Genomic DNA, 72,089 nt, shown 5'->3' with positions numbered 1-72,089 from the left:
CGGGCTCTCCTGGCTGTTGCGGGCGGGATCTTAGGAGGTGTCTGGCATACATGGAATTTACGGGGCTCTGGTGCTGTCTTTTCAGCCGGTTGATGGCGTCCTCGTATGTTTTAAGGTCCCAGATGAGTGCGAATACTTTAGGGCTCACTTGGGCGGTCAGAACTCTTAGCTTGGATCTCTGAGGCACGCCGGATTCTCCCAGGTAGGACTCGAAACAGCTCAGCCAGTGTTCGAAGTCGAGGGCTGAGTTTGCTGCCTGTGGGTTTAGATCCAGGTACGGTGGTCTGAGGGCTCGCAGCCAAGCTGGCTGCTGTGGCTGTTGTAGCTCGGCGTCTGGCTGGTCGTTTTGCTGCTCGCTTTGCTGCTCGCTTTGCTGCTCAGGGAACGACATTTTAAAATTTAGCCAATAAAATTGATATACCTATCAATTCATCCAATGAAAAGCGACGAGTTAAGAAAGTAACTATAGGTTTTTATTGGCTAAATAACAGAGCCCACCCTCGTGGGTGATCGGATCCAACAAGGAGGAATACCAGCTAGTCGACCACCTTTATACCTGGGCAGGTAGGTGGAGCCATGGGCGGAGTCAGGAGTGGTCAGCCCAGGTATAACAGTGTGACAAGAGGCGACCTCATATAGTGATACAACAGTGTGAACAGTGATAACCATAGAGTAACGATATAACAGTGATAACTATAGTGTAACGATAGTGAACGATAAAAGTGGTTTACCACAGGGAGCCACGCCCAAAGTACCTTTTCGCAGGTCGACTCGAACGCCTCAGCCTGTAAAACCTTGGCCCGATTCCCCCGCTCCCAGTAGACGCCGACTTCAGAAATCCTTGAAAAAACACAGTCCCCGATTAACAGCAAAAGGCTGCGGGGAACCAGAACCACAGGTCACTGCAGCCCCGCCACAGGGAACGGCGAGCTGCAGTCCAGAGCCACAGGTCATTGCAGCCCCACCACAGGGAGCGGCAATCTGCAGTCCGATCAGGGATTAGGCAAGCCGCCCGGGGACGGGCGGCGCAGTACATAGTTAAGTTTAGGTTTAAGTTTAAGGTGTGTATATATTAAAATGATTAGAGTTTAAGTAGTTTTAAATCTGCCCAGTATGTGTGTTGTTTTGGATTGAGGTCGAAAGACGCGATCATGACGTCACCTAAGCCAGAATCTCTCAGGAGCCTGGCTATATTGTTTGATTTATTGTAGGAACCAGAAGAAGAATGAGAGGGATCCTCGTCGCGTTCGTGATGGTCAGATGGAGCTGGGCCTATCGGGGCCGCACTAAGGACTCCACCATCTACGGGTGCTCTGGAAATAGAGGCCCCATCGCAACTGATGGAACCGGCTCACGGGACGCTGAAGAGACTGCTGCCTACTTCCATGAAGGGAGATGGCCAGGCTGGCTGGGGTCGAACTCTACTGAATACTCCAGCCAGACGGGATTTGCATACAGAGAAACGTCTCTGATGTGCCCCAGGGTGTGGATCATTGCGCCCAGGATCAGCGTCACCGTGGGCAAGAAGATTTGCTTGAACTGTTTGGGAAATGTACCTTTGGACCGTTGGTGGTGGCTGCGCAAGTTGAGCAGCACCATGAAGAACTCCACGGTGGAATGGGAAAGATTGGGTAATAACACCCATCGGACAATAACAGGAACACACGGGGGGTTGAGTGTCTGTTGGGACAAATGGTGGGAACCAGATGAGGGGATCTACATCTGTATGTGGGGTTCAGAACGCGCTTGCCCCACAGGCGTCTCCATCTTTTTCCAAAGACAGTGGCAGGATGCTGGACAAGGAATGAGGTGGGACGTCAGCACACGGGCGTGTGGAGTCCCATACTCTCAGATCCCAGTAAACGCCACAGAGCTCATCACCAGACCCCGCAAGCCCCTGCCCACAGTTCCAGTAGCTAAAGCCCTCAAGGAAGGGTGCCCCACCACGACAAAAGGACCCGGGAACGGGTTGGTATTGGTACCCACAGATCAGGTACTGTACCAAGGGGTCCACTACGCGGTGGCTTCGGTGATTTTAAACCTCACCGAGGTACGATTGCCAGAGTGGTGCCCCAGGGAAACGGTGCAATTACACCAGGTCCTGTTAACAAACATGTTTAAACAGTTTTACGAATTCGACTTTGCCGATGTCGACAGAGCCGAATTGTACACCACACCACATGAGGTCTTGGACAGAATAGGGAGGCAAAGAAGGGGTGCAGTAAATGATATTTTCACAGCTTTTAATACAGTAACTTCCGTCATCAACATACTGGATGACGTGGAGCTGCAAACCCAGATTAATGGTTTAAAAACACAGCTGAGGAAGATACTGACTGATGAGAATAAGGTAGTGGGTTCTGAGTTACATGAGGACCAGGCCATGACACTACAAATAAAAGAGATTATAGCTGAGCTGGAGAAACACGCCAGAACGGTAAATGCTCTCATCAGGGAGGATCGGAACGCGTCCGATCAGGCTGCGCAGAATGAAGCTTGTGTGCTATACGGGGCGTGGTTACTGGGCGAGGGCCGCAGTAATCTTGAGGATTTAAAGCAAGGCTTAGTCCCCTCCTGGATTAGCAACAAGCACCTCGCAGCCCTCCACCCTTTTGAGAATACATTGAGTCCGTGCCAGCTCAGACTAGCTTCAGAGGCCTACCCAGTCCCAGTGGACTGTGGATGGTCTAATCACACCATTATGGGTATAGTGGTAAGAATGCCGGTGATAGGAAAGACAGCAAAACCCGCCCCGGTATACAGGGTGGAGAACGTTGGAGTCATTCAGGGGGGTGCGCACATTCGCTACATGGGGGTCCCACCCTACGTCATTCGATGGGAGCATGCAATGACGGGTACCGACCTCTCGGGGTGCCGGAGCCGGGGAGCACACATCATCCTGTGTCCCCAGCACTTGAATGCCCATTCAAAACCACAGTGCGGGTTCAGAACTGCTGGCGCGAAGCCTATATATTGCACCATGGAGGCAATGGCACAAGGCCATGTGCCCCCGCAGGTGGCATATATAGGAGGTGGGACATACTGTGTCACTACTGCAGCGCCCCACTACCAGCATGGACAGCACGGTTGGTGTCCGGTTAGTGACAGCAGCTTCTGTTTCAAGCCCAGGGCAGAAGTTCAAGTGGCCCAAGAGCGAATTGTCCCCATTCCTGAACCTTCCACTGTTCACATCACTGTGAAAGAGAATTTCACCGATTTTCAGAGATTTGTTGCACATTTTGGATATATCATTCCCCCTCTCCCTGAACACCTCACCAAGATATTAAAAGCCGTTGTTGTTTCACAGAAACACTTCTACACACTGGAGCAGAAGACTCTAGAGATAGGGGCAGACATATTGGATATAGTGACCCCACCGTAGTGGGACCTGTTCACTAATATAGAAGTCCCTTCCTGGATTAGGATAGCCTCCCACATTCTTGTAGTGTGCCAGGTTGTCATCGTAGTTTATTTACTGTTTGTACACTGTAAAAAGGTCAAACATTCGCAAAAGTATGAGAATAGAGGGGAATGGAGGGAGCATTATGTGTGGGTAGAAGAAGAGACACCCGTTTAGATTTTGCTGTTTTGTATACAGTTAAAGTTTTCCCTCCCTCCTCTGTATTATTTTTGATATGTATTCATGTGCTTTTTGAATTTTTCGTGTATGTACTTTATTATCTGATTGAATTTTTATTAGATGTGATGTTATTATTAGAAAGTAATGTGTATGCACTAGGTGATGTAGGGGTATAAGGACCCCCTCCATGCCTGGAAGTAAGTTGTTAGATTTTTAACTCCAAGGTACTGCCATCTATAGATGCTTAATGGACGCTAGATTTTTCTGAAATGGGAAATGCATGTGTCGTGGGGTCATAGATAGGTAAATACTGGGGATGGTTAGATTGTGGAAAGTCAGAAAATTTTGCCCACCCAGAATTATGATACTTCAAGCAAGTTGCAGTATCATCAGGGGGGAGTGTAGGATTCGCAAAATTGGACTTTATATTAATAAGGGTCAAATGGCAGAAAAGGCCGTGATTTTAAAGACTGTTTTAAAAGAAGCCCAGAAAAAGGGGCATACAAAATGGCCGCCATACCATGTGACCAGCTTATTGGGACACTTTAAAATGGTTCCTGCGCAACCTCAGACAGATTTGTGGATTCAACCCACAGTAAGTTCTGGAAGCCGTTTCTGAGAGAACGAAACCAGACCCACACGTACGCATATGGATTAGATGCAGATCTAGTCAAGATCGGCCTGGAGACAGAGGCCATCTAAATGTTGACCCAGACAAAAGGGTCAATTTCATATTCATGAGAACAGCACCCAGGACTAGATAACGAGATCAGCAGGACATTAAAAACAATGAAGGCAATTCCAGACCAGAGCTATGCCTCTTCCCAGCCGTTTAAGACATTTAAAAAATATAATGACTACCTCACTGTGCTCCCAGCACACCAAAATTAAAACAAAGACTAACCTGATTTTGGGCGGGAGATGGAGGCTTCTGGAAGAAAGTATATCTGGAAGACTTTTTGGCAGTTGGGGCAAGCGAGTTGGAACGCAGACAGTTGCAAGCTTGCAGCTTGAGCTCAGACACACAGCTTGAATCCGGACACCCAGAAGAAGAAGCAGGTAATCGCAGGAGAAAGAAGAAAGCCAACATCGAGAAGGCCGTCTCGAAACCGGCGTTCCGCCCCGGGCAAACACATCGGGAGATCATTGACCATCCTCGGGCCATTGCCGGAACGACAGCCCATCGACCCAACTTGGGAGAAGAGACAAAAAAATAAAGGTCCCAAGAGAAGAAACCTTCCAGCCACCCCGGCTCAGGAGAAGAGAAAAGAAACTGACGAAGCGACGGGAGCCAGCCCAAGGCTCCTCTAACCAGGGTCAAGCCGACGATCCTCGACCCCGCCGACATCCAGGCCCGCTGGTGTCCAGCCGCCCCCGACCCCCACCTCAGGAGAGAGGTGTGGCGCAGCTCGCAGGGGCTCCACGATCCACGTGGAGACGAAACGCCTGAAAGGACCAAACACAGACTCAATTTCAAAACCTTGCACTTCCTAGTGGGATTGGTGAGCATGTTTCTGGCCCTTCACAATCAGATCTAGATAGGTTTAATAAGGGGGTGGGTTTAAGCGTACAATTAACATGAGTTGTTGTCCCTCGATGTTCCGTGTGTTTCCTTATTTCATGATGATCTTTGTAGAGTATAAGATGCCTGTATTTGCTTTAGTTAGTACTGTGTCGTTATGATTCGTTTGTGTGTTTTTCCCTCCCATGTACTCCCTTATCTGCTTGCATTTGATTTGATATTTTTCCTTATGCAATAAAATTTCATTTTGTTTCATCAAACTTGGTCTACAAGAGTTTTCTCTACATTGTAGTTCCTGCGCCTAAGTCCAGAGTATAGAATCTAAGGGGCGAGTGGGTCGAACCACTCAAGGTTTTACTGTGCAAGAGAGAGAGGCCTCTAGAGAGAGAAACCTTAGGGAAACCTCTCGAGGAAAACCCCTTACACCTCCTCCCATCCTTCTTCATCTAACTCTATCAGCATAACCCTCTATTTCCTTCTCCCTCATTTACTTATCTAGCCACCCCCTTAAATGCATCCATACTATTCGCCTCAACCACACAACCATATCCTGCGGTAGCGAGTTGCACATTCTCATCACTCTCTGGGCAAAGAAGCTTCTTCTGAATTCCCTATTTGATATCTTGGTGACTATCTTATACTGATGGCCTCTAGTTTTGCACTTTCACCACAAGTGTAACACTCTCTCTCTCTGCAACAAAAGCAAAATAATGCAGATGCTGGAAATCTGAAATAAAAACAGAAAATGCTGGAAATACTCAGCAGGTCAGGCAGCATCTGTCAAGAGAGAAAGAGTTAACGTTTCAGGTCGATGACCCTTCGTCAGAACTGAAAAAGCTGGAGATGGAACAGGTTTTTAAGTAAGTGCAGGGGCAGGGAAATGGGGGTGGGGAGGGAAGAACAAAAGGGAACGTCTGTGATAGGATGGAAGGCAGGAGAGATTAAGAGACATTAAGAGAGATTAAGAGATGGTGCAAGGCAAAAGGAGATGGTAATGGAACACGTTAAGAAACAAAAGATGGCTCTAGATGTAGTGTAAATGGCACTGGCAGAATGAAAGACAGCACATTTTTTACTCTTATGTCTACTCTTGTCAAAACCTTTCTTAATTTTAAAGACTTCTGTTAGGTCACCCCTCAACCTTCCCTTTTCAAGAGAAAAGAGACCAGCCTCTTCATCTTTCCTGATGGGTATAACCTCGCATTCCTGGTATCATCCTTGTAAATCTTTTTTGCACCCTCTCCAGTGCCTCTATATCCATTTTATAACATGGCAACCAGAATTGCACAAGTGTGACCAAGTGTGGTCTAACCAAGGTTCGATACAAGTTTAGCATAACTTCACTACTTTTCAATTCTATCTCTCTTGAAATAAAACCTAGTGCTTGGTTTGCTATTTTTTTATGGCTTTTTAACCTGAGTCAGTGCTTTTAGTGGATCTATCACAGAGATGATAAAGACTATTGGCACATTCTTCATGCTTCATTCAGAAAGCAGATTGTTTTTCCCCCCATTCTCCACACTTAATGCAGTGATGTTCTGGGTTAGAGTTCCATAGTGCTGGCAGGCCTCCCATATCTTAATTAGTCAACTTTCTTCATACATGAGCCTGAATGGTGAGTTTTGCAGTGTATTCAAATATGTGGGTGGAAAAGGGGTAAAGGAGAAGCTGAACTGTTATGCACTTTCATAATTCCCTCAAGTATAAGGTGTCGTGGACTGGATGCGAATACATGCCTTACAATAAACCTATGGTTCAAATTAAAAGGAAGGAATTCCACTTCTAAAATATGCAAGTTGTGTGTGTGTATGATGCACAGAACATTATAGTATACCTTACTGATAATTTTCTAGGATACATGAATGGAGCATTCATCCTGCAAAATTTTTGTGCACTGAACATGTTTGAGGAGGAAACATATATTTGAATGTATGACTTAGTCAATTAATTCACTGAAAAAATGGCTCATTGCATTGGTCACAGCACACAAATTGAGGGTGAACGGTATTATAATTAAGACCATTAAACCACTTTTTTTTTCATTCCTGGGATGTGGGCATTGCTAGCAAGGCCAGCATTTATTGTTCATCCCTAATTGCCCATGAATCATAGAATCATAGAAATTTACAGCACAGAAGGAGGCCATTCGTGTCATCGAATCTGTGCCAGCTAAAAAAGAGCTATTCAGCCTAATCCCACTTTCCAGCTCTTGGTCCGTAGCCTTGTAGGTTACTGCACTTCAAGTGTATATCCAAGTACTTTTTAAATGTGATGAGTGTTTCTGCCTCTACCATCCATTCAGGCAGTGAGTTCCAGACCCCCAGCACCCTCTGGATGAAAAAAGTTCTCCTCAACTCCCCTCTAATCCTTCTATCAATTACTTTAAATCTATGCCCCTGGTTATTGATCTCTCTGCTAAGGGAAATAGGTCCTTCCTATCCACTCTATCTAGGCCCTTCATAATTTTATGCACTTCAATTAAGTCTCCCCTCAGCCTCCTCTGTTCCACAGAAAACAACCCCAGTCTATTCAATCTTTCCTCACAGCTAAATTTCTCCAGTCCTAGTAAATCTCCTCTGTACCCTCTTTAGTGCAATCACATCTTTCCTGTCTTCACTCTCTTCCTCAGGTGACCGAAGGCTGTACTGGCACACTGAAGGCGGTGTTGGACTTCATCATCGACATCTGCCCTTGTTGACGGTAGTCTCCCAAGGTATGGAAAGTGATCCACGTTGTCCAAGGCCTCATCGTGGATTTTGAAAATCGGGGGGCAGTACTGTGTGGCAGGGGCAGGTTGGTAGAGGACCTTTGTCTTATGGATGTTTAGTGTAAGGCTTATGCTCTCGTACGCTTCAGTGAAGGTGTTGACGATGGTTTGGAGTTCGATCTCCAAGTGTGCGCAGTCGCAAGCGTTGTCTGCATACTGTAATTCGACGACCTTGGATTTGGACTGGAGGCAACGGAGGTTGAACAGTTTCCTGTTTGTTCTGAAAATTTGCTCCACTCCAGCGGAGCTTACTGAGATGAGATGGAGCATTGCAGCAAGGAAGATCGAGAAGAGCATTGGTGCGATGACACAGCACTGCTTGACCCCGGTCCGTACCTGAATTGGGTCTGTGATGGAACCATTGGTCAGGATCATGGCTTGCATATAGTCGTGAAGCAGGCAGAGGATGGTGACAAACCTTTGAGAGCAGCCAAATTTGAGGAGGACACTCCATAATCCCTCACAGTTGACAGCGTCGAAGGCCTTTGTGAGGTCAAAGAAGGCCATGTACAGTGGTTGGTACTGTTCCCTGCATTTTTCTTGTAATTGACGTGCAGTGAAGATCATGTCCATTGTGCCCCTTAGTGGGAGCAATCTGCATTGTGACTCTGGGAGGAGCTCTTCAGCCACTGGGAGAAGGCGATTGAGGAGGATTCTTGCGATGGCTTTCCCTATGGCAGACAGCAGGGAGACTCCTCGGTAATTACCGCAATCGGACCTGTCACCTTTCTTCAAGATGGTCACAATTACGACATCTCTGAGATCCCCTGGCATGCTCTCCTCCTTCCAGATAAGAGAAATGAGTTCAGGAATTCATGCCAGTAGTGCTTCTCTGCCATGCTTTAATGCCTCAGCAGGGATTCCATCTGCTCCTGAGGCCTTGTTGTTCTTCAGTTGTCAGATGACCTTTTCAATCTCATGCTGGGCTGGGGTTGTGCTGAATTGGTGGCGGGTAGCATGCTGCGGGTATCACTACTGCTCTGTAGACCAGAGTTGAAGACAGAATCTCGGTTAAGGAGATCTTTATTGTTACTTCCAGCAGGCACTGACTGCCTCCCTGTTCTTGGCCCGCAGTTGGGTAGGACCTTGGGTGCTTGGGCCGTAGATGGTCTAGACTGCGCTAAATAATCCATGCACGTCGTAGTTGTTGGCTAGCTGCTCGATCTCCTGCACTTTCTCCACCCACCATCTGTTCTTTAGGTTGCGAGTTTTTTGTTGGACCTTGGCCTTCAGGCATCTGTAGAGCTACTTTTTTGCTCTCGAGTTGTATTGCTGTTTCTAGATCAGGAATGCCTTGCGCTTATGGCTTATTAGCTCCTGGATCTCCTGGTCGTTCTCGTCGAACCAGTCTTGGTGTTTCCTGGTCAAGTGACCGAGCGTCTCTTCACAGGTGCTGATTGTGGAGACCTTGAGTGCAGACCAGGTGCTGTGGACACTCTGTGTCTCTGCATCACTGGGAGTCGTCAGGTTGGTTGTGAGGCGCAGGCTGAATAGGGCTTTCTTAGCAGAGTCTTTGAGTGCTCCAGCGCTGATTTTCCTGTGGCATTGTTTCTGTTGCCGCTGCTGTTCTGGGGCTACATTGATGGAGATGACAGAGCAGATTAGGCGGTGGTCTGTCCAGCAGTCGTCAGCTCCTGTCATGGCACGTGTGATGCGGACGCCCTTGCGGTCCCTCGCTCGGACCTCAAACCCGGCACCAAGCTCATGATCTACAGAACAGTAGTGATACTCACCCTCCTGTATGCTTCAGAAAAATGGACCATGTACAGCAGGCACCTCAAAGCACTGGAGAGGTACCATCAACGCTGCCTCCGCAAGATCCTGCAAATCCATTGGCAGGATCAGCGCACCAATGTCAGTGCTCTCGCTCAGGCCAACATCCCCTGCATTGAAGCTTTGACCACACTCAGCAGGCCAATTAGGGAAGAGGTCACTGACAGATCACGTTAACGTCAGACGTGCTATCCGTCAAGACTTCTTGAAAGAAGAAATGACCGCATTCAACAGCTCTGTGAAGATGTCAAACACGGACATTCTCTTTAATTTGATGAGTCTTTGAGGTGAGGACTCATCAAACATTGCAAATTTATAAATTTCAGATGTCTGATGGATTGAAGGTTCCATCAGCCATTACCTGAAATGGACGGGTCACATCATCCGCATGACCGGTACGAGACTCCCAAAACAAGCGCTCTACTCAGAGCTCCGCCACGGCAAGAGAGCTCCAGGTGGGCAGAGGAAATGCTTCAAGGATACCCTCAAAGCCTCCTTGAAAACGTGTAACGCCCCCACCGATACCTGGGAATCCCTGGCACAAGACTGCACAAAGTGGAGGAGAAGCATCCGAGAAGGCACCAAACACCTCGAGTCTCTTCGCTGGGAGCAAGTGGAAGCCAAGCGCCAACAGCGGAAGGAGCGCACGTCAACCCAAGCACCCCACCCACCCACCCCTTCAACCACTGTCTGCCCCACCTGTGACAGAGACTGTGGGCTGGATTTTGTGAATAGAGGTGAGTTGGAGGCGGGATTGCTGCTTGTCGTGTCAATGTCCCGCCTCCATCCTCGCCTAAACATTCAGAGGGATGTTCCCCTGATTGAGCTTGCTAAGCCCGCCCTGCGGGCTCAGCTGGCCAATTAGGGAAGAAGTCACTGACAGATCACGTTAACATCAGACGTGCTATCTGTCAAGACTTCTTGAAAGAAGAAATGACAGCATTTAACAGCTCTGTGAAGATGTCAAACACAGACATTCTCTTTAGTTTGATGAGTCTTTGAGGTGAGGACTCATCAAACATTGCAAATTTGTAAATTTCAGATGTCTGATGGATTGGAGGTTCCATCAGCCATTACCTGAAATTGACAAGCAGGATGTCGGCTCTCCCGATCCTCCGCGGCTAAAGGCTATGGAAGGAAAACAAGGTAAGTGAACACTTTTTTAAACTTATCACCACCTTGCATACTTACCACTCCACACTTGCACCCATCACTCACCTCTACATCTTACTTCCAGGTGCCTCCGACCACCGCAGACCTCCTCCACGTCTCCTCCAACCCGGCGGGGTTCTCCGAGGTCGGGAAGCCTTCACCTGTGAAGGTAAAATGGCACTAATCCCTTTTTCTGCCTGTTAACAGGTAGTTAAAAGGATTAAATGCCTTTCCCGCCTCTAGGAGACGGGACCCGAAGCTACACATTTTCCCGCCTCCTGGCAAATGGGCACGGAGGCGGGATGGGGGCGGGTTTGCCATCCGCTCCCAATTTCTCCGAGTTTACCAGCTGTCCTGCCGCCATGCCCGCCTCCTCGGGGCTTGGAAAATCGAGCCCTGTAGGTCCCGCATTGGACTCATCAGTCACCTGAGAACTAATTTTTAATGTGGAAGCAAGTCATCCTCAGTTCTGAGAGACTGCCGAAGAAGAAGAAGAATCTTTCCTGTAATGTGGTGACCAGAAATGTGCACAGTATTCTAGCTGTGGCCTAACCAGTGTTTTATACAGTTGAAGCATAACCTCCCTGCTGTTATATTCTATGCCTCAGCTAATAAAGGAAAGTATCCCGTATATCTTCTTAACCACCTTATCTACCTGTCCTGCTGCCTTCAGGGATCTGTGAACAAGCACTTAAGGTCTCTCTGTTCCTCTACACTTCTCAGTATCCTACCATTTATTGTACATTCCCTTGCCTTGATAGCCCTACCCAAATGTATTAACTCACACTACTCCGGAAGGTGGTTGTGAGCAGCCTTCTTGAACCGCTAAAGTCTGTGTGGTGAAGGTACTCCCATAGTACTGTTAGGGAGGGAGTTCCAGGATTTTGATCCAGTGACGATGAATTAACGGCGATATATTTCCAAGTCAGGATAGTGTTTGACTTGGAGGGGAACATGAAGGTTCTGACGAAAGGTCATCGACCTGAAACGTTAACTCTGTTTCTCTCTCCATGGATGCTGCCCTGGCCTGCTGAGTTTTTCCAGCTTTTTCTGTTGTTATATTGAAGGTGATGGTGTTCCCATGTGCCTGCTGCCCTTGTCCTTCTAGGTGGTAGAGGTCGTGGGTTGAGGAGGTGCTGTCAAAGAAGCCTTGGCGAGTTGCTGCAGTGCATCTTGTAGATGGTACACATTGCAGCCATGGTGTGCCGGTGGTGGAGGGAGTGAATGTTTAAAGTGCTGGATGGGGCAGCAATCAAGCGGGCTTCTTTGTCCTGGATGGTGTCGAGCTTCTTGAGTGTTGTTGGAGCTCATCCAGGCAAGTGGAGAGTATTTCATCACACTCCTGACTTGTGCCTTGTAGATGGTGGAAAGGCTTTGGGGAGTCAGAAGGTTAGACACTCGCCGCAAAAAACCTAGCCTCTGACCTGCTCTTGTAGCCACAGTATTTATTTCGCTGGTCCAGTTAAGTTTCTGATCAATGGTGACCCCCCAGGATGTTGATGGTGGGGAATTGGGTAATGATAATGCCGTTGAATGTCAAGGGGTGGTGGTTAGACTCTCTCTTGTTGGAGATAGATATAGCCTGGCACTTGTGTGTCGCAAATTTTACTTGCCACTTATCAGCCCAAGCCTGAATGTCATCTAGGTCTTGCTGCATATGGGACTTCATTATCTGAGGAGTTGCAAATGAAAATGCAATCATCAACGAACATCCCCAGCTCTGACCTTATGTTGGAGGGAAGGTCATTGATGAATCAACTGAAGATGGTTGGCCTTGGACCCTGCCCTGAGGAACTCCTGCAGCGATGTCCTGGGGCTTGGCCTCCAACAACCTGTAGACTGTAAATTTGAATTAAAAATTGAGATGAATGGGTACATTTGGTGGTTTCTTACAGTATGATTCTGAAAAATCTGTAAGTTCTTTGCTGTTGGCAATATGTTGCACTGCAAAGGGAATACATCTGCTGATGGGTGAGGAACAACTGTACATCTATAACATCTGAATAACTTTTCATCATGTCTGCAAAATTATTCTGCTCCGTCTGCAAGACTTCTTGAATTATAGATTGCCATCTGAACCAATGCATTTTGAAGCGATGCCCTACATAATTCAATCCCTGGATTACAAATGTTTCTATTGCACGCACAATGTTGGTTGATATTTCCCCCACAGTGGACTGCAGTGCTTTATTTATCTCAAATATGGATCTTTCCCTCATTGTCTGCATGGTGGCCACAACATTGAAGATATAAATTTGAGGTTTCAACACTTGAGTTGAAGGTGACCCCCATTGAGCACTATACCTACCTATCTGTCCTTTTCATTGGATTGCAGGTCAAAGATGTCTGGAACTTTTCAATTCAATTCAATTCAATTCAAATCGCTTTATTGGCATGATAAGGTATATCTTATGTTGCCAAAGCATCAAAATACATTTATGGTTGAACACATAAACGCAGTTCTATTCATACAGTGTATAAACAGGTATATTCCTGAGTGTATAAATATACATTCGCATTATTTATATATACTCTTTTCTTAGGTTTACTGGTTGTCCCTCTGTTCATGGCAAGCTGTAACATAGTGTGCCGCCAGTACTACACAGCTTCTCTCCTCCCCCAGTAGGTATGGGAGTTTTTGGTCGTCATTCAAATTTCTGAATTCAGGGCATATTTGTGAGAATTTTTGGTAGAAATTCTCCCTGATGCCCTGATATTTTCCACAGGCTGTGAAGAAGTGCATCTCTGTCTCCACTACTCCCTGACTGCAGTGAGAGCATATCCTGTCCTCTCTTGGCAGCTTGGTCTGCCTGTGTCTGCCTTTTTCAATCGCTAGGCTATGTTCGCTAAGTCTGTACCTTGTCAAGGTTTTTCTCAGTTTGTTATCCTTTACCATGGTCAGGTACTCAGCCATGTTGTATTGTCTGTTTAGGGCCAAGTAGCAATTGAGTTTGCTTTGGGTTTTTGTTGTTTCTGCCCAATATGACAGGTATTTTTCCTTTTGTTTAGTGACAATTGTGTTGGGTCGAATTCTCTGTGCTACGATGTCACTGTCCTGGGGCTGGTTATTGTTAGTAGTGTTAGTGGTTGCTTCACTGAGTCCCAGGACTAGTTGACTGAGGGAGTTATTCTTTATGGTCCTCTCTTGGCATTTCAAGGCTTCGTAATGATAGCAGTGGGGGTTGCTCATTTTTAGGTGTTTCCAAAATTTGGTGGCTCTTTTTTGGATAGTAATTATTAGTGGAAATTGGCCTAGTTCTGCCCTGCATGCATTGTTTACAGTTTTCCTTTGAGTCCGGAGGATACTTTTACAGAATTCTGCATGTAGGATCTCAGTTGGGTGTTTGTCCCATTTTGCAAATTTTTGTTGTATTAGCGGTCCCCACACTTCACTGCCATAGAGTGCAATTGGTTCAATTACTGATTTGAAAATTTTGAGCCAAATGCTAATTGGGATTTCTATTTGGATTGATCTTTTAATGGCGTAGAAAGCCCTTCTTGCTTTCTCTTTCAGTTCATTCACAGTCAGTTTGAAATTTCCCGTAGAGCTGATTTTTATGCCCAAGTATGTGTAGTTAGTGGTTTGTTCGATTTTAGTTGTTCCTAGTGTGAGATTTATTTTGGGTCCCTGATGTCTGGATCTTTGTTGGAACACGAGGACTTTGGTTTTTTGGAGGTTTATTGTCAGGGCCCAGGTCTGACAGACTGATTCCAGCAGATCCAGGTTCTGCTGTAGACCCTCCTTAGTTGGTGACAGCAGAACCAGGTCATCTGCATAGAGGAGGAATTTAACCTTGGATTCATATAGGGTGAGGCCGGGTGCTGTAGATTGTTCAAGTAGTTTTGCCAATTCATTTATGTAAATATTAAAGAGTGTCGGTGAGATTGGCGAGCCCTGCGTCACCCCCCGCCCCTGTGGGAAGTATTTTGCTTGTTTGTCTCCAATTTTAACTGCACATTTGTTGTTTGTATACATTGATTTAATTATATCATATGTTTTTCCCCCTACCCCGCTTTCGATAAGTTTCAGGAATAGACCGTCGTGCCAGATGGAATCGAAAGCCTTCTGGAAATCTATAAAGCATGCGTAGATTTTGCTTTTGTTGTGATGGACGTGTTTGTCAATTAGGGTCTGTAGGGTGAAGATATGATCTGATGTTCTATAGTTTGGCAGGAATCCAATTTGGCTTTTACTCAAGACATTGTGCTCCTCAAGGAAGTTTATAAGTCTTTTGTTTATGATACTACAGAAAACCTTCCCCAGGTTACTGTTTACACAGATGCCTCGATAGTTATTTGGGTCACCTTTATCCCCACTTTTGTATATGGGCGTTATGAGTCCTTTGTTCCAGATATCAAGGAAGTAACCGACGCTCAGAACCAAGTTGAAGAGTTTCAGTATAGCCAATCTCATTTTATCGTCCGTGTGTTTAATCATCTCGCTTAGGATGCCGTCTGCCCCGCAAGCCTTTCCTGGTCGCAGGTCCTTGAGTTTTTCAATTAGCTCTTTTTCAGATATTATGGTGTCTATCGGGTTTTGGTTATCTTTTATGGCAGATTCTAGCTTTGCCAGTTTTTCGCATATTTGGTATTGCTCTGGGCTTAGTGTGTTTTTCTGGTATAATTTTTCAAAATGGTTTTCCCATGTGTCACCGTTTTGAATGGCCAATTCATCGTGTTGTTTTTTGTGTAATGTATTCCAGTTGTCCCAGAAACAATTGGAATCAATGGATTCCTCAATGGAGATGAGTGTATTCTTAATATACTGCTCTTTCTTGGTTCTGAGTGTGCGTTTGTATTGTGTTAGTGCCTGACAATAAGTAAGGCATAATTCCTCATTTTCTGGTTGTCTGTGTTTTTGGTTTGATATTTTTCTGAGTTTTTTCCTCATGTTCTGGCAATCGGAGTCAAACCATTTTTCGTAGTTTTTTGTTTTGGGTTTGTTCTTTCGAACTTTCAAGTTTGACATTGATGCCAGATTATCAAAAATATTATTTAGGTTATTCACTGCCTGGTTTACGCCTTCTTTATTGTGTGTGTATGTATTTTCCAGAAAGGTGTCCAAGGGAGCTTGAGTTGTTTGGTTGCTAATTGCTTTCTGGTATATTTCCGTGCTGTTTTTGGCCCATCTGTAAGATTTTTTAATGTTGTACAGTTTACTGGGTTGTGTTTCTGTGTTGGTTGTTTCTGTCCTTTCAAGATATGCAGTAATTTGACTGTGGTCTGACAATGTTGTTTGCAGTTTGGCGGTGAATGTTCTGAAAGAGGATGGGTCTAGATCTGTGATCACATAGTCTACGGTGCTGAAGCCAAGAGGTGAGCAATAGGTGGGTCTTCCTAGGAAGTCTCCCAATAACCTACCATTGACAATGTACAGACCCAGGCTTCGACAGAGCTGCAGTAGCTGTTTTCCGTTAGTATTTGTCTGTTTGTCGCAGTTATGCCTGTGTGGATGGGAAGGGAGATCAAAATGGTTATTCCCAAATATGTAATTATTCCCGTGATTGTTGGTGAAGTCTGGTTCTTCTCCCGTTCTTGAGTTGAGGTCCCCACATATCAACACATTTCCCTTGGCCTGGAATTGGATAATCTCCCTCTCTATGTTGGAGAAGGTGTCCTCTTTGAAGTACGGGGAATCTGTCGGGGGGATATAGAGTGTGCAAATGAAAATATCTTTCCTGCTGGAGATGATGCCCCTCTTAATTTTTAGCCATAAGTGGTTTTCACCCTTTTCCACAAATTCAATGCAACTCCTAAGTTCTGCTGTGATCCAAATCAGTATGCCTCCAGATTCTCTGCCCTGGGTTACTCCTGGCAATTTATTGGAGGGGACCTCCAGCTCTGTGTACCCAATGGGACAGCCAGTGTGTCCTTCTCCTCTACACCAGGTTTCCTGTAGAAAGATAATGTCTAGATTTTTAATCTCATCTAGGAACTCTGGGGTCTCACTCTTCATGCCAAGCATAGAAGAGCGTAGACCTTGGCTATTCCAGGTTGATATATATAAGGATTTCATGCTAAACTTGATTTTTTTTTTCTGTGATCGATTAAAATATGATAAAAAGTAAAATGTGTTTGTCGTGTCTAAATGGGAAAAAAAGAACATTTCAATTGTCTATAAATGCTGAGGATAATTGGTTACAAATTTTTCTAACAACTAGTCCTTATTTTTTCTGGTCCATAAGGCAGGAGTGGATGCTGCTGATCGCCTGCATTATGTCTCTTAGTGGATTGTCTCTGCCAGTGGTGTTGTGTGTGCTCTGAGCACATCTCCCTCTGTCTGGTTGGGGGTGGTCCTGTTCCCCTGTAGTACATGAGTGGTGCAGTTCCGACATTGTTGTTGTGCGTGGGGATCCTCTCTGTTCCCGGTTGGTGTGGTAATGGTCTTTGTGGTAGTCCTGATCTGTATCCCGTTGGTCTTTGGTGATCGGGAGGGGGTCTTTTTGGGATCCAGTTAAACGCGACGTCCTTCAGGTCCTTTGCAAAGACCGACATTTGGTTCCTGTGGATATGGACTCGGTCGTAAAGACATTCCACATTGAGGGTGGGGTGTTGGGCCAGGTGCACGTTATGTTTTGATTCACAGTCTCTTGCTATTCTTGCATTTATCTCTTGGATTAATCTGTTGTTGAAGTCTCTTCTCGGCAATATTGTTGAAACCGTGATTCTAGTGTTTGGGAAGGTGTCGCTTGCCTTCTTGATCATTGATCCTAGCGATGTTGCTACCCTTTCCTGCTGAGCTCTTAGTTCATTTGTGCCGGTGTGTATTATTATGTGTTGCGGGGAGCCTAATTGTGTTTTGGTCAGCCATTCTAGGGCTCTGTCTGTTGTTGGGCACCAGAGCTTTTCTACTTTGCGTCCAGGGAAGAGCCTTTTCTCCCATAGATATTTCCCATTTGAGTCTATGAGTATTACTATGTCTGCCTTGTTGGTGTTTACTGGTTTGTGGCTTTCCTCTGGACTCCCCGGTTGTGTGTTGGACCGGTGTGGTCGTGTCTGGTGTGAGCGATCCTCTTGTGACTGGGTTTCAGTGTGCTGGTCGGTCTGTGTGGCTCCCCCTGTATTGTGGGTCTGCTGCTGTTGTTCATTTTCGTGTGTTGCTAATTCAATAATTTCTGGAGGTTCTACTGAAGAATCCAACCTGAACCATTAAATTATCTTTTCTATTTCAGATTTGTTTGAACTATATTTTTTAAATATTTTAAACTTCCAGCATTGAAGTTAGTTCTTTTTCTGTAAGTTATTATAATAGCGTTGGTGCTTCAGCAATGAGCAGCCTTCGCACAGCAGTTCAATTACATAAAACTGCATTCCTGGTGTGTTGCTGCTTAGCAATAGTAGTGCCACTCCTGCAATGACAATGTTATGTAGTGGTATAATCCCCACACAGTGGCAGAGGTTTCAAACATGGACAGAAGGAGCATAAGCAAATTATCATTACTTGTATGCATCTTTCAAGTGTTTTCATAAGATTTAGAAAAAAGAGTTCCATCTCTTAATAAGTAAGAGATTGACGCAAGTAAATGAAACAATATTTTTGAGGAAAAAGCACAGATGATCTGATAGCCATATGAGCTTTTTAAAAAGAGCAACCGTAGAATTGATTTCCGACATTCCTGGAAGTCTGTTCCAAAAACTGATATGATCTCTGTTTTGGGACAGTTTACTCAAACTGAAATCAAATCAAAATTTTACCAAACATCTGCAAATCTGCAATTAGGAGAAATAATCCATTTTTGTTTCCTCTAAATCAGCTGAAAATGTCTACTCCACAGCATTAACACTACCACCTTTAATTAACAGTGAATTATGTGAATTAAAAATGGTGGTGCAAGTGGGACTTTTGTTTCCTGATAAATCACTACTTCACTGACCTGGCAGGCACCCAACAACAATGTGTGTATAAGATGAAAGCCAACAGCTTAACAGGTGATTTTCTTTTTTTCATAACATAGAAATGTGTTTACTCATTTATACGTTCATTGTAAATACTATTAATCCTTTAAACTATTCAAATGATGTGTTTTAGAATGAGATCAATGTTTAGAGTTTATTTCTACAAGTTTACATAGTTTGTTTGACACTTGTTAGAGCAGTTTTACATAATCTAACACCAAGCTTTAATACTTTGCTCAGAGTGGCAAACAGATGGCAGATTAGTTCCAAAATGAATTGAAAGTAAATCTCCATTTGCTGCTGAAAATTGTTCAAATTACACATTCTACGTTGCTAAACTTATAACTCAGAGCCTCCACCCTCTCCAACCCCACACACACACACCTGTATGGGCAGATCTTGTGCTAGTACCCATTCAGACAGATGCCAGAGCAATCCAGTGGTTGACTCAATTGCTGGCTGAATTACTCCATTCCAGCTAACACATTTCCACAGATCCTTCTTTAGCTCAGTGTCCATTTTTGTCTGGTTACGCCTCTGTGGGGCATGTTGGGATGTTTTTCTCTGTTGAAGGCGCTGTATAAATGGAAGTTGTTGTTTTGGGTGTTGGTGTCAGACAGCTGCAGTGCTCACCTCATGGCTCACATTGACTGTCCAATCTCAAATGTGAAGAATAGGCACTTGGATAAGGTATAGAGGGCACCCGTAAAACTACATCAGCATGTGCCTCTGATATCAGCAGAGGAGTGAGAAAATCTAGAAGGGAATGCTGGTGCTTGCTTTGGCAGCATCTATTATTAGAGACTGCAGGGGCATCGTGCTGAATTTTTTTCTTCATGCCTGTATCCACGGCTCATAATTTTGTTTTTTCTTTATTTTAAAATTGAATATTTGGCACTAAATTAAGAAGTGTTGTAAGGAATAGAGTGCAGGAGGTTTTACATTGTATCTAACCCGTGCTGTACCTTCACTGGGAGTATTTGATGGGGCAGTGTAGAGGGAGCTTTACTCTGTATCTTACCCATGCTGTACCTGCCATGGCATTATTTGATGGGACAGTGTAGAGGGAGCTTTACTTTGTATCTAACTCATGCTGTATCTGCCCTGGGAGTGTTTGATGGGGCAGTGCAGAGGAAGCTTTACTCTGTATCAAACCTGTGCTGTACTTGCCCTGCAAGTGTTTGATAGGACAGTGTAGAGGGAGCTTTACTCGATCTAACCTGTAGTGTATGTAACCTGTACCACCTTAAGAGGATACCTTAAGGGATGGACTACTTTTTGATGGCTCCTGTACATTGTAGTACCGGTGGTGACCACACCGGTATATATATAACCCTGTGGAGCAAAGTGTATTCCAGTTCAGCCCTGACCCTCAATTACTAAAGACCTGTTAATTATTTCTGTAGTCTGTGTCCAGTTATTCAGCATAACTACATTGGGAAACACAGACTCAACAGCGGCGATGAGTCTGATCTTACCTAGCGGCAGTTGCATCAAAGGAAGCTTCGCCTCTGAAACGGGCGTTGATCAAGGACATCCACCCTCAACATCCTGCTGGGCACTGCATAGCACGGGAGGCAATCGGGAACCCGGGTTGGTTTCTGGCCATGAAGTCAAACATCAGTGAACATCCCTTCGACGACAGCGGCGGGTAAGCCCGATCGAGCGGCACGGGGGGGAAGTCGGCCGAGTTGTCAGTAAGAGAAGGGGAGGGAAACGACAAAAAGGGCGGAGAACAGGACCGCAGCCGGTGTCAGGGGCCGGACTGCAATCGGGACAGAGACGCGCAGCAGCCAGAAAAGCGTTTATGTCCACAAGGACCGCAGGAGCGGCGGGGAACAAGAGCAGCAGCGTAGGGGAAAATAAAGGACCGCTGGGAGGCGAGAACAGCAACAGCGCGGTAATCACCATTTTGAGTCGGCGGGGGAAGAAGACAAGCGCGGGAAAAGCCGCCAAGCGCGGGAAGCCGCCATTTTGAAAAAAAAAAAAAAAATAATAATAATCATATCCGAAGGAAAGGAAACTCAACAAGGATGCCAAAAACGGGTAACATCACTGCTTTTGATAGCGATGTGGAAGATTGGGCCACTTATGTGGAACGCGTCGAAGTTTACTGTACAACGAATGAGGTACCGGAGGATAAGAAAGCACTAACCCTATTAAACTCAATGGGTGCGAAGACGTACGGGTTATTAAGGAACCTTGTAACACCAGATAAACCGGTAGGAAAGAGTTTTGCGGATATTGTTACTATCCTGCAAGAGCATTTAAACCCCACGCCGCTGCTGATAGCGGAACGATTTAAATTCTACAAAAGAATTCAACTTAAAGGGGAAAGTAACGCTGAATTCTTAATCGACCTGCGCAAGTTATCAAAGTACTGTCAGTTCGGTACAGGACTAGCAGACGCACTGAGAGATAAGTTTGTGTGTGGACTCCTAAGGGAAGGAACCCAGAAGCGACTGCTAGAGGAAAAGGATCTTACGCTGGACAAAGCTTTCAGCATTGCAGCATCGCACGAGGCAGCAGCACGAAGCGCTGCAGAGATACAGCAGAGGCCATTGGAATTCAGCACCAATGAAATGGCATTGGGCGCAGTAAAGTGCTATCGTTGCGGAAGGACAACGCATGACCAGAACCAGTGCTGGTTCAAAAATAAAGAATGCAGGCAATGTGGCAAACTTGGTCACATAGCGAGAGTATGCCGGTCAGGAAAGAAGACCAGCAGCAAAAAGTCGCCGCAGGAGAAGTACAAAAAAGTACACAAGGTGACAGAGAACAGTTCGGATGAACAGAAGACGGATTCAGACTCCAGCAGTAAGGAACTGGGTTGTCTAAAAATACATAATGTGGGTAACACAGCTGACCACCAAACTATCTGGGTCATGCTTCGGATAGCAGGAGTCCAAGTGAAGATGGAATTGGACACTGGATCGGCTTTGACGGTCATGAATAAGCAAGATTACAAAAGGTTATTCTCGCACATTCCCCTGAGGGATACGAAGATTGTATTGAAAACATACACGGGGCAAATAGTATACCCCATCGGAAAGATAAAAGTAAATTTGGTCTACAATGGTAAAGAAAGTCAGGAAATGGACTTGTATGTGTTACCTGATGGAGGTCCGCCACTACTGGGACGGGAATGGATCCGGAGAATAAATGTGGACTGGCATTCCATACAAGCACTAACTGTAGATTCCTGTAAAGAGGGCGACGTCAAACCTAAACGACTGTCCAAAATATTGGACGATGCTAAGGAGGTATTCCAACAGGGACTGGGACCACTGAAAGGAATTACGGCAAATATCAAGGTTGAAGAACATGCAAACCCAAAATTTTTCAAAGCCAGACCGGTACCTTATGCGATACGACCTGCTGTGGAAGCAGAGCTGGAAGGGCTAGAACGTTCAGGAGTACTGTCAAAGGTGGACTGGAGCGAATGGGCCACACCCATTGTTCCTGTCATGAAGCGTTTGTTGAGCAACAAGCCGGGGGAACCTGGGAAAGTTCGCATCTGTGGCGATTTCAAGATCACTGTTAATCCGGTTCTTCACACGGTACAATATCCGATTCCGCGGATTGAAGATATCTTCACTTCGCTGTCTGGCGGGAAACACTTCACCAAGTTAGACCTGGCACAGGCGTACCTACAGATGGAAGTTGATGAAGCGTCACGCCAGTATCTCACGATCAACACACATAAGGGCTTATATCGGTATAATAGACTGGTTTTTGGGGTGGCATCGGCTCCAGCGATTTGGCAAAGGGCCATGGAGCAGGTATTGCAGGGAATTCCAGGCACACAATGCTACCTGGACGACATTCTGATTACAGGAGATGATGATAAGGATCACCTCGCGAATTTGGAGCAGGTGCTCACCAGATTGAAAGAATATGGGCTCAGAATTAATCGCCAGAAATGTGAGTTCTTTCAAAAGCGAATCTCGTACTGCGGCCACGTCATTGACCAGGAGGGGCTCCATAAGTCACCTGACAAGATCGAAGCTGTTGTGAAAGCTCCCGCTCCGGAAAATGTATCCCAGTTGAGGTCGTTCCTTGGGTTGGTTAACTATTACCACAAGTTTCTTCCAAATTTATCCACGGTGTTACACCCGCTGAACACTCTTTTGCAAATGGGAATACCATGGAAGTGGAGCGATGATTGTAAGCGGGCTTTTCAAAAAAGCAAGGCACTGATCACCTCTAAGGAAGTGTTGGCTCACTTTAACCCAACGCTGCCTATTCGCTTAGCTTGTGATGCTTCTCCATATGGTATCGGAGCAGTGCTCTCACGTAAGTTTCCAAATGGTTTGGAAAGGCCAGTCGCGTTCGCATCCAGATCAATGACCTCCGCAGAGCGCAACTATGCTCAGATAGATAGGGAGGCTCTCAGACTCATGTGGGGAGTTAAGAAATTTAACCATTACCTGCAAGGCCAAAAGTTTACGTTTCTGACAGATCACCAGCCGTTGGTTTCCATTTTTAACCCTAAGAAGGGTGTTCCGGTTATGACGGCACAGAGGCTTCAGAGATGGTCCCTTTTCCTAGGGGCACATCAATATGATATCGAATTCAAAGGTACAAAGCAACATGGTAATGCTGATGGGCTGTCGCACCTGCCACTACCTACAGCGGAAGAGGCACCGGCAGTTGACCCTGTCGAGATATTTCACTCGACCATCATAGAATGCTTACCAGTCACCAATGCGGGTATTGAGAGAGAGACCCGAAATGACCCGACACTGTCTTGGGTCTACGATTTGACAGTACAGGGATGGCCAGCACATGGCGACCCACTGCTACCTGCATTCTCAGCCAGACGAGAACAGCTGTCCGTCTGTCAAGGAACATTGATGTATGGAACAAGGGTGATTATTCCTCCTAAATTAAGGGAGAGAGTTCTGAAGGAATTGCATGAAGGTCATCTGGGGGGAGTCAAGATGAAAAGCCTTGCTAGGGCTTATGTGTGGTGGCCAGGTATCGACAAACAAATAGAGGATCTGACTAAAAGCTGCTCAGGGTGCCAAAAAGTTCAAAACGCACCTCCAATTGCACCGCTGCGTCCGTGGGAATGGCCTTCAACCCCATGGCAACGTGTGCATATCGACTTTGCAGGTCCATTCATGGATTCCATGTTTTTGATAGCAGTAGACGCACATTCTAAATGGCCAGAAGTGATTAAGATGTCGACCACTACCTCTGAAAAGACGATCGCAGTTCTAAGAACCATATTTGCAAGGAATGGGTTGCCGGAACAAATATGTTCAGACAACGGACCACAGTTCATGTCAGAAGAATTCCAGAAATTCATGAAAAAGAATGGGGTGAAACACTTTTCATCTGCCCCATATCATCCGGCTACCAATGGGTTGGCCAAGAGATTTGTACAAACGTTCAAAAAGGCGATAAAGGCCATGAGCGAAGACCATATTCCACTACAACACAAGGTGGACAATTTCCTGATGGCAATCGAAACGCCACGCATGCAGTGACAAATCAAAGCCCTGCCATAATGTTCTATAACAGGAGGTTGCGGTCCCGGTTGGATTTGTTAAAACCCAATGTGCATAGGGAAGTCGAAAACAAGCAATTCCAGCACGTAAATAACAAGGCCACTCGGAGTTTCGAAATAGGACAACCAGCGTTGGCCAGAGACTATAGGAATGATAAATGGCAATCCGGAACAATTCATGCCCGACAAGGACCCTTGATGTACACGGTAGACGTTGGAGAGAACGTAATACGACGTCATGCTGACCAACTTGTGGAATCGAGAACAAGGGTCGACCCCATGTCTACGGCAGAGACACCAGTTGAAGAAGTTATTGAGCCTGTAGCATCTACCTCAGACTCGAACGTACATGATGATGTTCAATCCATAGGAGATCAAATGGATGAGTCACCCCAGCAACGAGAACCAGAGACCCCTGAAAGGCGTTATCTGGCCCGGATCAGGAGGCCTCCTCAGAGACTGAATCTTTGAACAGTTTTGTGTGAAAGTTGTATATATGTTATCCATGTAATGTTTAAATTGGGGTGTACACTGTTAAGCTAAAAGGGGAGGAATTGTAGTGTATGTAACCTGTACCACCTTAAGAGGATACCTTAAGGGATGGACTACTTTTTGATGGCTCCTGTACATTGTAGTACCGGTGGTGACCACATCGGTATATATATAACCCTGTGGAGCAAAGTGTATTCCAGTTCAGCCCTGACCCTCAATTACTAAAGACCTGTTCATTATTTCTGTAGTCTGTGTCCAGTTATTCAGCATAACTACATTGGGAAACACAGACTCAACATAACCTGTGTTATATCTGAACTAGAGGTGGAAGTGCTTGAAGGGGTGGCTTGATGGGGCATCGAAGAGGGAGCTTTATCCAAGGCTGGATCAATACCTGGAATGCTTGGTGATGACAGTGGGATGCAGAAATATTTCATTTCCCTACATGATGTGACTCATCTTGATTAATGCAAAAATTCACCAAAACAAACTTAAGCTGATCAGCTTAAGTTGATCAGGAGGATGTGAGGAAAAGCTTTTTTATGCAGTGAGTGGTGAGGACCTGGAACTCGCTGCCGACGGAAGCGGTGGAAGCGGAGACACTCAATGTTTTCAAGGGGAGACTGGATAGGCACTTGAGGGAAATAAACTTGCAGGGCTATGGGGATAGAGCGGGGGAATGGGACTGACTGGATTGCTCTACAGAGAGCCGGCACGGACTCGATGGGCCGAATGGCCTCCTTCTGTGCCGTTATGACTCTGAGGGCTGGATTTTCATTGAGGAGTTGGGTAGGAGGCGGGACTACAACTTTTGGGGTTGTAGTTCCACCTCCATCGAGTTCTAGCCAACCCACGCGATTTTGACTTGATTGACCTTGTTGAGCCCACCCAGCGGGTTCAGCAGGCCAATTAAGGGCCACCCGGCAACAGGTGACATCACAGATTGAAATTTCATCTGTCAAGGCCTTTTGACAGATGAAATATCAGCGTTTCACAGCTGTTTGAAGCTGTCAAACACTGACAATCTGTACTCCAGGTTAATTTCTTCCTCTCAGGATGATTTAGAGGTCTCCCCAGAACAGAAAGCAGAGGCTGCAGATTTTGACAGCTGCTGGCCATTCTGCTTTCTGTGCCGGTGAGATGAGGGACTCCCGAGACCTGAAGGAAGGAAGGCTGTAAAGGAAAGTAAAGGTTAGTAGTACTTCTTTAAAAACTTTACACAGACCAAAACACACTTACCTCTGCATCATGCACCCATCACTCACCTGAACACCGGACATCTCGACCCCTCCAAGCCCTTCATCCCGAAAGCCCTCCTCACTAACTTGGCATGGTTTGGAGCCATCGGGAATTCCACATTTCAACAATAAAAATAGGGATTAGGCTAAAAACTGCCTGTTAACTACCTGTTAACAGGCAGTCAATTGGCACTAATCCCCTTCCTGCCTCGGGGAGGCGGGTCCCAGTGTAGGGCGTGTACTCGCCTCCTTTGAAACAGGCATGGAGGCGGGTTGGGGGTGGGATGGGGTCGGTGTAAAGTCTGTGGTTTGTGCAGTTAATAAATACACAGACTTCAGAAGTAACAAACAAACAGGTCTTTACTATTCGAAGGTCCGGGTGAATCTGCCCCAGCAATCCTGCTACAACACTTATATACTGGTGTGGTCACTATCGGTATTACAGTATACAGAAGCCAAACAAATAGTGCCACACCTAAAGTAGTTCCCTTAAAGGTGAACGGTTACATTCAATAGTTCCCTTAAAGATAGACGGGTACATACACTACAATCCTCCTTTTTTAGCTTATTACTTACAGAGTCCCCATTAAACATACATATCTTCAACTTCCTATAAAACAAATTACAGATATAATCTCGGTGGAAACAGTTCACAGGTTCAGTCTCTGCGGAAACAGTTCATAGATTCAGTCTCTGATCTTGACTCGTTCCGAACAACATTTCTTTGGTGTAGCCGGTTCACCTGGCTAGCATGACTCCTCCATAGTCTTTTTCTTGACGTAACAGCTTGAACTTTCGTCCTGTTGAACCAGCAGTGCGGACTTTTACAACCAACTGGCTGTCTTGACATTTTCCAGTTTTCCAACTGATTTAGCTCCTTTCGTAATGTCCCGCCTGGAATGGTAGAAGTGCTAATATTTTAGACAGTTATTATCTTCTGCTTCTTCTTTTTCTTTTCTGCCTTTTTGAAACTCTCGGAGCTCCTTTCTCGGCTGCCAGCTGTAGCGCCACCAATTCTCTATGTTCCTTAGACCTTAAGTGCTTCATCTGGATTTCAGCACTTTGAGAGTTTTCATCACAAGCTGGGCAGACCACATCCTCGTAATATTCAGTGTCACTCAACAGGTCATGGTAATATTCGGGTTCGTCCTGAGTTAGGCCCGCTAGAGAGACTTCTTCTTCCTCCTCACCCGTCTGGACGTTAGCTGACAGTGGTTCCTTCCCTAAACATCTTTCTTGAAAAGCCTTCTTCATGCATTCATATTCATCCCGCTCTTCCTGGGTTATCTGCCATTCCTTCACGACGGACCTCATTTGTGAGCTCAATACCTTCCTTTCCATCGGTAATTGCGTTATCAGGCTATTTAACCCTTCTACTGCAGTAACGGTTTCCACATTCTTCTGTTCACCTTGACGTGATTCAACGTACTTTTGGCATCCTTGTAAAATTTGTGTTGCCACCTCAGCTATCTCCGTGACTTTTGAGAGCTCCGAACTCGTTCCCCCTGAAGATTGAAGCTCGTGTTCAGATTGTTCCCCTTGCAGAGTCTTGTCCTGCAGCATATGAAGGAGTTGGCTGACCGATAACTCTTCCCTGGGAACACGGTGGATCAGAGTCTTCTCCATTTCATCCACCTCTTTCTCCAATACTTCCACCTTACGTTCCTCTTGAACTTTGGCTTTCAGCGCTCGGAAAAGTTGCGCCCTGATGCTCTCTAGTTCATGTTCAGGGACCATTCTTACAGTGTCCTGTTCTTCCACTGAAAGGATTCCCAGGTGAATCTGTTCCTCAAGTTGTTGAACCTCGGTCATTGCCGCCTCATATTTGTCTTGGGTGTCCTTCAATGTTTTTATAAGTTCTTGGACATCCTGTCTTTCATGCTCTGCCATGATTTTCACCTCTAATTTCTCATCTATGGATGGAGCTTCTATCGATGAGTCTGTCTTGGCCTTGAACTCATCAAGACTTTCCTGCAGCCTTTGGACTTCTTGCTCATGTTCAACCTTTAGTTGTTCATAAGCTTCTACTGAAACTAGCTTTTCGGAGTCTGCCGAGTTAACCCCCTCCAGAATTGTAGCCTGGGCCTGTTCATACTGTTCTTTCAACTTCTCACACTCTGCTTGTAAGGAGTTGTAGAGAAGAACTGGAATAAAATCCTGGCTCCCTGAAGATTCCTCTTCATTTGGTTCATTCTGTAAATATTCTAGTTCCTGAACAGCATCAGGGGAATGTGATTGGTATTTGACCACGATGGCTCTATGGTCGCTCTCTGTTTGAGCTAGCTGTCTCTGTAGTCTTTCCAGGTTCTCCCATTCGGTGTCCCAGAACTTTTCCATATTTTTCATCTCTTGTATGAGACGGTCACTCAACTGTTCTAATTGTTGTCATACTTTGACATAAGTTTGAGTCCGAACTCGGTGTTCTTCCGTCGTGGATGAATCCTTTGCTTGAACAGGCTCAGAATTCCCTGCCAACCTGGAGTTCTGCTCTGCAGCTTTATTCTTTTTGGTAACATAAGTCCTTCTGCATGTCTGCGTTTCCTTCCCCATCGTCGGCAAGTCCCTTTTAGCCTTGTCTTCCATATTTGCATTGGCCTTATCGTCATCCATTTCAGAATCTGAGCTGATAGCTTGCACCGAGTCCTCCCTCATTATGGCTTTTAGGTAGTGCCATTCCATAGCTATTTTCTTAATCCACTCCCGTCCTAGAAGTGGTGGTCCTCCTTCAGGTACTACGTACAAATTCATTCTTGGGTGTTCTTTACCTCTATCTCTCACCTTGACTCTTATTTTCCCCATGGGGTATACGTTCTGCCCCGTGTATGTCTGTAATACGAACTTGGTACTTCTTAAAGGTATGTGAGAGAATAGCCGGTGGTAGTCCCTTCGGTTGATGACTGATAGAGCTGATCCAGTGTCCAGCTCCATTCTTACTTGGACTCCAGCTATTTTTAGTACGACCCAGATCGTTTGCAGATCTGTCTCTTTCCCCACATTGTGGATTCTCAGACTACCCAGCTCTTGGTTGTTTGGGTCTGAGTCTGAATTCTGTTCGTCTGCACTCTTCTCAGCCACCTGATGTACCTTGTTGTACTTTTCTTGTGATGGCTTCCGTTGATTGTTGGTCTTTTTCCCGGACCGGCATACCTTCGCGATGTGACCCAGTTTGCCACATTTCCTACACTCTTGGTTCTTAAACCAGCATTGATTCTGGTCGTGCGTTGTCTTCCCACAACGGTAGCATTTTGTTGTGCTCGCAGTAATTTGGTCCACCCCGAGTGCCGCCGCCTTTAGCTGCATTTCCACCGTCCCTTTCGCTGCGGCTTCGTGTGATGCAGCTATGAGGACAGCCCTGTCCAGTGTGAGGTCGTTTTCTTCCAGTAGTCACTTCTGCGTTCCTTCTTTGGACAATCCGCATACGAACTTGTCCCGCAGTGGCACTGTCAGATTCCCTCCGAACTGGCAGTATTTCGCCAGCCTACGCAGCTCGACCAAGTATTCCGCATTGCTTTCGTCTTTCCTCTGCGTTCTTGCGTAGAATTTGAATCGTTCAGCCAGCATCAACGGTGTGGGGTTCAAGTGGTCCTTCAGCACAGCCACAATTTCTTCGAAGGTCTGATCCGCTGGTTTAGCTGGTGCTATTAGATGCTTCAAGAGCCCGTATGTTTTTGCCCCCATCGAGTTTAGCAATGTTATCGCCTTGTCGTCTTCCTCTATTTTGTTGGCTTCGCAATAGATCTCTATGCGTTCCACGTACGTGGCCCAGTCTTCTATTTCAGAATTAAAGTCGTTAATATTCCCTCGCTTAGGCATCTTTCTTCCCTTGGGAGCAGCACCAGTATTTCTTTAAGTATTCTTATTTACTTGTTTGTTTCTAAGATGGCGGTTTTCCCGCGAAATCGGCGGTTTCCCGCTCTTTCCTTCTCTCCCCGCCCACTTCAATGGCGGTATGTCAATCAAGATGGCGGTTTCTCCGCGAAAATGGCGGTTTCCCGCTCTTCCTTTCTCGCCCCGCCCACTTCAATGGCGGTTTCCCGCTTCTGGCGTCTTCTCCGCCTAATGGCGGCTTCCCGCGTTTCTTCCCGGTGGAAGGGGTACGCTTCCCCCACAGCGGACAGGTTCAGCCGCTGGCTGGCTACCGCGCAGCTCCCCTTACTCGGCTATGTCTTTTCCTCCCGCCCGCACGGCTCTACCGGCGCTGGGTACACCCCGTTAACGGAGGACAGTTCAGCCGCTGGACTGGCTCTCGCGCAGTCTCTCTCTCCGTACCCGACTCTGTCACTCTCTCACCCGCACGTTCGGTGTTACCGGCCCTGGTTACCCCGTTGGTGGAGAACAGCTCAGCCGCTGGACTGGCTCTCGCGCAGTCTCTCACCCCGTTTTCGGCTGTGTCTCTCACCCACTCCTGCACGTTCGGTTTTGCCGGCTCTGAGTACCCCGTTGGTGGAGAACAGCTCAGCCGCTGGACTGGCTCCTCGCAGTCTCTCTCTCCGCACCCGGCTCTCACCCGCACGGTTCCCGCTCGTCTCCCCAGCCCTCTCACAGACCGGTGTTTCCCTCCCCGGCTGCGGCTGGGTTTCTCTTCCCGCGCCTACTCGCAGGCTCAGCGCTTCGTGGCTGCGGTCGCTGCCCGGATTTTTCCCACCGATCGCGGTCCGGCTGTCACCCGACGCCGTTGGACCCGACTTTTGGCCGGCACAGCTCCCCCTCGACCGAGGTCGAATGCTCTGCCCTTATCCTCCGGATACTTCTACACCTTCCCCTACTCACAGTCTCTTCGGCTGCCTTGTTTCTTGCTGGTCGGCTCACTCCGCACCGTGGCAGATGGGTAGTCAGTGCCTGTTGCTGATACAGCTTTTGTTGTTAGTCTTCCTGCTTTCTGTTGTTGCAGCCTCGTGTTTTCTCTTGGTAGCACGACGAGGGCGGTTGTCTCTCTTCGACGCTCTTCGTTGCTTTTGGTAATCTTGCCGCAGGGTACGATCGGACTCGTCGCCACTGTAAAGTCTGTGGTTTGTGCAGTTAATAAATACACAGACTTCAGAAGTAACAAACAAACAGGTCTTTACTATTCGAAGGTCCGGGCGAATCTGCCCCAGCAATCCTGCTACAACACTTATATACTGGTGTGGTCACTATCGGTATTACAGTATACAGAAGCCAAACAAATAGTGCCACACCTAAAGTAGTTCCCTTAAAGGTGAACGGTTACATTCAATAGTTCCCTTAAAGATAGACGGGTACATACACTACAGTCGGGACCCCCGATTTCGGGATTTTAAACCCCCACATGCCTCCAATCCCAACTCCACGGCCCAATGAAAATCCAGCCCTATGACTCTATGTATCGCCATTGCATCCTGTGTGGAGTGCCCACCCCTCTCAATACAACCACTTAATTTTAGTTTTCCCATCTAATCTAATAAATAAAGTCTATATGAAGCATCCAAGGTACACAGACATGATTATGTGTGAGTGCATGAAAGTCTTCAATATAGCAACCAACAATAATAACAATTTGTATTTATATTACAAAGTAGTATAAAGAATTTACAGCACAGAAACAGGCCATTCGACCCATTAGATCCATGCCAGTGTTTATGATTCACACAAACCTCCTCCCACCCTTCTTCATCTAACCCCATCAACATGTCCTTCTATTCCTTTCTCCCTCATGTGCTTATCTAGCTTCCCCTTAAATGCATCTGTGTTATTCGCCACTACTTCTCCTTATGGTGGTGAAGTCTACATTCTAGCCACTTTTTAGTAAAGAAGTTTTTCCTGAATCCCCTATTAGATTTATTAGTGTCTATCTTATATTTATGGCCCCTAGTCCTGGTCTCAACTGCAAGTGGAAACAAAGGGCCGGATTTTATGAACATCGGCAGGTCCGTAGCGGGCGACGTCGATGGCAGCTCTCGACCCCGTTGCTGTCTCCATCCCGGCCTCTGAAATTAATTTACCGTGATTGGGCTTGTTAAGCCCGCACAGTGTGTTTCCCAGCCAGTTAGAGGAAGCAGGTCTAGTGACATAATTTGATGACGGTTTCCTTAAAGGGATCATGGTCAACTTTATTTTGACAGTTGTGCTGTCAGTGTTCTACAGCCTTGAGATGCTGCAAACACTGACAATCACTGCACCCAAGCTCACGCATGACTCCCTCCATATGCTTATGGAGGGAGTCACAGCACACAGGGAGGTCCTGTTCCCTTCCCATGGGCGGAAGAGACCTCTCCAGGAGGTCAACACAGCCTGGTTGTACATTGCAGAGGAGGGCACAAGCAGGAATGTGGTCAGGAGGACTTGGGTGTAGTGCCGCAAACATTTCAATGTTCTCAGTAGATCACGAAACGTTAGTACAAAGCCACACTTAACCTCACCCTGCTGTGTCTCTCATCACTCTGCCTTCCCTACCCTATTCCTGCACATCCTTACTCACATCAACTTACCTTGCACCTCTACCCATCCTTCTCTATCTACATTATCACATCCTCATCTCACTAGCCACCCCTCCTACTGCAAGCATAACAATTAACAACACATAAGGGTAGGTACTTGGATGTTTTCTGCAATGTTCATGTAAAGTTTCTGTTAATGTGGTGTCAATAATTGAAACCTTTGTTTCCAACACTTTGTGTTCTGGGACAGATTTGTGTGCACCTTTGGAAGTGGCTTAGTGAGTTGCAGTGAATGGTGAGACATAACTGTACCCCTCGCAATGGTGATGAGTGTGAAAGGAATGGCTTGGGCATTGTAGGGATGATTTATGGTGTTGGTGTGGGGTGGTGCCAACCTGGCACATCATGTGGCAGCCAGGATGTACAGCATCAAGTGAAGTAAATCTGGCCATGGTGAGGCCATCCCTGGCCTCCCAGGCAGCAATATGGTCGGGTGCCGATGCTCTGTGTCCTTAGTGTTGTTGTTGGTGCTGTTGGTGTACATGATGATGCTGGTGTTGGGGCTGATCATGGTGGGATTCTGAGGACCAAGGTGAGAGCATTTCAAAGGCACCCATGCTGAGGAATAGATGGCAGGTGAAATAAAGATGACAGAAGCGATCTGTCAATGGTGAGAAAGATAATGAGGTCAGACTGGATGGAGACTTGTATAAAGACTTGCAGCATCCTGAATCTGTAGTGGAAATGCAGTTTAGAGAAGTTAGTAGTTAAGGGAACATTTTTCAATCAGCTGGGAGCTTTGACTTGACATTTGAAGCTGTCAACTCATCAGCTGATTCAATGGCCACTGACGTCCCGCCTCAGCTTCACAGATGAGGTCTAGGCACAGCGGGAAACCAGTGGGCAACCCGTCAAATCCAAAAAAGCTGGGGAATAAACCATTGATAAGTGGTTGTAAACAAGCCACTGATGATTTTAATTGCCTCCCCCGCCGTTGCGTGTCGGGTATGCTCAGCGCTGACAGACCCAACATCGGGGAAAGACACGTGCCAGCGGGTTCACAGCGGGGTCCCAACCTGCTGGGGAAAAAAACACTTTCCCACCCGACCCGCCACCGATCATGCCCGCTGGCCCCCCACAAAATGCAGCCCATATTCTCTACATCTACCCTATCTCAGGATGCTCAGTCATTGAGCATATTCAAGGCTGAGATCGATAGATTTTTGGACTCTAAGGAAATCAAGAGATATGGGGATCATGCGGGAAAGTGCAGCTGAGGTCGAAGATCAGCCATGATCTTATTGAATGGCGGAGCAGGCTCAAGGGGTCATATGGCCTACTCCTGCTGCTATTTCATATGTTCTTATGTTCTATTAAATCCTTTCATAGTCTTAAAGACCTCTATCAGGTTACCCCTCAGTCTTCTCTTTTCCAGAGAACAGAGCCCAGTCTATTCAATTTTTCCTGATAGGTATAACCTCTCAGTTCTGGTATCATTCTAGTGTAAATCATTTTTGCACTTTCTCCAGTGCCTCTATATCCTTTTTATAATATGGAGACCAGAACAGTGCACAGTACTCCACGTGTTGTCTAACCAAGGTTCTATGCAAGTTTAACAAAATTTCTCTGCTTTCTAATTCTATCCCTCTAGAAATGAACCCCAGTGCTTTGTTTGCTTTTTTATGGCTTTATTAACCTGCATCGCAATTTTTACTGATTTATGTACCTGTACCCCAGATCCCTCTGTTCCTCTACCCCATTTAAACACGTAGGGCTGAATTTTGCCAACGCTCAGAGTACGGGTTTGGAGGCGGGTCCGCTGTCAAAATAGCAAAGATTAACAGTGGGTAGGAAACCCGCTGTCAACCCACCTCCACGTGAGTCTCCCAGGTGTCGGGTCTGTCTGCGCAGAACTGACCCGACACCAAGCGGCGGGGAGACAATTTAGATCATTAAATGGCTTATTAATAGCCAATTTAATGCTATTTTAAGCCTACCTTGTAGTTTTACGAGCTCCCCCATGGGTTACCCACTGCTCGGGAGACACGCCAGCTCACCCTGGCTTGAGTTGAGTCTGCTTTGATTTATCTGATAACCTGACAGCTGCAGAAGTGTTATAATGGATACCATATTGCAGCCGTTCAGTTTCAGAGCTCAGAAACTGTTGGTTACTGCATTTGTGAGACAAATAGGGCTGGATTTTCATTGAGGAGTCGGGTAGGAGGCGGGACTACAACTTTCGGGGTTGTAGCCCCGCCTCCATCGAGTTGTAGCCAACCCACACGATATTGACTTAATTGACCTTGTTGAGCCCGCCCAGCGGGCTCAGCAGGCCAATTAAGGGCCACCCGGCAACAGGTGACATCACAGATTGATATTTTATATGTCAAGACCTTTTGACAGATGAAATATCAGCGTTTCACAGCTGTTTGAAGCTGTCAAACACTGACAATCTGTACTCCAGGTTAATTCCTTCCTCGCAGGCTGCTTGAGAGATCTCCCTGGATCAGAAAGCTGAATGCTGCAATTTTTGACAGCTCGCAGCCATTCTGCTTTCTGTGCCAGTGAGATGAGGGACTCCCGAGACCTGAAGGAAGGAAGGCTGTAAAGGTAAGTAAAGGTATGTAAAACTTCTTTAAACACTTTACACACACCAAACACACTTACCTTTGCACTCATGCACCCATCACTCACCTGAACACCGAACATCTCGACCCCTCCAAGCCCTTCATCCCGACGGTCCGCCTCCTCTAACTTGGCGTGGTTTGGAGCCGTCGGGAATCCCACACTTCAACATTAAAAATAGGGATTAGGCTAAAAACTGCCTGTAAAACTACCTGTTAACAGGCAGTTAATTGGCACTAATCCCCTTCCCGCCTCGGGGAGGCGGGTCCCAGTGCGGGGTGGGTACCCGCCTCCTTTGAAACTGGCATGGAGGCGGGTTGGGGGCGGGACGGGGTCGGGACCCCCGATTTCGGGATTTTAACCCCCCACATGCCTCCAAGCCCGCCTCCACGGCCCAATGAAAATCCTGCCCATAGAGATTTCTTTAGCTTGCAAGTGTTTAGAGCCAACTCTCTATCCAGTGGCACCTCCTTGGAGCAAGCTCTCTCACCATTGACAGATCGCTTCTGTCGTCTCAACTTCAGCTGCCATCTATTCCAGCAACATCGGTGCCCTTGAAAAAAAATCACACCTTTGTCCTCTGAATCCCTCCACGATCAACCCCAACACCAACATCACCAACAACATCACCAACAACATCACCAACAATAACACCAACAACAACACCAACAACATCACCAATCTTCTCCGCCATCAACTGATGCTGCACAGGGCACAGGGCAACAGCACCTGACAACATTGCTGCCCGGGAGGCCAGCGAAGTCACACCCCCATCCACATCCATGGGGCTGTGGTGGAAAGGGTGGACAGCTTTAAGTTCCTCAGAGTCCACATCACGGAAGACCTCTCCTGGTCCCTCAATACCTCCTCTTTGGTGAAGAAGGCGCAGCAGTGCCTATATTTCCTAAGGAGGCTGAAGGGATGTAACCTGTCATCCCTGATCCTCTCTAACTTTTACCGCTGCACAATAGAGAGTATCCTGACGAACTGTATCACAGTATGGTATGGCAGCTGTAGCTCCTATGACCGGAAAGCCCTGCAGCGGGTAGTCAAAACTGCCCAACGCATTACCGGCACCCGACTACCGACCATAGAGAACATCTACCAGAAACGCTGTTTACGGAGGTCACTGACCATCATCAAAGATCCTACCCACCCCAGCCACAGTCTGTTTGCCCCCCTGCCATCTGGGAGACGCTACAGATGCATTCGCACCCGTACGACCAGATTTAGGAACAGCTTCTTTCCCAGGGCTGTCATCCTACTGAACTCCACAAATAAACTCTAAAGCCTGCACATCTGCCAATGCACTTTATTATGTTCATGTTAATGTATTACAAGCCAAATGAATGTTGAATGTTTATATGTCTTAATCCAAATGTACACTCTCGGGAGCCGCAAGCCTACATTTCGTTGTACTGCACTTGTGCACTAACAATGACAATAAAGTTGATTATGATTATGATTATGATTATGATTATGATGGCCAGATTTATTTCACTTGACGCTGTACACCCTGGCTGCCACATGATGAGCCAGGTTGATACCATCCCACACCAGCACCATAAATCATCCCTACAATGCCCAAGCCATTCCTTTCACACTCATCACAATAGCAGGGGTTGGGGGGGGGAGTTATGTCTCAACATTCACTGGAACTCACTAAGACACTTCTCAAGGTACGCACAGATCTGTCCAATAAGGTGAAGTGTCGAAAATATAGATTTCCACGTATGACAACACATTAACAGAAACTTCACATGAACATTGGCTAAACCTCTCAAGTGCCTACCCTTGTGTGTTGTTAGTTGGTATGCTTGCAGTAGGATGAGGGTAAATGTGAGGGGTGGCTAGTGAGATGGGGAAGTGATGTGCAGATAGAGAGGGATGGGTGGAGGTGCAAGGTAAGTTGGTGTGAGTAAGGATGTGTAGGAGTAGGGTAGGGAAGGCAGAGTGATGGGGATGTGGTGAGTGGCACAGCAGGGTGAGGTTGAGTGTGGCTTTGCAGTAACGCTTCGTGATCTACTGAGATCATTGAAAGGTTTGCACCACTACAGGCAGGGACTGCTGATGACATCCCTGCTTGTGCCCTCCTGTGCAATGTGCGACCAGGCTGCATTGCTCTCCTGGGGAGGTCTCTTCCGCCCTTGGAAGGGAAGAGAACCTCCCTGTGCGCTGTGACTCCTTCCATAAGCATATGGAGGGAGTCATGGGAGAGCCTGGGTTCAGACGTGCACCTTTGTGCAGTGCTTGTCAGTGTTCTGCAGCATTGAGGTGCTGCTAACAATGACAGCACAACTGTCAAAATCAATGTGGCAGTGATCCCTTTTATTGAAACCGGCTGATGATGTATCATCAAATGATGTCATCAGACCCGCTTCCTGTTAATTGGCCAGGAACCCTGCAGGGCGGGCTTAACAAGGCCAATCTACGGAAAATCATTTTCAGAGAACAGCTGCAGATGGTTGCGGGACTGGCTCTCTCTCCGCCATCCCGCCTCCGCAGGGAAAATCCAGCCCTTATGTTCCAAGGAGTATGTGACCTTATTCTTCCTACCAAACTGTACTACCTCACTGTTGAAGTCCATTTGCCAATTACACACCCATTCTGCAAGTTTATTAGTGTCTTCTTGTATTTTGTCACAGTCCTCCTCTATATTAACTACACCTCCCAAATTGGAGTCATCGCAAATTTTGAAATTGTACATCCGATTTTCGAGTCTGAATCGTTTACGTAAATAGTGAACAACAGTGGTCCCAGCATCGATCCTTGTGAAACACCACTTCCCACCATTTGCCAATCTAAGTACCTACCTTTAACTCCTACTCTCTATTTTTTTAGTGCCTTTACTATAGTAAAATTTCCCAAGGCGCTTTGCAGCAACGTTATCAAACAAAATTTGACACCGAATCACATAAGCTGATATTAGGGCAGATAAATTAAAGCTTGGTTAAAGAGGTAGGTTTTAAGGAGTGTCCTAAAGGAGGAAAGAGAGGTAGAGAGGCGGAGAGGTTTAGGGAGGGAATTCCAGAGCTTAGGGCCTAGGCAGCTGAAGGCACGGCCACCAATAGTGGAGCAGGTAAAATCGGGGATGCGCAAGAGGCCAGAATTGTAGGAGCGCAGAGGGTTGCAGGGCTGGCGGTGGTTACAGAGATAGGGAGAGGCAAGGCCATGGAGGGATTTGAAAACAAGGATGAGACTTTCAAAATTGAGGTATTGCTTAACCAGGAGCCAATGTATGTCAGCGAGCACAGGGGCAATGGTTGAAAGGGACTTGGTGTGAGTTAGGATACAGACAGCAGAGTTTTGGATAAGCTCAAGTTTATGGAAGGTGGAAGCTAGGAGGCCGGCCAGGAGTGTGTTGGAAGAGTCAAGCCTTAACAATGGCATGGATGAGATTTTCAGCAACAGATGAGCTGAGGCAGGGGTGGAGTCAGGCGATGTTACGGAGGCGTATGTAGGCGATCTTGGTGATGGAGCAGATATGTGGTCAGAAGCTCATCTTGGGGTCAAATACGACACCAAGGTTGCGAACAGCCTTGTTCAGCCTCAGAAATTTGCCAGGGAGAGGGATGGAGTCAGTGGCTCGGTAATGGAGTTTGTGGTGGGGACCGAAGACAATGGCTTTGGTTTTCAGTATTTAGTTGGAGGTAATTTCTGCTCATCCAGTACTGGATGTCGGACAAGCAATGTGACAAATTAAAGTGCAGGGGTTGAGAGAGGTGGCGGTAAGGTAGAGCTGGGTGCCATCAGCGTACATGTGGAGCCTGAAGTGTTTTCAGATGATGTTGCCGAGAGGCAGTATGTAGATGAGAAATAGGAGGGGACCAAGGATAGATCCTTGAGGAACTCCAGAGGTAACGATGCAGTCTGGCTATGACTGTATAGACAAGAATGGAACCAGGTGAGTGCAGCCCCACCCAGCTGGATGAAGGTGGAGAGGCATTGGAGGAGGATGGTGTGGTCAACCGTGTCAAAGGCTGCAGACAGTTCGAGAAGGACGAGGATGGATAGTTTACCACAGTCACATAGGATGTTATTTGTGACTTTGATAAGAGCTGTTTCTGTGCTGTGGCAGGGGTGCATACCTGATTGGAGGGGAAAGATAGGCACAGTTTTGGGAGGCTGTAGCACATTCAAGGACTTTGGAAAGGAAAGAGAGGTTAGAGATGGGACGGTAGTTTGCAAAGACAGTCAACCAATCAGTATGAATGGCATAATTCCACTCAATCAGTGTATATAGATTCAATTGCTAAAACTAATTATAATTAGCAGAAATAAGGCTTATGTTAATTTGAACCACTTCAGGACTTCAGTGTGCAAAATATATTTATCTTTAGTATCATCTGAAAGGAGTCACTATAAACTGCTCTTGTCTACCTGTTTATGTGTTACTCTATAAATTTTGGTATTAATTTTCATGTTTTGCAAATTATTTCATAGATATCTATTGTGGTGTCACAAGACCATCTGTGTTGATGTGCTGGCCTGAGGCTTACAGATCATGGAGTAGAGCTGGAAGATAGAGAAACATAAAAACAAGAGGTCACGGGGACAGAGCTCGAAGATACAGATTCACAGTACAGCACGCTGGGGATAAAACTGGGAAAACAAAATTTCAGTGGAACCAAGTAAGAAATGATAGACCAAACGATGCAGATGGAGAGATTTGAAATCAAAGCAGAAAGATAATAGAAACGATCCATGAACAGCTAGATCACAGCCAGAATGGTGAGTATTTAGTTAGCAACACTGGGAATGAAGTAAGATTTTAAAAAATCAAACATTTAGCAGAATAAATCAGCAACGGCAATTATTATGTACAAACATTGCAAAATGATAAAGAGAATAAATGAGATCCACAGAGACAGGTCTCCTTATGAATTGGCACTAGTCCAGCTTGCTATGCGCTTTCAGTATCCTCGTTCCAGCAGTGAAATTTCATAAAATAGAATAGCTCTGAGAGAGCATTATGTAGACAGTAAGAGCAGTCTTTGAGCTGTTCAGTGGCTTAGAATCACTGGGTTCAACCACATGTCAATCAGGAAAAAAAACAGAATGTCAAGATAGATTAAATGTCATTTTTAATAAACAGATCATCATTGACTAAAAGCCACTATTGACAAAGTCATCTGGATTCATCATTGACCTGAATTCTAAGTTTTAGGATATGGTTTATGTAATCAATATCTGAATATTTCTTTCTGCAAGACTTACTTTCTATTTCTTCAGTATAAATTTCTACAGAACCTTCATGTCTTTATTTTATCATTATCATTGTCCAAATCTCTCATTACTTTTTAATAGAAGAATTTCACTGACAACATTGGTGTTTTCATTTTTTTGTGTGTTGGGTAGCCAATTTGTGGAGGGTCAAGCCTTTGTACTTTTTTATTTTGGAAATCTAGGGGGGTTATTTGCAGCTATGAGTTACTATTGATATTATGATGTTATTTTCAGTGTTACTGCTTTTTTTTATTCGTTTAAGGAATGTGAGTGTAGTGTATGTAACCTGTACCACCTTAAGAGATTACCTTAAGGTGATGAACTACTTTCTGATGGCTCGTGTATATTGTAGTACCGGTGGTGACCACACCGGCATATAAACCCTGTGGAGCAGTTTGTATTTCAGTTCAGCCCTGACCCTCAATTACTAAAGACCTGTTTAAGTGTTCTGTTGTCTGTGTCCAGTTATTCAGCATAACTACATTTGGAAAACACAGACTCAACAGTGGCGACGAGTCTGATCGTACCTAGCGGCAGTTTTGCATCCAAGGAAGCTTTGTCCTCAGAATGGGCGTCGAAAAGGGGCATCCGCCCTCATCATCCTGCTGAGCACCGCATCGCACGGGAGGCATCGAGAACCCAGTTTGGATTTGCTGGCCACGAAGTCCACCATCAGCAATAGGCAGTGATCATCCCTTCTACGACAGCAGCGGGTAAGCCCGATCTAGCGACACGGAGAGAAAGTCGGCCAAGTTGTCAGTGGGAGAAGGGGAGGGAAACCGAAGAAAAGGGCGGAGAACACGACCGCAGCCGGTGAAAAGGGCCAGACTGCAATCGGGCAGAGACGCGCAGCAGCCAGGAAAGCGTTAATGTCCACGAGGACCGCAGGAGCGGCGGGGAACAAGAGCAGCAGTGTCGGGGGAAATAAGGACCGCTGGGAGGCAAGAACGGCAACAGTGCGGTAATCGCCATTTTAGTCGGCGGGGGAAGAAGATAAGCGCGGGAAAAGCCGCCAAGCGCGGGAAGCCGCCATTTTGGAAAAATAAATAAAATAAAGGAAACTGAACAAGATGCCAAAAGTGGGTAATATCACTGCTTTTGATAGCGATGTAGAAGATTGGGCCACTTATGTGGAACGCATTCAAGTTTACTGTACAGCGAATGAGGTACCGGCGGATAAGAAAGCACTAACCATATTAAACTCGATGGGTGCGAAGACGTACGGGTTATTAAGGCACCTTGTAACACCAGATAAACTGGTAGGAAAGAGTTTCGCTGAGATTGTTACTATCCTGCAAGAGCATTTAAACCCCACGCCGCTGCTGATAGCGGAACGATTTAAATTTTACAAAAGAATTCAGCTTAAAGAGGAAAGCAACGCTGAATTCTTAATCGAACTGCGCAAGTTATCAAAGTACTGTCAGTTCGGTACAGGACTAGCAGACGCTCTGAGAGATAAGTTCGTGTGTGAGCTACTAAAGGAAGGAACCCAGAAGCGACTGCTAGAGGAAAAGAATCTTACGCTGGACAAAGCTTTCAGCATTGCAGCATCGCACGAGGCAGCAGCACGAGGCACTGCGGAAATGCAGCAAAGGCCATCGGAATTCAGCACCAATGAAATGGCATTGGGTGCAGTAAAGTGTTATCGTTGCGGAAGGACAACGCATGATCAGAACCAGTGCTGGTTCAAAGATAAAGAATGCAGGAAATGTGGCAGACTTGGTCACATAGCGAAAGTATGCCGGTCAGGAAAGAAGACCAGCAACAAAAAGTCGCCGCAGGAGAAGTACAAGAAAGTACACAAGGTGACAGAGAACAGTTCGGATGAACAAAAGACGGATTCAGACTCCAGCAGTAAGGAACTGGGTTGTCTAAAAATACATAATGTGGGTAACACAGCAGACCACCAAACTATCTGGGTCATGCTTCGGATAGCAGGAGTCCAAGTGAAGGTGGAATTGGACACTGGATCGGCATTGACGGTCATGAATAAGCAAGAGTACAAAAGCTTATTCTCACACATTCCCCTGAGGGATACGGAGATTGTATTGAAAACATACACGGGACAAAGTGTATACCCCATCGGAAAGATAAAGGTAAAGGTGGTCTACAATGGTAAAGAAAGTCAGGGAATGGACTTGTATGTGTTACCTGAGGGAGGTCCACCACTACTGGGACGGGAATGGATCCGGAGAATAAATATGGACTGGCATTCCTTACAAGCACTAACTGTAGATTCCTGTAAAGAGGACGATGTCAAACCTAAACGACTGTCCTAAATATTGGACGATGCTAAGGAGGTGTTCCAACAGGGACTGGGAACACTGAAAGGAATTACGGCAAATATCAAGGTTGAAGAACATGCAAACCCAAAATTTTTCAAAGCCAGGCCGGTACCTTATGCGATACGACCTGCTGTGGAAGCAGAGCTGGAAGGGCTAGAACGTTCAGGAGTACTGTCAAAGGTGGACTGGAGCAAATGGGCCACGCCCATTGTTCCCGTCATGAAGCGTTCGTTGAGCAACAAACCGGGGGAACCTGGGACGGTTCGCATCTGTGGCGATTTCAAGATCACTGTTAATCCGGTTCTTCACACGGTGCAATATCCGCTTCCGCGGATTGAGGATATCTTCGCTTCGCTGTCTGGCGGGAAACACTTCACCAAGATAGACCTGGCGCAGGCGTACTTACAGATGGAAGTTGATGAAGCGTCACGCCAGGATCTCACGATCAACACACATAAGGGCTTATATCGGTATAATAGACTGGTTTTTGGAGTGGCACGGCTCCAGCGATTTGGCAAAGGGCCATGGAGCAGGTATTACAGGGAATTCCAGGCACACAATGCTACCTGGATGACATTCTGATTTCAGGAGATGATGATAAGGAACACCTCGCAAATTTGAAGCAGGTGCTCACCAGATTGAAAGAATATGGGCTCAGAGTTAATCGCCAGAAATGTGAGTTCTTTCAGAAGCGAATCTCGTACTGCGGTCACGTCATTGACCAGGAGGGGCTTCATAAGTCACCTGACAAGATCGAAGCTGTTGTGAAAGCTCCCGCTCCGGAAAATGTATCCCAGTTGAGGTCGTTCCTTGCGTTGATTAAATATTACCAGAAGTTTCTTCCAAATTTATCCACGGTGTTACACCCGCTGAACACTCTTTTGCAAATGGGAGTACCATGGAAGTGGAGCGAGGACTGTAAGCGGGCTTTTCAAAAAAGCAAGGCACTGATCACCTCTAAGGAAGTGTTGGCTCACTTTAACCCAATGCTGCCTATTCGTTTAGCTTGTGATGCTTCTCCATATGGTATCGGGGCAGTGCTCTCACATAAGTTGCCAAATGGCTTGGAAAGGCCAGTCGCGTTCGCATCCAGATCATTGACCTCTGCTGAGCGCAACTATGCTCAGATAGATAGGGAGGCTCTCAGCCTCGTGTGGGGAGTTAAGAAATTTAACCATTACCTGCAAGGCCAAAGGTTTACGCTGCTGACAGATCACCAGCCGTTGGTTTCCATCTTTAACCCTAAGAAGGGTGTTCCGGTTATGACGGCGCAGAGGCTTCAGAGATGGTCCCTTTTCCTAGGGGCACATCAATATGATATCGAATTCAAAGGTACAAAGCAACATGGTAATGCTGATGGGCTGTCGCGCCTGCCACTACCTACAGCGGAAGAGGCACCGGCAGTTGACCCTGTCGAGATATTTCACTCGACCATCATCGAATGCTTACCAGTCACCAATGCGAGTATTGAGAGAGAGACCAGAAACGACCCGACACTGTCTCGGGTCTACGATTTGACAGTGAAGGGATGGCCAACACATGGCGAACCACTGTTACCGGCATTCTCAGCCAGACGAGAGCAGCTGTCCGTCTGTCAAGGAACATTGATGTATGGAACAAGGGTGATTATTCCTCCTAAATTAAGGGAGAGAGTTCTGAAGGAACTGCATAAAGGTCATCTGGGGGGAGTCAAGATGAAAGGCCTTGCTAGGGCTTATGTGTGGTGGCCAGGTATCGACAAACAAATAGAGGATCTGACTAAAAGCTGCTCAGGGTGCCAAAAAGTTCAAAATGCACCTCCAATTGCACCGCTGCATCCGTGGGAATGGCCTTCAACCCCATGGCAACGTGTGCATATCGACTTTGCAGGTCCATTCATGGAGTCCATGTTTTTGATAGCGGTAGACGCACATTCTAGATGGCCAGAAGTGATTAAGATGTCGACCACTACCTCTGAAAAGACGATCGCAGTTCTAAGAACCATATTTGCAAGGAATTGGCTGCCGGAACAAATATGTTCAGACAACGGACCACAGTTCGTGTCAGAAGAATTCCAGAAATTCATGAAGAAGAATGGGGTGAAACACTATACATCTGCCCCATATCATCCGGCTACAAATGGGTTGGCCGAGAGATTTGTACAAACGTTCAAAAAGGCGATAAATGCCATGAGCGAAGACCATATTCCACTACAACACAAGGTGGACAATTTCCTGATAGCATATCGAAACGCCACGCATGCAGTGACAAATCAAAGCCCTGCCATAATGTTCTATAACAGGAGGTTGCGGTCCCGATTGGATTTGTTAAAACCCAATGTGCATAGGGAAGTCGAAAACAAACAATTCCAGCACGTAAATAACAAGGGCACTCGGAGTTTCGAAATAGGACAACCAGTGTTGGCCAGGGACTATAGGAATGATAAATGGCAATCCGGAACAATTCGTGCCCGACACGGACCCTTGATGTACACGGTAGACGTTGGGGAGAACGTAATACGACGTCATGCTGACCAACTTGTGGAATCGAGAACAAGGGTCGACCCCATGTCTACGGCAGAGAGACCAGTTGAAGAAGTTATTGAGCCTGTAGCATCTACCTCAGACTCGAACGTACATGATGATGTTCAATCCATAAGAGATCAAATAGATGAGTCACCCCAGCAACGAGAACCAGAGACCCCTGAAAGGCGTTATCCGGCCCGGATCAGGATGCCTCCTCAGAGACTGAATCTTTGAACAGTTTTGTATGAAAGTTATATATATGTTATCCATGTTATGTTTAAATTGGGGTGTACACTGTTAAGCTAAAAGGGGAGGAATTGTAGTGTATGTAACCTGTACCACCTTAAGAGACTACCTTAAGGTGATGAACTACTTTCTGATGGCTCCTGTATATTGTAGTACCAGTGGTGACCACACCAGTATATAAACCCTGTGGAGCAGTTTGTATTTCAGTTCAGCCCTGACCCTCAATTACTAAAGACCTGTTTAAGTATTCTGTTGTCTGTGTCCAGTTATTCAGCATAACTACATTTGGATAACACAGACTCAACAGCGAGTGTCGCTGGCAAGGCCAGCAATTATTGCCCATCCCTAATTGTCCTTGAGAAGGTGGTGGTGAGCTGCCTTCTTGAACCGCTGCAGTCCGTATGGTGAAGGTACTCTCGCAGTGCTGTTAGGTAGGGAGTTCCAGGATTTTGACCCAGCGGCGATGAAGGATCGGTGATATACTTCTAAGTCCCAACTCACTAACACACTTCCCTTTCTGTTGCTGTCCAATGTGCTTGAGGTCACCCTGCAAGGCCACCTGCAGTCTCGCCCACTGAAAGCCAGCAGCCTTCCACCAGCCATGCTGCAGCCACTGGGGTAGCATTTCGTAGGAGCACTAGGATAGGCAAAGACACATGACAGACAGGTACTAAGGGAATGCACAAGGGTAATTAGTTGACTTTGTTATTTAGTTTTGGAATTAATCATTTATAAATTATGTTTGGAATGTTTGTTTTGTGGTGGCTTTCATTTCAGCATTGTGGCCAAGAGGATGCTGTGATGTTCTGTGACAGAGGGATGGTAAGATGGAGAAGTGTTGAACTATGGGGATCTGGGGTTTCATTCAAGTGAAACGGAGTCTGATGATGCACTCATGGACAGCCCGTCTGTAACGTGGATTCGCAGGCTGTCTCCTCCTTTTCTCCTCCTCTTCCTGCTCCTCCTCCTCTTGAGGTGGTTGCGGAACCCATGGTGGTAAGGGCTGTGCCTTCATGATGGAAAAGTTGTGGAGGATGCAGCAGACCACCATGAATTGGGACACCCGCTCTGATGAGTACTGGAGGGCTCCTCCCGAGTGGTCAAGGCAGCGGAACTGTTGCTTGAGCACCCCGATGGTCTGCTTTATGTCGTTCTCCATGGCAGCATGGCTGTCATTATATGATTGCTGGCCATGAGTGGTGGGGTTGTGGAGGGGAGTCATCAGCCAGGTGTAGAGCGGATAGCCCTTGTTGCCTAGCAGCCACACTCGGGTTCAACGTGGTGACTGGAAGATTGCTAGCACAACGGACTGTCACAGGATGAAGGCATCATAATTTCTGCCAGGATACCGGGCATTCACCATCATGATGTACTGTGTGTGGTCGCACACCAACTGCACATTAAGTAAGTGGTACCCTTTGCAGTTACGGTACATCTCACCATTGATATGGGGTGCCCGCAAAGCCATGTGTGTGCAGTTGATGGTGCCCTGCACCCTGGGGAAGCCCGATATCCTGGCAAAGGCACCTGTGCACTCCTCCTGCTTATCTCTGTTTAGAGAGAAGACAATGAAGTCCCCTCTCCTAGAGTACAGAGCCTCTGTGTCCTCCCGGATGCAGCAATGGATGGCAAATTGAGATGTTAGCTATGTCTCCTGCTCCAGACTGGATAGATCCGGTGGCAAAAAAATTGAGGGCCACGTGGACCTTGAGGGCCACTGGCAGCGCCGTCGTCACCCTGCTCTGCGGCTGCAGGTCTGGTTCCAAGAGGTGGCAGAGTTCTGTGACCACTTCCTTGGTGAAGCGGAGCCTCCTAATACACTGCTCCTGGCTTAAGTGCAGGCAGGAGAAGTTGTCCCTAAAGACCCTAGGTGGGTAAGGCCTCCTGCTGAGAGCCCTCCTCCCTCTCCTCATCCTCCTTCAGCAAGCAGCTTGTCTTCTTTGCTGCTTCTGCTCCATCTGCTTGTCATGCTGCAGTGCGAGGGGGACTGCAAAAAGAGCCCCCATGATTTGGAGCAAGTGGTGCACTCAGAGGCCTTCCAGTAGCAGCTAACGCCGTCCCAATGTCGAGCAGCACTCCTGCACACTTTAACAACTTTATAATTGTCTTCCAGCAAGCCAGTATTCATATATACTCTGCAAAAACCAGTACAAGAGAAATAATCAACTTACTTGCAAGTTGGATGTATCCCTTTAAATAGCTCTGGTGGTGGAGTCCCTCATGCAACTAAATGCTTGCTCAGCTGTGCGTGTTTAGGAGAGGGCATTGATTAAAGTGGCGACGTTCAAAATGGCAGGTCATGCGTCAAATCAGCATTACCCGCTGACTGACGTCGCAATCTACCTACTCTGCATACTGCCGACGCACGCACGTCCCGCCCACCAAGATGGCGAACAGCGCGGGCTGCGCCGGAAGTGGGCAGAAGCAAGACAGCCACCATCTGCTTCTCTAAACTGGCCTTAACTACCGGCGCTAAGGTGCAAGATTTTGCCCCCATGAAAGTAGGGTGGGAGGCCATGGAGGAATTTGAAAGTGAGGATTAGGACCTTAAAGTTAATTTCTGGGACATGGGGAGCTCAAAAAGCTTGACAAGCATGGTGGTGATGGGATGCAAGTTTTAGTTCATGTGAGAACACTCTTGATGGCTTTTAATTTATGGAGGGTGGAAGTGAAAAGATTTGCAAGGAGAGCGTTGGAGAAATACAGCCCTGAGGTGATGAGGAGTTTCCATGGCAGAGGGAAAGATCAGTTGGGCTGCTTTGTCCTGGGTGGTGTCGAGCTTCTTGAGTGTTGTTGGAGTTGCACTCATCCAGGCAAATGGAGAGTATTCCATCACACTCCTAACTTGTGCCTGGTAGATGGTGGAAAGGCTTTGGGGAGTCAGGAGGTGTGTCACTCACTGCAGAATACACAGCCTCTGACCTGCTCTTGTAGTCACAGTACATATGTGGCTGGTCCAGTTAAGTTTCTGATCAATGGTGACCCCCCAGGATGGATCAAATGTAAGGAAGGAGCTGTGTACACCAAGATCTACACCTCTGAGTTTAGCCTGAGCTGGAAGCCAGGGCAGTTGATGAAGCCAATCCTGGAGACATCAAGAGCATTGTCTGTAATAAAAATAGAAAATACTGGAAACATACACAGCAGGTATTGTAACAGGCAGCTTCTGTTGCAATGTTCCTTATAAGTTGCGCCGCCACAAGGCCTCACAGTGTGCTGCAGCTCCTGCAAAGCCAATTTGTTGTGTCCGTCAGTAGTAAGACACAAGACTGCAGGAGAACGGTACAACAGGTGTTTACTCAACGTGGCTCACTCTGGAACTGAACTGTACAGATTACTACTCAGTGCTATATACAGGTGTGGTCACTGCCGGTACTACAGTATACGTGAGCTGTAAAAAGTAGTTCCCCCATTAAAGGTATATACATTACAATTCCTCCCCTTTTAGATTAACAGTACCATAACACTCATTTAACAATTAAATATCAAACTAATTACAATTAACAGTTTTAACATACAACGTTAGCTGAAAATAGTCCATTTATATATTCAGTCTTTGGGGAGGCTTCCTGATCCTTTCTGGATAGCGCCTTTCCCGAGTGTCTCGCTCTTGGTGCGGAGGTGATTCTGGCACCCTGTCGTCGGTTGGGTCATCAGCTTCCGATGCTATTGTTTCTGGGGTAGATGCGACCTGTATGTCAGGTTCCTCACCTGGTACGTATGGGCGAGGCATGGGGTTGACTTGTTCCTGTGACTCTAGGATCTGGTCAGCATGGCGTCTCACGATGTTCTCCCCAATGTCCACTGTGTACATTAGTGGACCCTGCCGTATGCATATCGTTCCTGGCTGCCATTTTTCTGTTCGGTAGTCGCGGGCCAAGACTGGTTGCCCTACATTGAAGCTCCTTGTTGGCTTCTCATGGATGTGCTGGAATTGCTTACTCTCAACATCTCTTCGTACGTTTGGTCTGAGCAAATCCAGGCTAGATATTAACCTTCGGTTAAAGAGCATCATGGCCGGGGCCTGGTTGGTGACTGCATGTGTCGCATTCCGGTAGGCGAACAGGAAATTGTCCACCTTATGCTGCAGCGGAATGTTGTCAGTGTACATAGCCTTTATTGCCTTCTTAAAGGTTTGTACGAACCTCTCAGCCAATCCATTTGTGGCTGGATGATACGGGGCGGATGTGTAATGCCTTACCCCATTCTTTTTCATAAACCTCCAGAACTCTTCGGACACAAACTGTGGTCCGTTATCGGAGCAAATCTGCTCTGGCAAGCCGTTCCTGGCAAAAGTGGTCCGTAGGACTGCAATAGTTTTCTCCGTGGTGGTGGAGGACATTTGGATGACCTCAGGCCATTTCGAGTGCGCATCCACGGCTATTAAAAACATTGAGTCCATGAATGGACCAGCAAAATCAATATGCACCCATTGCCATGGAGATGAGGGCCACTCCCATGGGTGTAGAGGGGCATGTGGTGGTGCATTTTGGACTTTCTGGCATCCTGAGCAGCTCTTGGTCAGGTCCTCGATTTGTTTATCGATTCCCGGCCGCCACACATAAGCCCTGGCAAGGCTTTCATTTTTACCCCTCCCAGATGACCCTCATGAAGCTCATTGAGCACTCTATCCCTTAACTTGGGTGGAATTACCACTCGGGATCCACACATCAAGGTCCCCCGGCACACTGACAGCTGTTCTCTTCTTGTCGAGAATGCTGGCAACAGTGAGTCGCCATGTGCTGGCCATCCCTTCACCGTCAAATCATATACCCGAGACAGTGTCGGGTCATTTCGGGTCTCCTTTTCTATACGAGCGTTAGTTACCGGTAGGTATTCAACTATAGTCGAATGAAATATTTCGACAGGATCCACTGCTGGTGCTTCCTCCGCAGTAGGCAGTGGCAGGTGTGATAGCCCATCAGCATTTCCATGCTGTTTCGTGTCCTTATATTCAATCTCATAGTGGTGCGCCCCTAGAAAGAGTGACCATCTTTGTAGTCGTTGCGCAATCATCGCCGGAACGCCCTTCTTTGGATTGAAAATGGAGACAAGAGGCTGGTGGTCAGTCAGCAAGGTGAATTTCTGCCCGTGCAGATAGTGATTGAACGTATTCACTCCTCACACTAGGCTGAGGGCCTCCCTGTCAATCTGGGCGTAGTTACGCGCGACTGAGGTTAGTGATCGTGACGCAAAGGCTATTGGACTTTCTGAGCCGTCTGAGAATTTGTGCGACAGCACCGCTCCAATGCCGTAGGGGGACGCATCACACGCCAACCGAATTGGTAGTGCTGGGTTGAAATGGGCCAATACCTCTTTCGATGTGATTAGTGTTTTGCTCTTCTGGAAAGCTCGTTTACATTCGTCACTCCACTTCCATGGCACTCCAGTTTGCAGTAGGGTGTTCAGTGGGTGTAGTATTGTAGACAAATTTGGCAAGAACTTATGGTAGTAGTTTACCAGCCCGAGGAACGACCTCAGTTATGACACGTTTTCCGGTGCTGGAGCCTTGACTACTGGCTCAATCTTCTCTGGGGACTTATGTAACCCCTCTTTATCGATAACGTGGCCACAATACGAGATCTGTTTTTTAAAAAACTCGCATTTGGGGCGGTTAGCTCGGAGCCCATATTCCTTCAATCTAGTGAGCACCTGCTCCAGGTTGGCGAGGTGATCACTGTCATTTTCGCCCGTGACCAGGATGTCGTCCAAATAACACTGGGTCCCTGGGATCCCTTGCAGGACTTGTTCCATTGCCCTTTGCCAAATAGCCGGAGCTGATGCTACCCCGAATACCAGCCGGTTGTATTGGTAGAGAACTTTATGGGTGTTGATTGTGAGGTATTTTTTTGATGCTTCTTCTACCTCCATTTGCAGATACGCCTGGGCCAGATCAATCTTAGTGAAGCGTTTCCCTCCAGATAGCGAGGTGAAAATATCTTCAATCCGCGGAAGTGGATATTGCACGGTGTGAAGGACTGGGTTCACTGTTACCTTAAAGTCCCCACAGATGCGAACCTTCCTTGGTTCCCCAGGCGTGCTGCTCAATGACTTTTTCATCACAGGGACGATGGGTGTAGCCCACTCGCTCCAGTCTACCTTGGACAGTACTCCTGAACATTCCAAACTCTCCAGCTCTGCTTCGATGGCTGGGCAGATCGCATAAGGTCTGGCCTTAAAAAATTTTGGGCTTGCGTTTTCTTCGATTTTAATTGTTGCTGTCATGCCTTTTAGTGTTCCAAGTCCTTGCTGGAACACTTCTGGCGCGTCGGTTAGGATCTTTGACAGTCGCCCAGGTGTGATGTCTTCATCCTTTTTGGCAGCCACAGTCAGTGCTTGTATGGAATGCCAATCCAGCTGTATTTTCCGGATCCATTCACGTCCCATTAATGGTGGTCCTCCATCTTGCAATACATACAGGTCTAGTTTTGGTGTTTGCTTACTGTTATATATAAAGGTCGCCCTTATTTTTCCTTTGGGGTAGACTTTTTGCCCCGTGTACGTCTTCAAAATAATTTTTGTGTCTCTCAAGGGTATGTGTGAGAATAGCCGCTCATCGTCCCGTCGGTTTATGACTGTTAGGGCTGATCCTGTGTCCAATTCCATTTTTACCTGGACTCCTGCTATCTTGAGAGTGACCCAAATGGTTCGGTGATCCTCCGTTTTGATCACATTATGTAGTTTCAGACAACTCAGGTCCCTGCTTTCGGAGTCGGTATCACTCTTTTGTTTGTCTGAACTATTCTCCGTCACCTTATGTACCTTCTTGTACTTTTCTTTTGGAGATTTCTTATTGCTGGTTTTCTTTCCCGACCTGCAGACTCGTGCTATGTGTCCTACTTTTCCACACTGTCTGCACACTTTGTCTTTGAACCAGCAATCATTGTGGTCGTGTGTTGTTCTGCCACAGCGATAGCACTTCTCTGTTCTGTATGACATTTCGTTTGTGCCATATTCTTGCGGTCTCTGTTGTATCTCTGCAGCGCCCCGTGCTGCTGCTTCATATAATACCGCAATGCTGAAAGCCTTGTCCAGCGTAAGGTCCTTTTCAGATAAAAGCCGTTTCTGGGTTCCTTCACTTTGAAGCCCACACACAAACGTGTCCCTTAAGGTATCTGCCAGTCCCGTTCCAAACTGGCAGTGTTTCAATAGTTTGCGCAGTTCTGTTAAATATTCAGCATTGCTTTCATCCTTATGCTGGTTCTGTTTGTGAAAGTGGAATCTTTCTGCTATCAGCAGCGGTGTGGGGTTTAAATGTTCCTGTAGTATCGTCACTATGTCTTCAAAACTCTTTTCCACTGGCTTCGCTGGGGTTACTAGATTTCGTAATAAGCCATACGTCTTTGCACCCATTAAATTTAACAATACCGGCGCTTTCTTGTCATCTGACACCTCATTTGCCTTGCAGTATACCTCTATTCATTCGACATATGCAGTCCAATCTTCGACTTCCTTGTCAAATGCGGTGATACTGCCACTCTTCGGCATTTTGGGTGTGGTTTAAAATGGCTTAAAGTGGCGTCTCCGGCGCTTTCCTTCCTCCCCCGCTGCTGCCAACGCCGCTCTCGGCGGTCCTCGTGGCAATGGCGGCGCCTCGCGGGTTTCTGCGCGTCTCTCTCCCTCTCCTCGATGCTGCTTGGCCCCTGAACACCGGCTGCGCCCTGTGCGCTCTGCCCTCTCTCTCGCTCTCCCGTCGACGCTGCTCAGCCCTTTGCTGTGCCGCTCGGTCGGGCTCTAGCTCGCCGCTGTCTGGGAAGGGTCTGCGCACTACCTGTTGCCAGCCCGTTTCGCTGGACCACCACGACTGGAAAGCCAAGCCTGGCTCTCAACAGCCTCCCCTGCAATTCTCGAGTCTCTGCTGGATGACTGGGCGGTTGCCCGTGGTCGACGCCCGTGTCTCTGGCCTTGACCTCCAATCTACTGGTCTCCAGGAACGAATCCCTGGGAGGTGATGCAGAGTTGCAGGTAGGATCGAATTTGCCTCGTCGCCAATGTTGTGTCCATCAGTAGTAAGACACAAGACTGCAGGAGAACGGTACAACAGGTGTTTACTCAACGTGGCTCACTCTGGAACTGAACTGTACAGATTACTACTCAGTGCTATATACAGGTGTGGTCACTGCCGGTACTACAGTATACATGAGCTGTAAAAAGTAGTTCCCCCCTTAAAGGTATATACATTACACAACTCGCCAGCTTTTAAATAAGGAAACCGTGCATGCGTGGTATTCCGAATGAGCCATGCGGCCCTTTAAAGGCGCCGCGCACCCCATAAATAATTAAAGGGAACATTGATCTGTTATCCTGGCGACATCAAGATCATTGTCAGTGTTCTGAGGCCTGGATGATTTTCTTGATGTTGGTCACATCTCCCAGTTATTGGAACAGGTTGGGGAGATTCCATGATAAGTAAGGAACTTTAAAGTAATTTTTTTTGCTGACTTAAAACCCGGGGGCAATTTTAATGTAACCCGCCCAGCAGGAACCTGAAAGGATCACATTGGCCACCCATTATACATTGAGACCAATTTTACTTTACACAGTCCTCCAGATGTGGTCTATCCAGGGCTTTGTGTAAATGTAGCAAAACCTCCTCCCCTTACATTCTAGCCCTTGAATTATAAAGGCTAACATTCCATTAGCCATTTTGATTATTTTTTGTAGCAGACTACTACGTTTTAGTGATCTGCATACATGGACCCCTAAATTTATTTGGACTTCCACTGTTCCTAACTTTTCACCATTTAAATAATACTTGGATCCATCCTTTTTTTGTCCAAAATGGATGACTTCACACTTACCTGCATTGAAATCCATCTGCTACAATTTTGCCCATTTATTGCATTCTCTCATTTAATGCATTCTCTGTGTACTAAGAATAATTTACTCCTGTGTGCTTTATGTTCCTTTACTAGGGTGAGAGAATTCGCAAATTTCATGTCTCCCCCGAAGATTTACTTTTGGTTTATTAAAGAAACCCTGGTTGGACTGAGTTTAAAATCCAGGGCACAACAAGATGGCCGCGGTCAGCCTCATGGCAAAAGCCTATAAGTTTCAGTTTGGACTGACAGCTTGTATTCTGATGACTGTGAGAAGCAACTTTCCAGAACTCAAATGCAGACAGACCTTCTGCATTTATGCATTAGAAGCAAACCCAGTGGCATTTGGGCCTCTGATTAAAAGCCATCAAGGTTGTTTGCACAAACAATCAACAGCAGTCAGGGCCTATTGAATATGTAGTGGGACAAGCTCAGCAGCATTCAGGCCTTCGTTTAGAGAACATCAACACTGTTTACAAACGATCAACGGGGCATTCAGACTGGAATGGCCCCATCACAAAACCAGTTGGACAAAGGGAAACACTGATGAGATCAGTAAAACCAATTACCGGCCATCCAGGTCGATGGGCCCAGATCGGTACCTTTTGTATAAGTTTCAATACGTCCAGATTAGACAAAAGAAATGAGCTGATCTGGCAGGAGATAAGGGCTCCCGGGAAAGGTATAACTAGTCCCTCGGGAAGCCGTATCTCTCTCTCTCTCTCTCTCTCTCTCCTGCCTCGCCTCTGGTGCCCTGCCTTACCATCAACCCAGCAAAAAGGACCGTCGACGAAGAGCCCATCCAGGGAAGTAGAATAGCCGCAGTTACGTTTAAATTACTGGGGTATCTCTGCTTTGGGGTGGTGAAAACCTAAGACATTGGCAGGCAACAGGGCACGGAGCAGGTGTTTCAACATCCTAGACTGGTGAGCATCAATTTTCTGGCCCATCACAAGATAACCTAGATAGGTGTAAAGGGTGGGACTTAAGGGGAATTGCTAAAGTGTCATTTTAGTCATTTTCCCTCAATGTGTCCATTTCTCCTCCCCCGTTAAGTGTAATTGTGCTGCATCCATAGTGATTTTCTCTGTATAGTAATTGTTCTCTATTTTAATAAACATTGGTTTTCTTTGCACCGAACCACTGGTCCCATTTGTCTATATCGCTACTTGTAAATAAGTCCGGTGCTCAGAACCTAAAAGGGGAAGGGATTCGAACCGCACGGGGCTGGAGCAGCTCAGACACACGACTGACTGACCAGACACAAACCCCAAACCAAAAAACCCCTACAGAAATGGCGAGCCAGGTAGGAGTATCGGCGACAGTATGCGATATGACAGACAGTGGTGCAGAGGGAGAAACCACAATGGAAGAGAGGTTGTCCACTTATGTGTGCAGAAAGGTCAATATCGCCAAGAAATGGGTGGGCGCTATGTTAAAAGCCACGCATCCCATAGACGCTGCCGCCCAGTGGACGGCAAGTAAACAGCATAAGAGGGCAATTGAAAAGGTAGTCTGGTTAATGTGTTACAAGAAACAAGTCCTAGTGCTGGACAGTGTTGTAGCAGCACAGGCTGCCAAGCTCAAGAAATTGGCCCTAGAAATGCAGGATAAGGTTTTAGCAGAAGAGAAAGTGCTTGTGGCACTTCAGGTGTTAAGCCAAGAAAGAGCGCAGATGGCAAAGGAACACCAGGCAAAGGTAGAGTGCCTGGAGGCCCGGGCCGGCGAAGTGCAACGGGAACATCAGGCAAGGGTAGAGCGCCTGGAATACCAGGCCGCTGAAATTAAAGCCAGCGCTAGGCGCAAGATGGAGCACTTGGAATACCAGGTCAGAGAGGTGAGGGGCAATGAGATAAGGCTGCAGGACACGATTTGCGACCTCACCCAAGAATTAAAAGAGCAGGAGGAGAAAGTAAGGGAGGTAAAGGCAGCATACAAGCTAGCCTGCGACCGGGGGCTCGAGGAGGCAGATCACGGGCCCTGTAGGGAGGAGATAGAAAGCTTGGGCATGGCCTTATCGAGGGCGAAGGGCATGGTATGCCTCATCAGCCCAAAGGTGGGCCAGTCGGACTTTACCGGCAACCCAAACAGAACCGTCCCACAGGCAGCACCCAGAACAAAGTTGGCTAGGGAATCAGAGGTCCCACAGCCGCCAGCCATAGCTCCGAGTTTTGAGGAGTTCTGGCAGCAAGGGGGGTGGAGGATGAAGTGGCAGGGGAAGCACAGCAGGCCCCGCTAGATAGGCCGGGACCAGGGCCGGTGTACCCCCTCCAACAACGGAGGTACGGCCCGCCCGTTGATAACGAGGACCCAGGGGCCATCCAAAATCAGTTTGTGGTACTGCATGGCACCCAACAGCTCAGGGCCATGGTTAGTCACATCCCCAAGCTCACCGAAAAGGGAGACCCCTCTCTGCACTTCAGGGAGATAGAATAGGCAACGTGCGTTAATGTCTGCGATGAGGCAGAGCAAGCTAAGATGCTGTTGTTTTCTCTGGGGAGTGATCTCCTCCAGACCCTATCTGATGAATGTAAAAAGGGGCAGAAAGATTATGATGACTTAAGGGATGAGATATTGGAGGCCATGGGTATGAATGACGGCAGCCCGTTCGCCCGTGTAGAAAGAACGGTACAGCTCCCAGGGGAGTCCCCGCAGGCGTTCGCAGACAGGCTGTGGCCAGTCTACCGGAACGCATGCCCGGGAATGCCAGCGCGGACATTACTGAACCAAGTCCAATTGACCCACTGGCTCCGTTGTCTAATGACAAACTGCCTGCCCCAAATCCGAGCCCAGTCTGCGGCCTGGTTTGACCCCCGAAGCCCCCAGACCACCGATGAAACGGTGATCTGCCAGCTCACGGTAGCGTTTAGGAATATGAGGGGTATCGAGACACCCCAACTCAAGGGAAAAGTCCATGAGGTTAAACCTGGGGGCCAGAATAAGAAAGAGTGGCACCAGGAGGGGAACCGTCCCTCCCAGACTAAGTTAAACTGTTACGGGTGCGGGAAGGATGGCCACTGGCGCAAGGATTGTAAAAATCCATGGAAAGACAATAAAGTAAAGAACTCCACAGCCCCAGCCCAGAAGGCAGAGCCAGGTATCCCTCCCGCTGTGATCGAGCCACTCTTGGAGTCGATACAGTCCCTATGATCTCTCCTCCTGACCAGCCAGGGGAAAATAGCAGCCACCACCGGTGTGGTGGTTCCCTTGGCCCCCTTTGACGCCCCACAATGACTGCAGCCCGCACAGCCTGTCTACCTGTGCGCTCTCCGGTGTGACGGATGGAAGAGACCGCTCGTGCAGATGGAGGTAGAGAAGGTTAAAGGAACTTATCTGCTGGATACGGGAGCATCATGCACCATGATCCACGCAGCTAACCCCACTACCTCACCTCTGTCTAGCGGGGTTCCATACATTCTATCGGGGTTCACCGGTAAAGAACAGGCGGGAGCATTCTCCAAGCTGCTCTCAATCCGCCTGGGCATGCTCCGGACCAAGTTGACGTGCATTCTGGTGAAGTGGGAAGCGGAGGGAGGAAAGGGGATCCTAGGGGCTGACTTCATCTTGGGCCACGGGGTCCTCATGGATCTCCGCAATCATTGCCTTTGGGGTGCCAACACAGGTGAAGAGGGAGGTGTAGTAGTCATCCCGAGCAAGGAAGGGAAGGGGACCCTGTGTACTGTGAAGCCGAAAGAAGGTTACAACCTCGGGCTCATGGTCGACGGTGTCCCGGGGGAATTTCAGGCATTCGTGCAGGCTAACCCAGCTGCGTTTGCCACGCACAAACACGACTGCGGGAGGGTCACCGGGTTTGAGGTCAGAGTGGATGGGGACCCCATGGCCTGGCCCCAGAAGCAATATAACTTCCCCAGAGAAGCAGAGCCTGACATGGAGGCAGCCATGTCCTCTTTAGTACAGCAGGGAGTGTTGAGGCCCGTAGCCACCCATGTTAACTCTCCGCTTTGGCCGGTCAGAAAAGCGGACAATTCATGGAGAGCCACGGTGGACTATCGGGTGCTCAACAGCAATATCCCCGCGTGCGCCCCCACAGTGGTAGCAGTGGCCGACCTCATCGGGAGTATTCCAGCATCCGCGACCACGTTCACAGTGCTGGATATTTCAAATGGGTTTTGGTCCATCCCCTTGAGGAAGGAGGACCAGTATAAGTTTGCTTTTACTTTTAAAGGGCAACAGTATACTTGGAACTGCTTGCTACCAGGCTTCCATAACAGACCCAGCATCTTCCACCCGTGTATGGCGGATAGCTTAAAGGAATTTAGTCAGCCTACCCAGTTGCTGCAGTATGTGGGGGAGCATGGCCCGCTACTGGCCGAACTGCTGGAGCTGCTACAGAGTAAGGGGTTCAAAGTCAACCCGAAAAAGGCGCAGATCGGCCAGCGGGAAGTTAAATTCCTGGGCCTAACCGTCTGCGCAGGGGAGAGAGCCATAGACAAGGCTAGGAGGGAAGCGGTCCAAGAGTTGCCGGTCCCCAACACAGTGAGAGGTGTGAGGTCATTCCTAGGGTTAATGGGGTATTGCAGGGACTTCATTGAAGACTATGCAGCCACAGCAGCCCCTTTGCTCTGACTCCTACACAAAGGAGGGAAGTGGTCTTGGGATGAGGGTTGCCAGGCAGCATTTGTCAAGCTCAAGGGAGACTTGCAGACCGCACCAGCCCTAGGAGCCATAGATGGGGGGAAAGAGTTCTTCTTGGAAGTAGCGGCCAGCGGGGATAGTCTCAGTGCTGTGCTGCTCCAGGAGTGGCATGGCAGGCTAAGGCCCGTGGTCTACTCCTCCAGAGTACTCACTGATGTGGAGAGGAGCTACTCAATTTGCGAACGGCACCTTTTGGCCATGTATTGGGCTGTGATAAGATCCTTGATCTTCACAGGCACCTCTCCCATCACCCTCCTCACACGCCACACACCCACCCAGATGCTTCCGGACGGGAGGATTAAAGATGGGACAGTCAGCAGTGCACGCATTGCGCGCTGGACCCTCCTCCTCTCGCAGATGGATCTGAAGGTGAGGGGCCTTTGCGAGCCAAAGCTCACGGCCAATATGGTATATCCTGGAACAGCCCATCGCTGTTCCATAGAAGGGGTATGGGAGGTGAACGTAGGTTTACGGGCCGGGATACATCCCTCAGGCCGCGAAATCTATGTAGACGGTTCCAGCATGGTATCTGCTGGCGAACAACTCACGGGTTGTGGAGTTTATGACCCAATGGCAAACATTGCCCTGGCGATCAAGCTCCCCAGCACCATGAGCACCCAACAGGCTGAACTGTCCACGGTGGTGTACGTGGTTACCCACCCCGAAATCTTCCCCACCCCATACATGATTTGCTCGGACAGCATGTTCACTTGCAACTCATGTACGGAATACCTGGCCATCTGGTCCCGTCGCGGGTATACCTCCACTGACGGGAGGCCCTTGACAGTAAAGCCCCTGCTGGAGAAAATCCTGGCAGCCGTGGGGGAGGAAGGCGAGGTCTTCATCCACAAAGTGAATGCCCATTCCTCCACAGAACCCCGCAGCCTTGTAACCAGCAAGCCGACATGCTGGCCAAGGAGGGTGCACGCGCAGGCACTTTCTGGGACCCATATGAGTCCGGGCCCGTGGCGGCAGTTAGAGGCAGGGATGGGACCCAAGGGAGCTTAGGAGTAGTGTTAGCCCCGGACCTTAAAATGGTCCAAACCCAGGACCCTGTCCTGAAAACCGTCATTAGCGCAGTAGTGGAGGGCAGGAAGGTAGAAGGCCCTTACGGCGCAGTGGACCTCGCCATAAGGGAAGGCATGCTGTCCAAAGAAGAACAGTGGGTAGTACCCCAGCAACATCGGAGGGAGTTCTTTCAACTGGCCCATGAGGGTCCGGGAGCGGGACACCCCGGGCCTGAGACCACCTGGCAACGGGTGGAACAGGCGGGATGGTGGCCAGGACTCCAGGAAGACGTCCGCGAGTTCTGTGCTAGCTGTCTTGTGTGCGCTGCAAACAACCCCGACCCCCACAGAAGGAAGGTGCCCATGGGACACATTAGGAGGGTAGAGGGACCATGGCAGTCGATCCAGATCAACTACATCGGGCCCCTGCCCACCGCCCAGGGAGGCTACAAATACTGCCTCGTCCTGGTAGACGTGTTTTCCAAGTGGGTGGAAGCCTTCCCCTGCAAAACAGCCACAGCATTGGGGACTGCAAGGATCTTGGTGCGAGAGGTGTTCTCGCGGTGGGGACTATCCCAGTTTGTGGAGTTCGAGCAGGGAAGCCACTTCACCGGCCAAGTCATGCAGAACACCCTTATGCTGCTCGGCATCAAGGGGAAGTGGCATGTAGCTCACAATCCACAGTCCTCAGGGATTGTGGAACGCATGAACCGCACCGTTAAAGAAAAGTTGAGGAAGGAGACAGTGGGCTTGCCCCAAAAAAGGGCGGAGGTCCTGCCTCTAGTCCTCATGGGGATCCGGGCCAGCCAGTCCAAGAGTACAGGGTATTCCCCGCACAAACTCATGACTGGTAGGGTTATGAGTACCCCCACCCATGTCCTAGCCCCAGTTCTTACTGAAGGGCAGCTTTGGGAGATAAATCAGGGTAAATTCGCCCGAACACTCCTCGAGCGCCTGAAACAGATTTATGAACAGGCAGCAAGTAGCATGGGGAAGCAGCATCGGAATAATCGGTTGCTGCTTGAGCCTAGCAAGAGTCACCAGTAGGAGATAGGGGACCAAGTGATGGTTAGGAACTACGCCCGAGTGGGGAGTTTAGAGCCACTGTACATGGGACCCTATAGCATAGTCGATAAAGCCAGCCCTATGGTTTACGCAGTAAAAATGCCCCGGCGCACAAAATGGTTCCATGTGAATCAATGTAAGTTGTTTAAGCCGGAGGCATGGAAACAGGCAGCTGGGATTCAACCCAAGGTTAGAAATCCTCAGCCCGCAGCGGGTACGCGTACGCAGGCTGTACACGCAGGCGCAGTCGCGTGCGTCAAGGGAGAAGTTCCCCAGCACTTTGTCCAGACCACTCCCCCTCTCCTATGAGATTCCGAGGAGGAAGAGCCCGAATCAGATGGCCCCGCCTCCGAACCGGGTTTTGAACCTGGAGGGGAAGACCCTCAGCCACCGGCAGCCGGTGGCGAGGGATTGCCCGTCCCTAGTTCAGGTTTGGGAGGGGAGGGACCCGAGGGAGAAGGCCCCCAGCCAGCGAGGACTGTGACCCGAGCCAAGGGTCCGCTCGCCAGGGAAGCCCCACCGGTAGCACTCCCCAGGAGGTCTCCTCGGCCACCCCAGCCCAGAAAAGTATGGTCACTGGCTCTTCAGTTAAAAAGGGCGGCCTACCGTGTCAGGGAGAAGCCGAAAGACAGAAGTCCCCAGCCAGCAGCCATAAGCTGTGAGGGACCGGAAGTGGAGATCAGTCCAGCTTCGCAGCAGGTTAGGATTAACAGAGATTAGGCTGGCCGCTCGGAGACGGGCGGCAGATGTACATAGCTTTGTTTAAGCTTAGTAATGTGTATAAGGTTAAGTTAGGGTGTTTTAATTTAATTCTATGTAAGGAACCAGCAGTCTATAAGTTTTAAGTATGGAACCGTTCCAGAGTGCTGTTTACGTGAGCCAAGGTCGCGGGACCCGATCACACTTCCCCCGAGCCAGGGAGCCTCCAGGGAACCTGGCTAGATGCTTTTATGTCTTTTTCAGAATTTCAAAATGTGCAGAGGCATAATCCTGCTCGCCCTGTTCGGGCTGAGTCTCGCGAGAAGGGGCGATGTCGAGGACCATCATATCTTCGGATGCTCGGGGAAGAGAGCGCCCCTAGCACACGACGGAAGTGGTCTACGGGAGGCGGATGAAATCACCTCGTATGTCCACGAGGGGAGCTGGCCAGGATGGCTGGGATCCAATTCGACCCAGTATTCTAGTGAGACCGGCTTCACATATGGGGAGGCCTCCCTCCAGTGCCCGAGGGTACGAATCGTCACCCCAAGGATTAGCATCACCGTGGGCAAAAGAATATGTTTGACATGTAAAGGGGACGTTCCCCTGGATAGGTGGTGGTGGCTCAGAAAGTTAAGCAAAGACATGGGGAACCCCAGGGTAGAGTGGGAAAGGTTAGAGAATGACACTCACAGGACCATTACAGGGACCCAGGAAGGGTTAAGTGTGTGCTGGGATAAATGGTGGGAACCAGATCAGGGGATCTACGTCTGTATGTGGGGATCAGAGAAAGTCTGCCCCACAGACATTTCCATCATTTTCCGCAGCCAGTGGCAAAATAACGGGGGGGGGGATGGACTGGGAGTCCCGCCTGGACGCATGCATGATCCCGTACTCCCCAACCTCAGTTAATGCCACTGAACTAGTGACCCGCCCCCGATGGCCCCTGCCCATGACCCCGACGTCACGGACAGTAGCAGAGGGATGCCCCGCCACCACCAAGGGACCAGGGAACGGCCTGGTGCTAGTACCCACAGACCAGGTGCTGTACCAAAGGGTGCATTATGCTGTGGCCTCGGTGATTTTAAACCTCACTGAGGTACACTTGCCCGCGTGGTGCCCCGCAGAGACTGTCAAATTGTATCAAGCCCGATTAACAGAGGTGTTTCGAAAATTCCATGAATTTGACTTTTCGGAGGTCAACAAGACCGAATTGTATACTCACCACGAGATTTGGGACTGGATTGGGAGGCAAAGAAGGGGTGTTCTTCATGATGTTTTAACTGGTTTTAACACAGGGGCCTAGAAATTGGGTTCTGGTCTTGCCAGGGCTGTAGCGCCAGAAAGTTTGCGCCAGCGGTAATGCGGCAGCGCCCGACGAAAATTCGGGTGCGCCGGGCCCAGACGGCGGCGGGCGCTAAAACCCTCCTTTAGCGCCTCAAAACGGGCGTGAACTTGGGTTTCCCGGCGCTAATCCCCCGCTGCGGCACCCGATGCGGTGCGGCAGGCGGGGGAACTGCAGGCCTCCTCCTCCTGTTAAGGAGGAGCTGCCTGCAGCCGACAACTGTCCGGCGGATTGACCCGACATCTGAGCCCGGCACCTCGGGGAAGTGCCGGGCTCGCATGAGACACTGATCAGGGCCGCGGGGGGGGAATGCAGGAGTCCGGGAAGGGAGGTGCGGGCAGGCGGCCGCCGGGAACGCGGCCGGCCGCCGCTCCACCTTTATGCGCCGGCGCACACTAGGGGAAGACTCTGTTGCCAGAGTCTTAGTTGCGCCTGCCACGGGCGAGGCGGGCGCAACTGAATTTCGGCTTGGGGCCGGGTTACCACGGCAACCAGGACGCTGCGCACACCGATGACGTCATCAGTGCCGGCGCAGCGCTACCGGTCTACCGCCGCGGAAGGGCCCCAGGCAATTTAGGAACCGGCGCCAATTGCAGCGCTAGGCCCTCTAGCGCCGCAAAATCGGTGCTAAGGGCACTGAATTTCTGGGCCAGGGTCCTCAGTCATCAACAGTTTAGATGACATCGAGCTGCAGACCCAGATTAATGGTCTAAAAACGCAATTAAAGTGTATTTTAACTGATGAGAATAAGGTGGTAAGTTCTGAGTTGCATGAAGACCAGGCCATGACTCTCCATTTGAAGGAGATCATCGCGGAGCTGGAAAAACATGCAAAGACGGTAAATGCTCTCATCAGGGAGGACAGAAACACTTCTGACCAGGCTGTGCAAAACGAGGTGTGTGTGCGGTATGGGGCATGGTTGCTGGGTGAGGGCCGCAGCAATCTGGAGGATTTAAAGCAAGGTTTAGTCCCCTCCTGGATCAGCAACAAACACCTCGCAGCCCTCCACCCTTTTGAGAACGCATTAAGCCCGTGCCAGCTCCGGCTAGCTTCTGAGGCCTACCCAGTCCCAGTGGACTGTGGATGGTCCAACCACACCGTCATGGGGATAGTTGTAAGAATGCCGGTCATGGGCGGGACGGCCCGACCCGCACCGGTATACAGGGTGGAGAACATTGGAATCATTCAAGGGGGTGCACACATTCGTTTTACAGCGGTCCCGCCCTATGTCATAAAGTGGGAGCACGCTATGATGGGTACTGACCTCTCGGGGTGCCGTAGCCGGGGAGCACACATCATCCTGTGTCCCCAGCACTTGAATGCCTATTCGAAACCACAATGCGGGTTCAGAGCTGCTGCCGCGAAACCTATAAATTGTACCATGGAAGCCATGGCACAAGGCCATGTTCCCCCACAGGTAGCATATATAGGGGGTGGGACATATTGCGTCACCACAGGAGCGTCTCACTACCAGCACGGCCAGCACAGCTGGTGCGCGGTGAGTGACAGCAGTTTCTGCTTCAAACCCGAGGCAGAAGTTCAAGTGGCACAGACACGAATTGTCCCCATTCCTGAAACGTCCACTGTTCACCTCACTGTGGAGGAGAGTTTTACCCACCTCCAGAAATATGTCGCCCACTTCGGTTACCCGATTCCCCCTCTCCCAGAGCACCTTACCAAATTATTAAAAGCCGTTCTAGTATCACAAAAGCACTTCTACACTTTGGAACAGAAGACTGTACAGATAGGGGCCAACATTTTAGATATTACGACCCCACCCTGGTGGGACATTTTTGAAAGTATAGACGTCCCCTCCTGGATTCGTATTGTATCCCACATCTTAGTAGTCTGTCAGCTAGGGATCATTCTCTACCTGGTTTGTGTCCAGTGTAGGAGCAAGGGTCCCGAGGTAGAATTTAAAGCGAAAAGGTTGTGGAAGGACCGGTATGCCCGGGTGGAAGAAGAAACACCTGTGTGAGCTTTGTGTCATATCACTGCCAAGTGATGGCAGATCCGTTTGTTATTTTTAATAAAGCTCGTTCCTTCCGTTCGTTATTTTTAATAAATATGGTTTTGGCCTGATGTTAATTTTATTAATGATTGTGTGTTGTAATAAAGTTTTATGATGTCCCAAGTAGTGCAGAGGTATTGGACCCCCTCCATGCTTGGATTATTGTAATAGATTATATTTTCTATCAATAGATGCCTGCCGCGCATTGCGGTTTTCTCCAAGTAAGGGGAATGTATGTGTCGGGGGATCGTGGATAGATAAATATAGGGGAAGGTTTTTTGTGGGGGGTCAGAAATGTTGCTCACCTTGATTGGACACTTCAAGCAAGTTTCAGTATCCTAGGGGGACTGAAAGGATTCGCAAATTTCATGTCTCCCCCGAAGATTTACTTTTGGTTTATTAAAGAAACCCTGGTTGGACTGAGTTTAAAATCCAGGGCACAACAAGATGGCTGCAGTCAGCCTCATGGCAAAAGCCTGTAAGTTTCAGTTTGGACTGACAGCTTGTATTCTGATGACTGTGAGAAGGAACTTTCCAGACTCGAATGCAGACAGACCTTCTGCATTTATGCATTAGAAGCAAACCCAGTGCCATTCGGGCCTCTGATTAAAAGCCATCAAGGTTGTTTGCACAAACAATCAACAGCAGTCAGGGCCTATTGAATATGTAGTGGGACAAGCTCAGCAGCATTCAGGCCTTCATTTAGAGAACATCAACACTGTTTACAAACGATCAATGGGGCATTCAGACTGGCATGGCCCCATCACGAAACCAGTTGGACAAAGGGGAACACTGATGAGATCAGTAAAACCAATTACCGGCCATCCAGGTCGATGGGCCCAGATCGGTACCTTTTGTATAAGTTTCAATATGTCCAGATTAGACAAAAGAAATAAGCTGATCTGGCAGGAGATAAGGGCTACCGGGAAGGGTATAACTAGTCCCTCGGGAAGCTGTACTTCTCTCTCTCTCGCTCTCCTGCCTCGCCTCCGGCACCCTGCCTTACCATCAACCCAGCAAAAAGGACCGTCGACGAAGAGCCCATCCAGGGAAGTAGAATACCCGCAGTTACGTTTAAATTACTGGGGTATCTCTACTTTGGGGCGGTGAAAACCTAAGACATCGGCAGGCAACAGGGCACGGAGCAGGCGTTTCAACATCCTAGACTGGTGAGCATCAATTTTCTGGCCCATCACAAGATAACCTAGATAGGTGTAAAGAGTGGGAGTTAAGGGGAATTGCTAAAGTGTCATTTTAGTCATTTTCCCTCGATGTGTCCATTTCTCCTCCCCCGTTAAGTGTAATTGTGCTGCATCCATAGTGATTTTCTCTGTATAGTAATTGTTCTCTATTTTAATAAACATTGGTTTTCTTTGCACCGAACCATTGGTCTCGTTTGTCTATATCGCTATTTGTAAATAAGTCCGGTGCTCAGAACCAAAAAGGGGAAGCGATTCGAACCGCACAGGGCTGGAGCAGCTCAGACACACGACTGACTGACCAGACACAAACCCCAAACCGAAAACCCCCTACAAGGGCATGTTTGGGATAGGAATGAATTAAATATATAAGTATGTTTTCTTACAATTTATCTTCTATCTGCTATTAATACATTTCTATCTGCTATTAAAACAATTCTATTCAGTAAGAACTGTTTCAAAAGAAATTGGCCTGGATATTAACAGGAGCGGGTTATGTAGGCAGGGGCAGACAAAGTTTCAGATGGGAAACCCAGAAATCCAGGTTTCCCTCCACAGCATGTGTCTTTTGTCCTTGACAGGTTCCCCATCCAGAAGTCAGCCTGATTGGATGGCTTGGCTTCCAGTCAGGCAGGGAGAACTCCGGAGCAGGTCGCAGGAGCAGGTAGGTATGATCCATGACCCTGGGGAGTGGCCCGATCCACGACCCCAGCAGGGGATGGTCCAATCCTGTGGGGGTCCGATCCCTGACCCCGGGGGTCTTTGTATGGGGGGTAGCTTGATGGGCAGGAGGAAAGCAATCCTGCACGTCCTGGTCCACAAGCAGTGCTGTAAAGGCACTTACTTCCTCACCTCCCTTCAGCTGTTGGGTTTCCCAAGGCCTGGGTGGCCAAGTGGCCAGAGTTAAACTTGCAAAACATGTTAAATCAGAGGCTGTCAGCCTCATTAAAATAGTTAAATTGCCAATCCACCTCCTGGGAGTGGGTTAGCTGCCTGCCCCTTGTCCCGCCTCTGTTAAACCCAGAAGTTGGCGGGTTGGAGGCAGGTTGGGGCCGGGTTTCAAATCTTAAAAATTTTAACATCTGACCCAACCTCAACCCACCTGTTTTTGGGTGTTAAAATTCATCCATTTGATTCTGACAAATGATATGAGTTTTACTAATATGAATTCACTACGCCATGAAAATAGCTATCATTGGCTTATGCAATGTGAATGTCAATTTAGAATGTTCCTTGTCTATGCTTTATTTGCTCTCTCACTTTAATTTGTTCCATTCTTATGTTTACATTTCAATATTGCTCCTCAATTATAGAAAGGTGTGTCAGAGCACCTTACAGTGTGAAGGAAAATATAGACCTAGAAGGAGAAGGGAACTGAGATGTTGAAGGATGCAAAGTGTGGCCACTGAAAGGATCTTTAGGAGGCTTTAGAAAGCAAGAATGGAGGTGTTTAGGGAAATACAGAGGGCAGGGACATGGTTACTAGAAGAATAGCTCCTAATACTGGAGTGGAGAGTGCAGGGAGCAAGAAATAAACCTGCCTCAGAGAAACAGAGAGTGCGGGTGGTGTTTTCAACTGGAGGTGATCACTAATGTAGGGTGAGGTGAGGCCACGGAGGGATTTGAAGGTATGAATGAGGATCTTTAAATCAATTCACAAATGAAGCTTGGGAGGGTGGGATCTTTGCTAAGTTTGTGGGTTGCAGCATCTGAATGAGTTGTTGTGGTGGCTGAAGATGAGAACAGGCAAGAAGTATCCTGGAGTTGTCAAGGGAAAACAATGGTTGAGTTAACCTGTTTTTTTGCAACCTTTTATTTATTGAGAAATCTAGGAAAGCTAAGGTCCATACTGCAGAGCAGTGCCAAGGTTGAACAGAGTACAAAAAGGAAAGGAGGGTAGTATTTAGTCTTCCTGTGGCCCTTGTGGAGAGCTAAGCATAAAGGAAGCATGGATCAGGGTAAAGCTCCTTCAGTGTAGAAGTCAATCTCTGATCCGTGCTTCTTTTGAGTGCAGATCCCCTTTGGCAGGAAAGAAGACCTTCAAAAGGCCCACAGATATTAAAGGTAAGTGTTTCAGGCTTTGAAAGATTCAGGAGGTGAAATTGAACAACTCTGAAAAACGGGCGTGGGCACCACGATGTGAGATATGCCCGGACTCATGCTGCCTGCTAATTATAATGATTGTAATGTACAACCCAGTGCTGAACGCATGGCTGATAGGCTGTACACTCAGCAGGGGGCCAAGTTCTCGATGTTTGCACGAGGTTAGCGTTACTTAAAGCTAGCATACGCCTCTTAAAGGCAGTCGGCATCTCTTAAAGGTGCCTTCTGCTGATCAAAAATGTTAAAAGTGCTTCTGCACTAACACAAATGGCTCAACAGGTCAGAGAAAGGGCACCCAGGGTCTATGGATAAAGTTGGATTGGAAAGTTTGCTTTGTGGCAGCTTTTATTTCAGCATTGTGACCAAGAGGACGCTGTGATGGTCAGTAACAGAGGGAAGGTAAGGTGTAGGACAAACGTTGAAAGGGGAATTGTGATTGTGTTCACTGGTACCGCAGGCAGATGATTCGATCCCGGATATCCCGGCCAGAAAGGGGGCGCCTGGGTTGCCTCCTTCCTTCCGCTTCCTCCTCCTCCTCTTCTGCTTCCTCCTCTTCCTATCTGTTGTGTATGTACCTTTAAGAGAAGAACTGATTCTATACTGCAGTACCGGCAGTGACCACCCCTGTATATAAAGCCATAGCAGGCTTCTGTACGTCAGTCTTAAGTTACCCTCTGTTCCAGCCTGTGCAGCTGCCTCAGTCAGCAGGAGGAGAAGGAGCAGAAGCAGACAAACCAGGAGAGTGGAGAGTGTAAAGTGGTGGTCTCCTGACCAGGAAGAGGAGGATATCGTTAGACCACCACCACCTCCACCTCCACCATCATCACAGCAACTGAGGTGCCTGGAGAGAGAGGACAGAGGAGGAGAAGGAGAAGGGAGGCCAGCAACAACACCAACCAGGGGAGAGGCCTTTCCCATTACTGCCTCCCCAAATTGGCCTCCATTCCAGGAGAGAGGGGAGAGAAACAACCAACAACTACCAACTGTTTCGAAGGAGGGAAGAACAACAGCATCTTTCAGGTGGGTGTTATTTGGTGCACTCTCCCAAAGACTTTGTATTTTAGGTGGGGGGAGAAAAGAAGAAAAAAGGGCCGGATCATCAAGGGGTGTGTGTGTGCGTGGCTCTTGTAAAACACTAGGCCACACACACCACTAATTAAGCACCCCTTCCTATTGCCTGACCTGGGCTAGCTGGAGCTGCCTAGTTGATCAGCCCAATTGTACATCGTTAAGACCTGGTGTGGGACTGAGCCTGGGGCGTCTCCAGCTTTCCCACGTGAAGACATCTTCTCCCCCTGCTAGAAGACCACCTTCAAAGACTTTAATTTTTCATCGGAGAGTGCACCCCTGCCGACACCCACCCACCCACCATCCTGAGTGGCGACCCTGCCTTTGCGGCCTCCCTCCTTCCCACCCCCCCTCTCGCTCTCTCTTTCTCTTTCTCTGCCTTTCTCTCTGAGGCACCTCATTTCATTTTTAATTATTAATTGCCTATTGAGCAGAGGGGAGAAGGCCCCTCTCCCAATTTCAATCAATAAGGGGGAGAGGTGTGCCTTCAATTTAAACAGCTCCCTCTGCTCAATTGAGGACCAAAAAAATACCTGAGGCCACATTAACACCTTCAGGCCTGTGACTTGGGGTGAGTGTAGCCCTTTTTTAGAAAACACCCCAGAATGGCGACTGCATCTTCGCCAGTGACGGGGCCAGCCAAGACGTATGCGGGAGTGGCAGCCACAGCCACAGCTGCTCCCACTGCTTCTGCTGCCCCGTCACCATTCAGACTAATAACAAAAAAGCTTGGGGTGAAGAGCTACACTCACCCCACTATGACCATTGAGGCCTGCGTTAAAGCCATGGCTGGGGTTGTCGGCCCCTCAGCCATCGTCGCGGCCTCAAAAATGTATGGGAAGGCTGTGTTCTTCCTGGGGTCGGAGCAGGCGGTGTCCCTGGCTGTCACCAAGGGGCTCACCGTGGGCGGGGCCTTCCTGCCGGTGGACCCCCTCGAGGCCACCGCGAAGAGGGTGGTTATTTTGAACGTCCCGCCCTATGTTCCTGGTGACCTCCTCCTTCCCTATCTACGTCAACTTGGGGAGGTGAGGTCGGGGATCACACACATCCCGCTCGGCTTCCGGGAGGCCAGCCTTCGCCACGTCTTCTCCTTCCGGCGCCAGCTGTTCATCCAGCTGGCGCGGGAGGAGGACACTGACGGGGCATTCGTCGTCCACCACGAGGGGGCCGCCTATCGCGTCTTCTGGACGTCGGACGGTGTGCGGTGCCACGCCTGCAAGGAGGTGGGGCACATCCGGAAAAACTGCCCCGCCTCCAAGGCCGCTGGATCATCTCGTGCGGCCGAGGCTGGCGCCGCCGACGCTCCTCCCCCCGGATCTGCCCGCGCGTCGGGAACGTCTGATGCGCGGTCGATGTCGGGGGCCGATGCCACCAAGGCCGCCGGCGGGGGGGAGGGAGCGTGTCCGGCCGGAAAGAAGGCGCAGCGGAAAAATAAACACCTTAGGGCGGGTCCCCCCGTGGATGGCCAGCCCTTGCCCCTTGAGCCCCTTACACCCGCGCTCCTCGCGAAGTTAATCAGGGCAGACACGAGCGGGAGGGGCCTCGTGCCCGAGCCTGTGGCCGCAACCGCCGTAGCGGAAACGCCATTACCTGCGGCCAGGCTCGGCCCCGAGGAGCCCAACAAACCTGCTCCACCAGAGGGAGCTGAGGAGGAGGCCTCTGCAGTCATGGAGGTCTCCCTCGCTCCCTCCATGCTAAAAAGAAGGCGCGACCCCCTGGAAGAGGAGGAGAACCGGGAGTAGGAAGGTCCCTCCGAGCAGGGGGAGTCGTCGCCCGCCGCGGGTACTGCGCCCCCCCCCCCCCGCTGTCGTCATCACCAGCGATCGGCAGGGGTCGCCTCTCCCTCGGGAGGCTGAGGCAGATGTGTCTGTCCGACGCGTGCCTCCTGGGGATGGGGACGAGACCCTGCCCGTGGGGGGGGTCGCGGGACAACCCGCGGCGGTAATTGAAATTGACCTTCTATCGGTGCCGTTACCCCTCGCCGGGTCGGGCGGCTTGGGGTCTGGGTCGGGCGAGCTCGAGGATAATGAGCTCGCCCAATGCGACCTGGACATCTCCCAGGGGCTGCTCGTCCTGGTAGAGCTTTTAATTCAAAACCCCCCATCCGCTGGGTCGGAGGTTGGTGGCGGGGAGGAGGATGGCCCCCTGGCTGCGTCTCTGGTGCCGGACGTACTGGAGGAGCTGGGAATTGTTCTCTCCCCGGTTTCTCTGGTTGTTCCGGCGTCTGAGGCAGAGGGGAGCTCTGAACCGCCGCCGTCTTCTGGCCCAACACCCCTAGAGGAGCCCAGGGAGAAATCCTCTGCCGCCGATCCTGGGGTTGGGATCCGGGCGAAGGCGGGTCTGGCTGGCGCGGCCGAGCCATTCGCTTCGCACTGCGCGGTGGACGGGTCGGCCGCTGGTGATGACCCCCTGGAGGAGGATGGGGACTCGGTGATGGGCACGGAGGACGATTCGGACTCCAGCGCCGACGAGGCGATGGATGACCTCGTGCCCCTTGCCGAGTCTCCCCTCATTCCCGTAAGGGAACTCCGGGATTTTATGGCCATGTGCCTGGGTCGGCGCAATAAGGTCCGGCTGGCCCTCGACAGGTGGTCGGAGCTGGCGCTGCTCATCGTATCCATCCGCGCCGCCGTTAAGATCATGGGCACGGACGAGGGTGTGAACCCGCTCGAGCTGCGTCGGCTCACAACGTTTCACACTGGGCTGCTGAGGAAGTGGCGGCTGACCAGCGGCTGCGCTTCCTCCCCCCGTTAGGTGTAGGTAGAGTTTGCACTATGCTTCTGACATGAAGATAACCATAGCCAGCCTCAACATCAATGGCAGCAGGGAGGTGCGCCGCAGATTCAATAACTTCTCGGTCCTTTGGGACGGGAAGTATGCGGTGTGCTTCCTGCAAGAAAC

The sequence above is a fragment of the Somniosus microcephalus genome, chromosome 1 (genome assembly GCF_052327205.1).
Source record: "Somniosus microcephalus isolate GS21.2 chromosome 1, FLI_Smic_1.0, whole genome shotgun sequence".
Taxonomy (NCBI): domain Eukaryota; kingdom Metazoa; phylum Chordata; class Chondrichthyes; order Squaliformes; family Somniosidae; genus Somniosus; species Somniosus microcephalus.
This window is presented reverse-complemented; position numbering follows the sequence as displayed.